The sequence below is a fragment of the Rattus norvegicus genome, chromosome 4 (assembly GCF_021556685.1).
Source record: "Rattus norvegicus strain SHRSP/BbbUtx chromosome 4, alternate assembly SHRSP_T2T, whole genome shotgun sequence".
NCBI lineage: Eukaryota > Metazoa > Chordata > Mammalia > Rodentia > Muridae > Rattus > Rattus norvegicus.
The window spans coordinates 161,379,215-161,450,761 of NC_141537.1; the positions used below are offsets into that span (position 1 = coordinate 161,379,215).

At 48.1% G+C, this 71,547-nt stretch overlaps 1 protein-coding gene and 2 long non-coding RNA genes across 4 annotated transcripts; 1 reads left to right on the forward strand and 2 right to left on the reverse strand.

The window, feature by feature from the left end:
* Positions 1-2,344: 2,344 nt before the first annotated feature.
* Positions 2,345-5,301, reverse strand: Kcna5 (potassium voltage-gated channel subfamily A member 5). 2 transcript variants are annotated; one of them, XM_087656136.1, is made up of 2 exons: positions 4,999-5,146; positions 2,358-4,373 (listed from the first exon to the last, which is right to left on the reverse strand). In XM_087656136.1, the coding sequence occupies exon 2, from the start codon at positions 4,336-4,338 to the stop codon at positions 3,130-3,132; it is 1,209 nt and encodes a 402-aa protein (XP_087512262.1). In that variant the 5' UTR covers positions 4,339-4,373; positions 4,999-5,146; the 3' UTR covers positions 2,358-3,129. The 2 variants fall into 2 exon arrangements, with proteins under 2 accessions (NP_037104.1, XP_087512262.1); NM_012972.2 differs by having other exon boundaries at positions 2,345-5,301.
* An 11,494-nt stretch (positions 5,302-16,795) lies between these two features.
* Positions 16,796-24,631, reverse strand: LOC120102392 (uncharacterized). The gene is made up of 4 exons (XR_015686140.1): positions 22,442-24,631; positions 21,981-22,042; positions 18,689-18,919; positions 16,796-17,559 (listed from the first exon to the last, which is right to left on the reverse strand). It is a non-coding gene; the product is annotated as an uncharacterized LOC120102392 (long non-coding RNA).
* Positions 24,632-32,704: 8,073 nt separating this feature from the next.
* Positions 32,705-46,965, forward strand: LOC147995068 (uncharacterized). Its single transcript, XR_015686141.1, has 4 exons — positions 32,705-32,991; positions 44,861-45,584; positions 46,471-46,532; positions 46,694-46,965. It is a non-coding gene; the product is annotated as an uncharacterized LOC147995068 (long non-coding RNA).
* Positions 46,966-71,547: the final 24,582 nt, after the last annotated feature.

Below are 71,547 nucleotides of genomic sequence, written 5' to 3' on the forward strand. Positions count from 1 at the left end.
AACAGCAAAAAAAAAAAAAGAAAAAGAAAGGGGGAAGATGCCTGCCTTGCTCAGATCCCACAGCACAGCCCAAAGCTCTGTGTGCACCTTAGCAATGCAGAAGGCAAATGTTTCCTGCTGTGGGAGCCAGGAGGAAACATCTGGAAATGTAAGCATGACTGACACCACTTGGTTTCACTTCTTCAAGGTGAAGCATGAGGGGAAACAAGGACAAGGAAGAGAGGGATCAGAGAGGGGAAACTCAGCAGGATCAGTCTAGAAACAATCTGGGCCTCGGGTGACTCTCCTGGTCACTGGGGCACAAGGTAAACCACAATGGTGAGCTGGGTGACTGCAGCAACTTCCAGAATCAGAAGAATCAAGGCACTGAGGCCCTCTGAATAGCCCTGTGCGAGCCTTCTTGATGACCGGTCCCCTGTCATTGCTGTGTGGGATGGGAGGGTGAACATGGAGACTGGGAAGCCTCGTTAAGTAATCTTGGTCTCTTTTGTAGCCCTGAGCTAACACATCACCATCCTCCCATGCAAAACCATCGGTCTTGCTTTCTCACTTCCTCTACTCGGTCCCTAAGCATGTGTGGAACAGTGTGCCCATTCCCTGGACACTAAGAGAAGTCCCTTATAAATGGGCCAATACCTTATCAATGCCCTGGGTGAATCTAAGTCCTGGGGGCAGCTCCTTCTGCCTCACTTAATCCTGCCTATCTGTTCTGCTCTGCAGGGAAGGCAGAGTCCTAGGGGTTACTTCTCAGTTCCAATTCCCAGGCCAGTGCCAAATGGAAAACACCAGCTTTCAAGGCGCAGAGGTCAGAGGTGACTCTGTGGAGCAGGGCTCTGTCAGATGCCCTACTTTTCAGCATACTGCAAATCGTAAATCAATAAATAGGGACTCTTGCCCATCCTCTTTAAATTTAGTGTGCACTGAAAACCAATGGAGCCAGGGTGCCTGGTTCTCCTGTCTCCCAAGTATACCTGCTATTATAAGAACGGTGGGGTATTCAGACACTGGCTTATTCTATTCTGTCTTATGTAAGTCCACAATCCTCAGACTTAAATTTAGTGGACCACTAATAGGGAGAGCCAGCCACAAACCCCAGGGTCACCTTGAAGTAGGAATGGCTAGACCAGTGGTACCATCCCTGAGGAGGCTGGAGAACAACCAGCTGTATTCAGTAGAAAAGGGCAACAGCAGGGAGGGATCCCGACAGCTCAGGAACTCAGAGAGAAGCTGCTGTGGGATTATGCCACAAGCCACCCAGTTGAAAGAGGAACAAAGAGATTCATTCTGAGTTGAAGGATTATGGGAGTAAACCCACAGTTTGTCCTTTAACTGGAACAAAGAAACCTTCCCATACCCCCACCATGAAGTCGTGGCTCCTGTAGTGAACAGACAGGCACTTTCCCTGGGTGACCTTCACCAGACTGTGATCCTCTGAAAGGGCTTGTCTGTGAGCATCAGGCTTGATTCTTGGAGCTCCCTTGAACAAGTAATTAACAAGGAGGACTTGGGACTTACAGTAAAGAAGACAACCTTGAAACACCCAGAGCCTAGGATCACAAGAGGACAGCTTCCGGGTGGGCTCATCACGTCTTTCCCTTAACCCCACTTCTAGAGTCTGTGGTGACTGTAATATGCCCACACCACACACACACAGCCTAGACACAAACCACCCATCTATCATCCTTCTAAGCCAGTGGTTCTCAACCTTCCTAATGATTTGACCCTTTAATACAGTTCTTCATGTTGTAGTGACCCCCCATACACACACCATAGAATTATTTTGTTTCTACTTCACAACTGTAATTTTGCTATGGTTATCAATCATAACGTAAATATCTGATATGCAGGATATCTGATATGGGACGCCCTCTCCAGGTGTCTCCCCCTAGAGGTTGAAGACCTCTGTTTAAGCTCAAAGAGATCTATCAAAAAGGAGATGCTAGACTAACTTGTGCCCACGGGGATCACAGAGCCCACAGAGCTCACCAGAGATCACCAACCAAGGAGCAGACACTGGAACTAGGTCGCAGACGTGCAGTTTGGTCCTCACATGAGTCCCCTAACAGTGGAGCAGGCTGCCTTTGATTTGGTTGCCTGCCAGTGGATCTCCTTCCCCTAGCTGGGCTGCCTGGTTAGTCTTCAGTGGGAGATGATGCACTTAATCTGGCTGAGATTTGATGTCCAGGGTGGGGTGGTCTCCTTCTGAGGTAAAAAGAGGGGGCAATGGGAGGAGGAATTTGTGAGGGCAGGACTGGGAGAAAAGGAAGGAAGTTGTGAACAGGATGTAAAGTAGACCAGACAGCAAGCGCCAGACTTCACTCATTAACATATCATGCCCTCAGCAGTAGGCAAACTAATACTTGCCCGACAGTCACATTTTATTTCCTGGTATTAAAACGAAAAGCATGAATTCTCCAAATCCTTCTTCCAACATCCTTAAAATGCTTCTGTGAAGACAGTCACAAGATTAGATTTGCTGGTCTTCTAGAACATTCTCTCTCCTAGACCAGAAGCACCAATAGTACATCCCAGAATAATAAGAAGCTTGAGAACACAGAAACCTGAACAACTCTTTTAGGGTCTTTGTCCCTGAGTGTCCCAGGAAATGGTGACCCCCCCAACACTTTCATAATTCAAAGTATATCTTAAGAGCACACCCAAATATTCTTCATGTGCACTGCTGTACAAAATGCAGTCATCGGCCATAAAAATAATATTTGCCCATACACAAATGTAATCCCATGTAAAGTAAATTTGGAACACGGGTAGGGAATGCTATGGATTCTCTTGGGATCTAAGCTTTTTAAAGTCAAATTTGTTTGATTATCCCTCTGCTGGGTGTAGAAAACTGGCTATGAATGCATCCATCTTCCAGTGAGGGCTCAGCACTTCAACGGCTCCTGCGTCATGGAATGTCATACTTGTTAAAAATAGGCGACCCTGGGGGTTATGGAAAGAGGAGTTAAAATGGGGAAGTTAGAGGGCAGGAAGGTGAGAAGGGTGAAAGAAAGGCAGACATCGGTGGGTGACCAGGTGGGCTTAAATACTCGGTGGTGTAAAGCAGATGCCCAGGCTCAAGGGGCACCCCTGTGGCCAGCTTCACTGGTGCCAGTCTGCCTGGATCTCTCTTTACAAATCTGTTTCACGGCTAGTGTCCAGACAGAGGGCATACAGGGACCTCCGCAAGTCCACGTTGCTCTTGGCCTTGAGGTGACACTTTTCTAGAGGACAGCTACCCCTTCTGATACTGTCAGAACTCTCCAGGGAACCCCCAGTCTTGCAAAAGGAGGCCTTGCTGCAGCTGACCTTCCGTTGACCCCCTGTGTCCAGCCCAGACTCCCGCCTCTGGTTGCCTTGTTCTTCCTTCAGGGCAGCCTGCTCCTCGTGGTCTGTCTCCCGATGATAGAAGTAATTAAAGTTGGAGACGATGACGGGGACAGGCAGGGCAATGGTGAGGACCCCAGCTATGGCGCACAGTGAACCCACGATCTTGCCCCCTACAGTGATGGGTCTCATGTCTCCATAGCCTACAGTGGTCATAGTGACTACTGCCCACCAGAAGGCATCTGGGATACTAGAGAAATGGGACCCGTGATTGTCTGCCTCTGCGAAGTAGACAGCGCTGGAGAAGAGGATGACTCCAATGAAGAGGAAGAAGATGAGTAGCCCGAGTTCCCGCATGGATGCTTGCAAGGTCTTACCCAGGATCTGCAGTCCCTTGGAGTGGCGGGAGAGCTTGAAGATCCGAAACACCCGCACCAGGCGGATCACCCTGAGGATGGCTAGGGACATGGCCTGCTGCCCATTCTGACCCCCTCCCCCTGGTTGTTGCTCTGCCAGCTCGGTGCCCAGGGTGATAAAGTAGGGGAAGATGGCCACGACATCGATGATGTTCATGATATTCCGAGAGAATTCTGCCTTGCTGGGGCAGGCAAAGAAGCGCACGAGCAACTCAAAAGTGAACCAGATCACACATGTGGTCTCCACGATGAAGAATGGATCGGCCAGTGTCCTAGGCAAGAGTGGAGCCACCGTAGGGCCAGAGGAAAGTGCTCCAGAGACGCTGCCATTGATCCCAGGGGCAGGGGCTGGGGGCTGGGGCGGCACTGGGGGATGGCGTAGCAGCTCCCGCTCATCCCTGAACTCAGGCAGAGTCTCCAGGCAGAAGGTGATGATAGAGATGAGAATGACCAGGACCGACACTATGGCGATGGCTCTTGCGGACCCAGAGCTTTCTGGGTATTCGAAGATAAGCCATACCTGGCGCTGGAACTCGTTGCGGGGCAGGGGCTTCTCCTCTTCCTTGATGAAGCCCTCATCCTCCCGGAAGCGCTCCATGGCCTCGTCCCCCAGCTGGTAAAAGCGGATCTCATCTGCAAACACATCCAGGGAGACATTGACGGGCCTGCGCAGGCGGCCCCCAGACTGGTAGTAGTACAAAATGCCATCGAAGCTGGGCCGGTTGCGGTCGAAGAAGTATTCATTTCTCAAGGGGTCGAAGTAGTGCAGGCGCTTGGCTGGGTCCCCCAGGAGGGTGTTGGGAAACTGTGCCAGGGTGCCCAGCTGCGTCTCGAAACGCAACCCGGAGATGTTTATGAGGACTCGCTGGTGATGGAGTGACCCTGCATCCTGAGGAGCCTGGTCCTCCTCCACTGTGCCCAGGCCAGGGTCGCCTTCTCCCTCCTCATCCTCAGCAGATAGCCTTCTAGGTTGTGGCAGCTCCTGAGCCATAGGGGGCAAAGGCCGTCCACCCTGGTTCGCATCCTCGAGCGTTGTGCGCCCCCTCAACAGTGTTTCTTTGGACTGATTATTGAGTCCAGACGTCGGAGGGCACCCACACTCTCCCCTGGGGGTCTGCACACAGCTTGCCCCTGCCTCCCCTCCTCCTCTGAGGGTCATGGCACTGCCATTCTCCAGGGGCACCAGGGAGATCTCCATGGTCCGGGGGCAGGGGGCATGCTGCGCCCCAGACAACCGGTTCCCACACCCCCAACTCACGCTCCAAGCCTCGCGTAGGTCTCCTCTCCAGCCGAGGGCCCCGCTGACTCTAGGCTGGCCGGGGTAGCTGGCCCGATCCTTGGCTGGTCCTGACGTCAAGAAGCTGCTGCCCCTGCTCCCTGCCTCTCTCTCTCCCTCTCAGTGTTCTGGCAGCTGGTTACCAGGCAGCGGGAAAAACCTCCTTCCAGCAGATGCAACCTCCAGCAGCCCCTCTCTGGCTGAGCTCCCCGGCCTCCGCCCTCTGTGGCTCCCTCCTCTCCTCCTCCCCCTCCCGTTTCTCCTTTGGGGACGGAGTCGGAGAGTGTCTCTCTGGAGGGTTCAGCTGGGGCCCCTGCCGCAAGGACAGGAAGGGGAGGAGGAAAAGAGCAGGAGGAGCGAGGAACAGGTTGTACCAGGAGTGCTGAAACTCCCAGGGCAACAGGATGAGAATAGCTAGCTTCAGGATCTCAGATCACCTGGGAATGCACTGAAAGCCAGGGGACGCCAGAGGGTGGGAACTGCTTTAGATGGAAGGGAAAGGCTTTTAGCTGAGTTCCAGTGTAAGAGATTGAAGAAGAGAGTCCTTCCTATGTTTTTCTTTTAGAGCAGTGCTTCTCGACCTTTAATACAGTTCCTCATGTTGTGTTGACCATCCCCCCACACACACACCCTAAATTTATTTTTTGTTGCTACTTCATAACTGTCATGTTGCTATCGTATTGTAAATGGAATTTGCTACTGAAGTGTAATGTAAATATTTTTTGGAAATAGAGGTTTGCCAAAAGGATTGTGAACCACAGGTTGAGAACCACTGCTTTAGAGATTAACAGCCTCTCTCTTTGGGAAAAATTAAACTGCAGGGGAGTAGTGAACTCTCTCTCTCTCTCTCTCTCTCTCTCTCTCTCTGTGTGTGTGTGTGTGTGTGTGTGTGTGTGTCACACACACACACACACACACACACACACACACACACACATGAAACTCTACCTATCTGCCTACAAACTCATCAAAAGGCAGGAGACTGAGACCTCACAGCACCCCCTGAAGCCTGTTTTTCATCATCCAGACATTGGTGATCTGAACTGCCAGTACAGACCCAGGGTTACCCTCAACAAGAGAGAGGCTGTCTGCTTTCCTGACTCTACATCCTTCACCATCCCTCTAACCTCACCTAATCCTCTTTCTTAAAATGCACAATGAGAAAGGAAAGGGTAAAATAAATCCTTTTGGAGATTGTGCACAGGACAGCTCTAAACTAGGGACTCACAGAGACCTGTGGAAAGAGAAGGAGGTGGAGGTCGGTGAGTTGTTGCGTAAGTCCAGATCATTCTTGACTTGTGTGCTTCTGCACCAGTGTACTCTGTAACTGAGTACTACTACTACTACTACCCTTCAGCATACACAGAAACTCAGGCGCAGAAAGATTGACTGCATTGTATGGCCACGAAACTAAAAAGTATCAATGCTGGAATTGAAACCCAAGCTGCTGGAGTCCGGGGTCTTGCTTCTTTCTCCCCTAGCCACATCTGGCCCGAGAGCATTCTTCCATTGCAGGAGGCATAAGAATGAGTAATGTAAAGATAGAGTCCTAGGCTGGGACACCCCCCACCCACAACCCTGTCCTTGTCTTTAGTCTCTGGGACTGTCATCATCATCAAAAGTGGGGCTGATTTTTCAAGGTCTGTCTGGCAATTCTAGATACAGCTTCCTCCAGATGTTTTTGGGTTTCCATTGCTGGGAAGTTACTGTGATTTTGAGTGCCTAATTGTATTGTTTATTTTCTTTACCTGCATATTGTTTGAGATTCTACTCCAGAGATGTCACCACCCATTGTCTGTGAATGAGTCTACAGACGCAGGTGCTTTGGAAACGTATGGCAGCGTTCGTTGGAACAGCAAGGGGCGCACAAACTTGTGACACCACTGGAAATGCAGAGGACACGATTTCAATAGTGGATATGTACAAGAAGCTTGCTGGGAAACGGGCATGTGCAGACATTTGGCTGCATGTGACTTTGTGTGTATGTTACAGACATGCAAGGATGAGGATTGAGTGTGGATGTGAGAGGCGACATGTGGAAGTGTCAGCAGCTAGCCTTGCACTTTCCACTCCACAGTCCCTTGGTTTATTTACTTAGCTCCTCATTTATTAAGGAGTCAAGGGTCTAGCCTAGGACCTTATACATACTAGGCATGTTACTGCCTAGCACCTGCAGCCTCCTCTTCCCAGTGAGTTAGGTGGCTCCCTGCTGGGGTTGTGGAGGGTGACATCAGAGATCTATGGCCCTATGTCTTGTCACGGAATGGTGCACCTTGTGCATAAGAAGGATAGATATTGATTCATATGGGCTGCCCTTGACTTCCCAAGGGGGAGAGTTCTCTGGGGTGTGTCTTTCTGGGACCTTGGAGAAGACTATTCCTGGCAGGATGAGAAGATAGAAGAGCATTAGTCAGGCCTCCTTCACTCTAAATCTGTTTCTTACACACTTAGGCGCTCCCCCAGATTTCCTGCTGAATTGCTTTCGGGTGTCATGTGTGGCAGCCATAGGCGAGCTGCTGAGACCTGCCTTCATGAAAGACCCTTGCTTTTAGCTGACTGAAAGGATAGTTAGATGACAGCCCCTAGCTGGGGGTATCCCCAGCCTCTATCTCTGCCTTGGCTTTCCTGTAAAGTCCATTTTCCTCCTGGGCAGCTTTCTGCCCAGCAGGACCATTATGATCTGGCCTCTGCACCCAAGCCTAGAATTCTGCTAACAGTCATTGCCCTAGAATACCAAGGAGCTGGCCAAGTCTTGACAAGAGCGAGACTGGCATTGCAGCCGGACTCTCCCTGCCTAGCTCTTCTCACATCTCCTTTCACAAGGGACAGCCCGGCAAGGTGGTCTCAAGACTGCCCCTCAGAAATGTGGCTTCCTGTCCTGTCAACACCACTCCCAGGTTCATGTCACATGACTGCAGTGAGTGAATGTGCTTTTCTTTCCCCTTACAGATCTGTGGGAAACACATGCCTTCACGGCAGTACAGACTCTGAGGTGCCATGGGTCTTAGACTGCAGCTTTAGACAGAGCTCCTGGGTGGTGCTGACGTGCTTGTCTGGAAGTCACACCTTAAATAGCAGCCTCATTCAGATTAGCTCCAAAGGATGGCTCTCAAGGAATTATTCACAGCACCTCATTATTTCCCCCAGAACAAAATGTACACAGTGGAATAAAAGAGAGCAGATTCCTATAAGACCCCAGGTAACCTTGGCAAGAGTACAGAACGAAACAGAGGAGAAGTTATGAGAACAGCATTTAAAGGGAGGGGAGCTGGGGCTACAGAAGTAGGCACAGGGAAAGTCAGAGAAGAAAGTATCCTACATGCTAGCTTGGTTGATCCATTATTTATCAAAAACCAAGAATGAGAGGGCACACTACTCATTATTCCCAGCACCTGGAAGGTAAAAACTGCATGGTTGAAAGTTTGAGAGTACTTTGGGCTACATAACAAGGCTTTCTCTTACAAAAACATTTACTAAGCCAGACATGGTAGCACATACCTGCAGTTCCAGTTCTTTGGAGGTAGAGGCTGGAAAATCAAGAGTTTAAGAGGTCACCCTTAACTACACAGACAGTTCAAGGCTAACCTAGACTACATGGGATGGCTAAATGAAGACTATTCATTTTTTGTTATTTATTATAAACATTGTATTTTATTATTATATTATAAATATTAATTAATAGATAATTCATTAACTATTAGCTAATTATCTACTGCATGCAAGCTATTTCTCTAGGGTATAAGTAATGTATTAGCAACCAAGGCAAACCTACTACTTTGAAACCCTTTAGTGTAACACCCCAGGAAAGACAAAATGCCCTAGCACCTAATTTTACATTGCTTGTTTAACTCCAACTTGGAGAGGTTCCTCACAGAAAATAGGGTGCTGTGAGAACAGTAGGTCCTGTGCTCCTTTTGGAGCCTAAAGAGGCTTCTCTGAGGTGGTGAGCGGAAGGTGGCCTCTTTAGGAGGAAGGAAGACTATAACTTCAGACTCCAGAAAGGAAATCCCAGGCCTGACTTGAGGACCAGAAAAGAAGTTAATGGAACTGACAGACAGAGCAGACTGTGGAAGGTTCTGAGAGACCGGCCAGCCAGGTGGACGAAAGCCAGTTCATGAAGAGCAGATTGGCCATGTCTTAATGATGTCCCCAGCCCCGGAGCAGCGAGGCCTCTCCTCGTGTGCCTCCGTTAAATATATGTCTATATTTCATCTCTCTCATGCTTCCCTATCACTTCCTCTAGAATGTCTGTCTTTATGCTTAAGGTGCGTGTGTTAAAAACCTACATTTGTTTTCAACCTCGTGTTATTGATCAGTTGTCCATTTATCTATCATCTATCTATATACCTACCTATCTATAACATTAATATACAGGTAAATATATAAATAGGTAAGAAAGAGGGGAAGAGGGAGAGAGGGGGAGGGGAGGAAAAGAAGGAGAGGGGAGAGAGGTGGAGGGGGAGCGGGAAGGGGGAGAGAGACAGAGAGAGACAGAGAGAGACAGAGAGAGACAGAGAGAGAGAGAGAATGCCCTGAAGAGAGACCTTGAACTAGATCATGCCTAACTTCTGTCTTCTTACAAAACTAAATATCATGTGAGCTCTGTGTTATAAATTCTAACGAAGACACATTGATTGCATCTGAACTAAGAAGAAAGCAGCTACTGGGTCAGGAGAAAGGGAAAACTGAGGGACAGAAGCAAAGGCCATTCCTGGGAGTTGATAAATGAAAGAACCATTTAGATGACCAAATAGGGCAAAGGGTAAATTAGATTTGCTCTGACCTTCAGTGCAGGCTACATATTACCAAATAATCCATTACCAAACAAACCACATCAATTGTGTGGACAAAAACAACATTACGGATAAAATGACAAATTAGAGTGATGGGCTGTGCAATTCGTTTCCTATTGTTTGAGATGTAGTCACTGTATATTAAGTTAACATAAATGTTATTGTATTAATATATAATATAACCCCAAACATGGAGAACTACATCTTCACCTAGGTCAGGAGAACGTTTCCACTACTGAACAAATTTTACATAGACAGAAGGAGACAGAAAAAACATCTGGTTCTAGTTGCAACCTCAGGCATCAACTGTGCTTTTCCACAGTGGAGGGGTGGTGCACAAGAGACCCTCATCAGAAATGTCTACATGACCAGAGCCTGCCAACAGACTGAAGAAGCTTATTCAGGCTGCACAAGTCTTTAGAGCCCAGGCTGCTTCCAACTCTTCCCATCAAGGACATGGACCAGAGACTGCTGTGGGGTGAGCTCTGGCAGATCCCCACAGGCAAACGGACAGATGCTGGACTTTAGGCTGCTCCTCCTCATTCTTTGATCACCCTTAGAAAAGAGCTCTTTCATATACATGTCCCTAATCCTCTGATTTCTCCTCCCTTCAAAACCAGCACTAAACCAACCCATTATTCATTCTAGATCAGGGACACAGTCACACCCAGATAGGGGCCGATGTCTCCATTTGCTTTAAACCCTTTGATGAAAATCTTCCTGAGGAGTGGTCCAGAGAAGGCAGAGCAACCTTGACACCCTCTGTCTGGACCAGTGAGAACCTAGTGAATGTCAGTCTGTTTAAAAAAAAAAATCTACCTAAATATGTCTCCTTTTCAAATAAATAATGGAAAAGTTGGTCAGTGGGTCCTCAATAGTTTGAGTCTTACTGCTGACTTTGTAAAGTACAAAATTCCATGCTACTCTAGAAAGATATAAGATCATGCAATCTTTGATAATAGAGTGAATGGTAATACTCTCTTGCCCAATCCTCTGTCCTGGACATATTTCCCTCCTCCATATGTAACGTGTATAATATGAGGGGAAAAGGTTTCCTTCCTCTCCATTCTTTGCCTCTCAATCCAACACCTTGGAAGGAAGCCCTGGAAAAGACACACACACACACACACACACACACACACACACACACACACACACACACGTCCAATGTGTGCATGCTGGAAACAGGGGTATCTCCTTCACCAATGGAGAGACGGGAAACAAGTGGGGGTGGGCTTGGAAGGAGCATCACAGGAGTGAGGGGACAGGGAAAACAGATTATGCCTACATTGACCCAGATTCCTGTTTAGACGGATTAGAGTGAGGCCATTCACAAATTAAGGTTCACATCTGGAGCTTGGCTTTTTCCCTCCCCCTCTCCTCCTCCCTTTCTGCCTCCCTACACAGTGATAATCACAGAATAAATTCATTAATGGGTCCGGTGCATTTTCAGAGGACAAACAGAGAGTGTAATGTGACCTAAATATACAGTAGCTGGAAAGTTCATGGAACAGCTTGACTTGGTGAGTCACGTGTGTGCCTTGCTTTCTCCCAGGCTTCCCATGGCTGTCCTGTCTAGCCTGACGAGCTGCAGGCTAGAGCTGAAATGTCAGTCTCGCTCTTTTTACTGTCTAACAACAGCACCCACGAAAGTCTTCTGTGAGATGATTAGCCAATAGTTTCTCTGTTGACTCAGGTTAGACTTGATGAAATTATATTTTTAATTTCCCAAATCCAACTACAATTCATGTTTTAAACACTCTTGCCAAAGACTCAGACCAAAGCCATGGGCTGAGCATGTTAGATTCAGTGGTTTTTTCCAGCTCATTATAGCCCGTGTCCTATGATATGCTTTTGAATATAGGTGAGGCTATCAAGATGCATAAGAAAGTCATTTTATTTAAAAGCAGCTAAGCAAAGCTGAGAGGTTTTGGCTGTTGTGTAATTAGCCTTCCTTCTTTGCCTGGGGAAAAACATGAGGGCGGTACCCAATTCACAGGCAATACTCATTTACTTCTCCTCCGTCTGCCTATCACAGCAAATCCTCTTAATTCTGATTTGGCAAAATGTGGACTGGATCATGGAAGAAGGCTGAGGTCCAGCCTTGGTGTCCAAGCAGCTGGAGGCTGAGCTGGGGTGACCATGAGCTCCACGCTGCTCAAAGTGTCATTTATTGACCAACAATAAACCACTTGGGGATGAGCAACTTGGGGATGAAAGGGTTTACTTGCACGGATCACACTCTGCCAGTGAGAGAAGTTAGGGCAGGAACTCAAGGCAAGAACCTGGAGGCAGGAACAGAAGCCGAGAGCATGGAGAAATGCTGCTTACTGGCTTGCTCCCTACGGATTGCTCAGTTTACTGCCTTATACCATCCAGGACCACCATGATGGGTCAGGCCCTCCCACCTCTGTCATTAACCAAGAAATTCCCCAGCAGGCTTGGCTGCAAGCAGGTCTTATGGGGGTATTTTCTCAGTTGAGGTTCCCTGCTCTCAGATGATCTTAGCTTGTGTCAAGGTGACATCACCTGCCCTAGCACTTCCAGACATTTCTATTGCTGTCTGGTATAAGCTATCAAGAATAAACATGGTATTTTGCAGGTCTAGATTCTAGAAGCTCAAAATTACCATCTTTGAGCCAAAATCAAATTTTCAGCAGATTGGATGCCTTTTAGGGACTCTAGGATCATTTGTTTTCTGGTCTGTCCTAAACTCTCAGGGCCACCTTTACTCCTGGGCTTATGGCTCCCTTTTCATCATCCACGGACAGCCTCCACATCCTTTGTTACACCTGTGACCCAGCATGACCTTCTATCTATGGGGATGTGATCACATTTACTCCACCCAAGATCTTTCCTAATTGAAGATCCTTAAAATGCTCTCACATTCGCATCTGCACATTTCTATTCGCCTACCATAGAAAGCAGCATGTCTCATGGGCTCTGGGGAGGAAGATGCCGACATCCTTTGTGCTGCTACACTGCTCTGATCCTAGGGAGCATGCCCAGTGACTCTGAATTGAACATGAAAAGCCGCAAGGGTTATAAAAGGTAGGCTTGTCCAATCGCCTCTTAAGAGTTCATAAATGTGTTGGTGTTTGCTCTCTGGAAGGATCAAAGAGTCTCCACAACCTGAGGCTTTGGTTTCAAACCCAGACACATAAGGTCCAGCTCAATGGTCTCCCCCATGCCTCCTGGAAGATGAACAGTGGCCACAAACACTCCGTTATCCCATGCATACTCCTCAAGTTGTGTGTGTGGATAGAGTGAGTACACATTAGGACCCTGCTCTCTCATTACTGCCACTGCCTATGAAATGAGAGGCAGCGTGATTTCTCACACATAGCAATCATTTCTTTTCCTGATAAAGATGCTAATCGGGAGAAGGGCAATTATCTCAGTGGACTTACCAGCCTTTCAGCATGACATTATTGACTGTTTGAAATTACAAGGTATTCATTTGCTGCTATTTTAACGTCTGCCTTCTCCTGTCCCTCGACTCCTCAGCTCGATGATCAATCCCACCCTCCTACCCTGTTTTCTCTTCATTAATCTGGGGAGAATAACTGACTTATTTTCAGTTGAGTGATGCCTCTAGCAGGAATCCAATATTAAGAGTCATGATCAAGAATTTTAGTGTCAGCTGGCATCCAGCCACCACCCACTGGAGGTCTCAGAAGGCTTCACCTTTTTCCTACCCACAAAGAAGTGGCTGGCAACAGTCCCTGTATCTGATTGCTTGATCTATGTGGCTCTTCTGAAGCCCTGGATTATTCTAATAGATTAATGGAAATCAGTTACCCACCCTGTGAGCGCGGTCTCAGTTCAAGGCAGCTTGTGTTCTCTCTCTCTCTCTCTTTCTCTCTGTGCATGTGTGTGTGTGTGTGTGTGTGTGTGTGTGTGTGTGTGTGTGTGTGTGCACATGTGTGTGTGTGACAGAGATGAGGAGAAAAGGATGCTAACACTTCGTGGAATTAAGCAGCATGACACTGGGACACAGAAGACTAAGGCTGGAGTGCTGTTTTGCACTTCTAATTTTTGCATTTTTTTATTTTTAACTATGCATATGCATGTGTGCCTAATGGTGGTATTTCATGTGAGTGCATTTGCTCTTGAAGGCCAGAAGAAGATACCAGATCCCCTGAAGCTGGAGTTACAGTCGAACTGACTGATTGGGTGCTGGGAACTCAGGCCCTCTGCATGAGCAGTCTGTGTCCTTAACCACTGAGCCACACCTGCAGCTTCCCTAATCTGTACTTCTGATTGCTAGTTACAAGGTGAGGACAAGTAAATCAACCTGCCCGAGCCTTTGTTCTTCATTCTATAAGATGGAAAGATAGTATTCAGTTTATAGGTTATCCTGGGATCCATGCAGAATGCAAGTTCATGTAGAATACATGTCCTGAAACGTGTGGTCATGATATCTGACTTTCATCTCAGTGCCTGAGAACACAAACCCTAACATCTTTGGGATCTCCAAAGGATGGGTTTTTCTTCATAACAATAAGTGATTTGAAGGCTGAAGCCCATAGGGCCTTCAAGACAGGGGCTTGTCACTGTAAGAACTAAGGTGGGGCTTGAGAGCTGATTGTGACTAGGTCAGAGGACTGAGGTCTGTTGGTCACCAGCTGCTAACAACAACATCAGCTATAGCCCCACAATGACATCTCCATAAAGGTGTCCAAGAGCTGGGTTCAAGGAGTTTGAGTGCTGAAGACACGTGGGTTCCGCAGTCTCCGTGCCTTGTCCTATGCCTCTCAGATCTCCTCAGCTGCAACCTTTAGATTGAATAGGTAAAGGCATGAATTCCCCTGAGGTCTCTCTAACATGTAACACAAGGAGAGGGTTGTTTTGACCACTGGGATTCACAGCCACTGGATCAGAGGCACAGGCAAAGCAGCTTGAGTGTACAAGGCAGCCCCTCACCCTCTACATCTGGCCTCGTCTCCAGATAAACTGAGTCAGAACTGAATGCTACTGCTGGCACAGCCAATGCTGGGAGGAGGGTGCTGGGAGTAATCCTATTGTATAGATCTAGATACTGAGTGTTCAGCTAAGGAGATCCTCTGGGGTTCTGTGAGTGGCACGTGGCAGGGTCCTAGTCGCTACTGGTGGTAGGAGTGTCATTAGGGCCTCTGTGAGGAACTGAGGCCAGAGGAAGGTCCTAACTGGTTTGTTCCAGCTTTTTTCTCCCACCATGCTCTTGGCTACCATAAGTAACTGAAACACCGGACAGAGAAAAGCCAGTGTCTAGGTGCGGATGAATGACAGCCCTTCTGTCATTTCCAAGGCAGCAGTGGCCTGCCTCTTTAACTCAGACAGCACCACCTGCTGGCTTCTCTCTCTTGCAGGTCAACTCTAGCCCTTTTGGTCACAGCTCAGGAAGGAAAGCAGGAAGTGAGACTGTGAAGTGAGATAGAATTCAGCTGCTATGATGTACAGCCACCACATAGGTTTTCACCTCCTAGTGGACATTCCTAAGGGCTCCAGCTTACTCAGGAACTTCCTCCGGGGCACCTCAGCCCTTCACCTCACCATCCGCCAAGCCCTCATAGGAAACAGACTTCAAAATAAGACAAGCCTATGTTAGAAGCACTCCATCACTTACACTCTGGGTCAACGTGAACAAGTCTCATAACCTCTATGCATCTCGCTTCTCTCATTTGCAAGAGGTGTCCGGTTTGCACATCTGCAGGCTAATACTATATCCATTGAAAGCACCAGAAGAAATGGCTTCGTCATACATCACACGCTTGGTCTGGGGTAGCTCTGACACCCTCACTGTCCTCAACAGTCCGCTGCATAGGGACAACCAGGAAGTCAATACAACGACTCTGAGCAGTGACTCCGGGAATCCCACTCTAAAGTAGTGGGAGGGGGCGTGAGTTTAAAGTCAAAAAATACTTAATAATATAATACATATCGGTGTCTGAAAAAAGAAACCATTATTTTTATACACATGAAAAACACTGAACTTCAACATACCCCTATGTAATGTGAGGACCAGGTTTTAGGCTTGGGAAGGTTTTTCTTTCAGAGGGTGTAATAGTGGAGGGCAGAGGAGTTACTCAGTCAAGCTCTGGTCCACAAATCATCAGAACCTGAGTCGGAACCCATGCAAAAGCCAGGCATGCTAACTGTAACCCCAGTTCTGGGGCAGAATCTTCGAGACCCGCTGACCTGCTATTTAGTTGGTGTGTGGGAGCACAGTCCAGGAAGGGAAGCAGGCATAATAAAGGCATGAACTCTCCTGGATATACCTCAGCTGCCAGGGACATTCTGCAAACACTAGAAATGACCTGAGATTGGGTGTTAAGCTAGAACTCAGCTGCTCTAGTGAATAAATACATGCATGAATTCCCCTGAGGTCTATGGGTCTCTCAGGCGCAATGAAAACAAGGAGTGGGTTGTGGGAATAGGGATTCACAGCACAGGTAAAAGCCTGGCTTTTGTATGGGTTCCATCTGCCCCACCTAGAGAGCATTTCTCTCCTTACTCGGAATCCTTTTGTGCTCTCTGGGCAGCCGACCTCCTCTTGGTTATGTTTTTGTTTCTACTTAGACACTGAAATTTTTAGTCACCTTTCTTGTGGGATTACCAGACTAAGCAAATAAAAGTATACTTTTTAGTATAGATACATTCCAAACTCCATGTGTGACACACTCAGGGTGAAATGTACTCATTGCTTGTCTGAAATTCAAAGCTAACTGCTTATTTTGTATTTTCCCCTCTCAGCTCTGCCTCCTGGGCTATTTGTAAATCCACAGGGAGATCAAAGTCTCCTCCCAGCTCTGGCCACTTCTTATAGGCCATGCCATCATCTAACGTCCAGCCGTGTTTAGGCTGGGGAGACTTCCCATGTGAAAAATAAATGAAGACCAACCTTTCTCACTAGTCCCCCCTATCTCTCTGTAGAGGAGTTCTGTACACTTTAAATTCCGAGTTCTCAGTGGACTCCAGTGTCTCCCACTGAGACAGGAGAGCCATTGATTTTAGATAAGTTTATTTGTGGATATTTACAGAAGAGACCAGTGAACAAAGCAGAGAAGTCCACGCTGACAGAAAACAATTCTGGTCTGTGCACGTGGCCATTTCTCTCAGCCCCGTAACTCGCCAGGGAACCACATAACTGCGGTGATAAGCGTACAGAGGGTGGTGAGCCAAGAGCTATGTAGGGGTCAAAGGGAGGGGTAACTGTTCATCACTACATCCGAAACCAAGTAATTTCCCACTGCAGATCAGATAGCCAGCCATCCCTGACTTCCTCCACACCGAGGCTTGTTTCTTTTACCGGTGATCGTGACCACTAACTGCAGAATCTGAGCCCCAGAGACACATTTGTCAAATACAGTGACCACTGAAGAGAAGGCAGTCTCATTAGAGGACTCTATCTCACAGAGGCAGGAGGTTAGCAAATGGTTACAAATCCATGTGAGAAGTGGGTATGAAGCCGTAATCCATTGCATCCCTCCTGAAGTCAATGAACTGCAGTTCTGGGAATCTGCTGAGAGCTACACTGTCCTCTGCCAGGGTCTCCATGGGGACAGCCCTGTTTGTATCGGTCCCTGGTCCTGTTCTTTAAGCCGGCATCTTCCAGTGTCTCTTGGGGATGTCTGCTGGTGGAGGCCGAAGAAAAGGATGATGAGGCCGAGATACAGGAGGAAGCAATGGTTGCTTTGAAGCCCATCGGAAAGGGCTACTTGGTGAAGAGATGGCAGAAAGAGTGAGCAGTGCTGGTCACAAACTGATCCTAGAAGAAAGAAATGGGAGGGAAGGGAGCAGGAGCATCAGATGTCATCCTTAGGAGTGACAACACCCTTCCCTGGGTCCCTTGTCACCATGTCTACAAGCGGAAGGAAGATTTCCCATTGTTCAGGGAAAATGTCAAGGCCCAGCCCATGGTTCCAGAATCTTCCTGACCCTTCTCTGTATCAGTTACCCCCTTCTGTCCCCCAGTTTGGGCATGCTAGCATTGGTGGTGAACAGAGAGACTCCCAATCCCTGTGAGGGGCACCTCGTACTGTCACCAATATGCACCCGTGATGGTCCCTAAGCCTCAATGCACTCAGTCTCCTTTGTTCGAAGAGCAGTCAGGGGTCACAGGATGCTTGTGTCTAGGGGTGAGCTGCCTGAAGCACCCATATTGCAGACAATGAGAACGAGGCCTGGGCATCTGTTAAGTTCTCTATCATGCCCGTTCACTATGGTTAGTTCAAGGAACAGAGGAGGTAGCTGCAGAAACCCTGATAAGTATGGAGACAAAGGAAGACCCTGGAATAAGAATGGTTTGTTCCTGGTCAGGTATCAGGACGCAGGCATAACCCAAAACATAGCTGGGGGTCAGCGCAGGCTCCCAGAGCTAACGGGTCCTTCTCACCAGTCCAAGCAAGGAAGAAAGAGGCTTCCCCTATAGATAGGACCTATGAGAGTCCCAGGCTGCCAGTCTATGGTACAGGTTCTGAAGACGTGTGCATCCCACGAAGGAGGCTGCAGAGAGACGTGGGCAAGAACCTCCTTACAGATGGGCACACCCCTGCAAGGCTGTGGATGAAAATCGTACTAAGGTTTTATCTGAGATTTGACATGAGCCATCTAAGGTCCTGGTGGAGGGGTTGGGGAGCAGGATGCTCCGTGAGTGTCTGAGTAACTCTCTCCCACTCTCTGCACTGTTAACTGAGCTCCTGGAAGCCACTTTCCCAGCCTCCAGGAGGGATAACCAGGAGCCTCTCCGGAGCAACAAAAGCCTAGCCTCATGACCTCAGAGAAGGGCTATCTCAGAGACAAGTTATGCTGGCACAGAGACACTCGTCTCCCAAGTGTATTCTGCACAGCAGAAACCTGCTTTGTGAAGGCCTGAACCTCCAAGAGACATCACTTACCTTCCAGGCCAGAACATGCTGGACACCAGCCCACCAATTGAAGAGCGTGATGGTGTGGCTGTAGACACACCGGAAATGGAGCTGCTGTCAGTTCTTACAGAAGGAAGACCTGGAGAGAGATGAGTGAGGGCGTCCATTCTAGGGGCCTTCTTTCTCTAAGCTTGTCTCCTGGAACTTCACATACCCCCTTGGAAAGGGCAAGGCAATTTACTTGTTTTACTGAAGGAAAAGCTGAAAAGAAAAATGCCAGCAATCGAACATCTGTTTAGCACCTATTGTATGCCAAGTACATTAAATGAATCTAAAATCATTTCAGCAATCCAAAGTAGTCGGCAATTTATGCTCCCATGGCCTCCGCCTTACAGATAAGGAAACTGTGGCTCCAGATGTTTAGACTCTTATCCAAAGGCACACAATTAATGTGGGATTTGAGTAGTCTGGTTTCAGAGACTAGGATCCTGCAGACATGCTGTCCTGCCTCCTCCCATAACCTAGGCAATGATCGGGGCAAAAGGTTCATAAGAAAGAGTCCCCTTCTTTCTACACTACCACATGTGCGTTGTGATCTGATCTATCCACATGGTCCTGCAGATCCTCTGGGTTCCCCCGCTGGGCTCTCCTCCCAACTGGCATGTAAAGATGACCTTGTCTGATGATCTTTGTCACATATTGCTATTTAAAGCGTTCAGTATTCCGTTTTGATTTGCTCCAGAATCTAGCCGCTAATGGGTGGGAGGTACCCACCTCGCTGCAAGTGCATGGATGAAGGAGGAGCCGGGTACTGGGACGAAACGTCTACATCCAGCTGAAGGAAGGTGCCTGCACTGGATACCTGGAATGCCACCCAGGCCTGCCTGACAGAACTCCATATAGGAGCAGTTGGAGGATTTTTACCTTGCAAATAATTCGGCGCCATTCGAACATTAGCAGCAGCAACAGCAGCACGCTGTTGCCATCTGCTGGGCGTAAAGGAGAAGTTCAGCGATGCTACATCCTACTGAGCACAGGGCTAATGAGGGGAAGTCAGCCTTTCCCAATGGCTGTTTCTGTGGACTTTCTGCTCCCACAATGTCTGCAGGCAAATGACTGTTAGCTTGGGAGAGAAGGAGAGAAGCACCTTGTGTGAATAAAAAGGGAATTCCAAATCCGCTAAGCCGGATCTTTCTCTGTGGGAGGATTGCGTTTGTTGAAAACTCAGACTCTTAGCCTGTCATCCTAGGTACTGGGGAGACTGAGGCAGGAGGACTAAAAATTTAAAGCCTGTTTTAGTGAGCTTAAGAGCAGCTCCAGAGAGTTACTAACTCTGTTTCAAACATAAACAGTAAGAACTGAAGATGTAACTCCGTGATAGAGTCTGTTTGAGATGCCCTAGGTTCAATCCCCAACCCTGAAAAAGCCTAAGGAAAGAAGAGAAGGAAAAATAGAGAAAATCAAAGCAGATTCTTGGATGTCGCATGCAGGTCTGAGGCAGAGAGCCTGAGGCTGAGTTGTTTCTGGGTAGCTGTTTCTCTGCCCCTAAGGCTCTGGCCAGGTCCCATGGCTGTAGACCCATTTGCCACACAGCATCTTATCAGACCTCAGATTGGATTTTTCAATCCAGAAACTTCTATGCTGCTCCAATTGAGCTAGAACCACTACCAATAATGATGTGACTTTCCCTTAGCTATGACTAAGCTGTGCCAGTCCCAGAGGGAAAGGCCCAAGCATCATCTAGTTCAATCTTCTTTCCAAAACTTCCCTTTAATGGGTAGATATTGTGATTCAGTTTATGCATACAAAATGAGTGCCAAGAGATCCAGTTCACTGACTGCTGTCCAAAGACCCCAGGGTCATTGACCTTCTCAATTTGCATCACTTCCTCTGGAACATAATTTACTTCCCAGCTTCCTGACCTGTCCTCAGCCCCAGGCTTCAGCCCCAGCTTACTGTAGTTGAATGGCTAGTAGAAGGAGCTATGGTCAGTCAGAAACCAGAGAGTCGTGAACTTGAAGGACTGGGCTGAAGGTGAGGATCAAGTCACAAAGTCACAAAGCTTTTAGTGACACTATGGGACTACTCCACTGGGCACCAAGTGGCTGAGCTGAACATAAGCTTGGACACGCATCCTTCCTATCTACCAGGAGCTCAAGGCCTGGCTGGGGATGGAAGATGCACTCCAACCTCCAAAGCTTGTGCCAAGAGAATGGCAGATATACCATAGGTCAGAAGTAGACTAGCCTCGACAAATGGGGGGAGGTGCCGCTTTCTGGTGGATTGAGAATATGTGGCACCCAAGTATGGCTGAACTTCTCGGGATCCATAGGTGGATGGTGATTCAACTCTTGTTCCTCTGAGCACTGTTTTGAGCACCAATACACACGGATGAAACACCTGCCTCCAGGGTCATGGAAACCAAGAGGGACTTCTGAGGATTCTGAGTAAGGAACTGGTACAGGTGAGACACAGTTTACAGAGGTTTGGGATGGCCACAGGAGGAGGCTGGCTCTCCCAATAAAAAGAAAAGCTCTTTAGAGCACATTTCTGGTCCTGTGAGGTATCAATGCCCCCTCATGGTACCAAATGGTATCAGCTACTCCTGCAGGGCTCGTCTTCTTGTCTTTAAAGAGATTAGTAAGTCACAGGCCCTGCCATTGAAACCTGGGAGGGAGACAGAAATAAGTCATGGAGCAACATGGTGATTTCCACAGGCTCTGGATTGGGAGGGGCTCACAGCAGCAAGAAGAAATGGTGGGGGTGAGGAGGTGGGGACATGGTGAATTCCACATTGGCCATCTGGCTGCCTGACTTCCCTACTTCTGGTTAAGGCAGTCTGCTGAGGTTGGTCACAGGGATGGAATGGCCAGAGGTGACAAGAGCCTCAGGTGCTATGGTGACTCCTCCAAGGCCTTCTAACCTTCTGTGTAGACACCCATGGTTTGACTTACCCCTTTGATGCTCCAGAAAGGAAAAGAGCTGCATCGCTCAGAGTATATGCCTTGGAAAGGACACCAGGACCACAAGGCAGCAAGGGATCCTGCCAACTCCTGAGGGTCCCTTTAGGGCTTAAACCATGGGGCCCACTGCCACTCAGAGAAGGCTGAGATCAAGGAAGTTTCTTAAGTTCTCCGGGAGTGGCATATGTACCAGAAGCTGGGAGTTTTCTTGAGTCTAGAGACGTAGAGAGGGGGCAATGGCCATTGGAGGAGCTGCTCGCCCATCCCAAATCCTCCTCAACCAGCTGCAAAGCTACCTCTTATCCTCAGAATGTCAGGTCGGTCGGCTGAGAAAACAAGAGAGTTTCCATGATCCCTACCTCTGTTGTCCGAGTCCTGGGCCTGTGTGCTCCACACTTTCCACGGCATTCTAAGGGAGCACCTGTAAGCAGAAATAAGATTTGCATCTTGTCTAAACCCACCTGCCTCCCTCTGTGGGTCTATCAACCTGAGATTCCCTTCCCATCTCCTGGCTGGCCACTGGGATACCAGACACCCACTACCCACACCCTGTGGGGCAAACTATGGGCCACACAGGTCCTTGTGCTCACACCTTTAATTACTCTATTTCGAATTTCAAGTCTCTACCAGTAGCTTTGAGATGGCAGGGTTCATCGGACAGAAATATCAAGCAGGGGTTGGAGGACAGGGAAAGGCAGGCACAGAGATACCCCATCTTCCATTTCTCTTTTATCTCAGACTATAAGGCCGAGTCTGACCGAGCATCCCTGGCTTCTTCAGCCTCCCACCGAGCCCTCGGGTCCTCCACAGCTCTACTTACTCTGTCTTGGGGCTGCTCTTGGCTCCTCCTCGGTGAGTGCAACCAGGATTGCTGCTCCAGCTATGCAGGCTGACAGGAGTCTGATGGAGCATCCTCTGGGCTGACACAGGCAGGACCTTGCCCTACCCACCCTGCCCAGAAACTCTGATCCTGTGCTCTGGTCTGCTGATGATCCTTTTGATGCTTCTCACACCCACACACATGTTCATACACCACACACACACACACACACACACACACACACACACACACACCACAATACACACACACACACCACAATACACACACACATACACACATACCACACACACCACAATACACACACACACATACACACATACCACACACACATACATACCACACACACACACACACACACACACACACACACACACACACACACACACACACCAAAGCCATCTGTGTCCCTGACTGGACATCCTGCTTTTCTTACAGTCAGAGAATAAGAGACACCACAGGAATGGAGGGCAGCACCACATGGAAGTGGGTGGTCTTATTGTCCCACTGCCGACTGTCTCACAATGTCCTGTCTTAGCTCTTACCAGGTCAATAGAAACACAAAGCTGACATGGGCTACATGAAAAGGTTTTGTCTCAAAGCGATAGATAGATAGATAGATAGATAGATAGATAGATAGATAGATAGATAGATAGATAGATAACGATAGCTAGAAACAGAGTGCATGGGGCCTCCCTAGCACCCTGTAACCTCCTTGTCCCAACTTAGGCACCTTCCCCTGCAACCCCCATCCCTGTCTGAGTGTTCCTATGTCCTCCCTGTCCCAGGCTTGAGTCTCTTGCCTCCCTGTCTCTTTCTCACAGAGCTGAAGAGTCAGGTGTCTCCTTCTCAGCCTACGGAGTCCTTATTTTCCCTCCAGCTCTCCAACAATCTGAAGGGAAGCTGCAGTCACTACAGGCTACAGATCAAATCTCCCCAGCACCTCCCTCACTCTGTGCCTAAAGAACTGAGCTTAAAATGAATGTCCATCCAAATAGCTCTCCTGGGTACAATCCATCCCCCCCTTTATAAAACCAAGGGAAAATGTTCCAGTTTAGAAACCAACTCCCTGGACTAAGTCACCCAGCCTCTGGACACCTGTGTCTGGCTCCCGTCAACCCCAGGGCACCTCGTTCCACAAGGCTCCTTAGGAAACCGTGCCGCAGTTTCAAGACTCAACAGATCACAGCGAGGAGCTCGCCAGCTTCCACACCTGCCACCAAGGCAATGTAGACATGGAAAAGAACCAGGGCAGGTTGCACATGCTGGGCTGTGCGCACACATGGGTACACACGGTATTTGAACTCACCCCTTTGCTCCATCCTGTCTGTGACATTGCCAGGAAAGAGTCTTAGCTGGCCTCCAATCAGAAGACGAGTCTTTGCACTCTTCCCGGCCCTACCGTGTGCCACTTTCCACCCGAAAGAATCCCACTTAAATTATTCGAATAGTATCTTCAGCTGGTCCTTGTTCCATCCAGAACCTCCACACCAGAGACCTACGTGCTGTTCTGCAACAATCTGATTCTTTCATTTCCTGGCACTCCCTACCAACTTATGTGTGTCTGAGATGCTCTCGCTTTTCTCCCTTACTTCCTTCTCCAAATTAACCTTGATTCTTCTGGGACTCCCCAGGGGTCCCAGTTAGGCCAGGTATTTGGCTAGTGTGGGGATGGGGGGTGGGGGGTGGCTCATCTATGAGCCTCGAAGCATAAGAACTCCTGGGGGTCAAGTTGTCTGTGGGTGGGGTGTGGGTGGGGCTGGAACCCAGGATCTACTCCCAGGCACAGATGGGAACCAAAAGGAAGGTCCTGATTTTTTTTTTTTTTAATCTCACCTGGCCTGTTTCTCTTGCTCCTTGTAATATTGTTTATTTGTTCTGTACATTGACCCTTTTGATTTTTATGTGGTGGGAAGGTTTTTTTTTCTGGTCCAATCTAACTGCTGTTCAGTAACCTCTTGTGTGTGTACACCCATCTCTTCCTTCAGGTTTAAGGGTTGTTTTTTTTTTTTCCCTATGGTTTTGCTGAAAATATTTGCAGGTCCTTGGAGTTGGGACTCTTCATCTTCTATTTTTATTATTTTATTATTTTATTATTCTAATTTAAGTCTTTTCATAGTAGCCTACGTTTTCAGGATGGTTTGTGTTGGGCCTTTCAGGTTTAACATCTCCTTTGACTGATGCACCCATTTCTTCCATCGTCTTTCCTAATCCTGAGACCTTTTTTCTTTTTTAACCAGTTTTATATTCTGTTGTTGGTGTTTAATTTGGTTGGTCCTGTTCTTTCCTGAGCATTTCATCTACAGGATTCCTCACATTACCTTTTAGTTATAGCCTCCATTTTCATTTTCAGGTCACAAACACTTTTATCCAACACCCCTACCCATTTAATCGTATTTTTCTGTTGTTTGTTTCTTTCTTCCTTTCTTCCTTCCTTTCTTTCTTTCTTTCTTTCTTTCTTTCAAGAAATTAATAATTTACTCTTTAAAGGCCTCTGCTTGGTTGACTGCATTTTTCTGTATTTCTTTGAGGGATTTATTTCTTTCCTCTTTAAAGGCATCTATCATTTTTACAAGGTGGACTTTGAGGCCATTTTCTTGTTCTTCTGCTGTGTTAGTGTGGCCATAGCTTCCTGTAGCAGGGTAGCTTCACCCTGGGGGTGTCAAGCTGACATGCTTCTTGTTTGTCCTGTTCTTATGCTTTCCTTTAGCCACCTGGCTGTCGCTGTATGTTCCTGGTGTACCATTCACTAGGAAGGAGGTCCTAATCTGGTTGAATCCCATGCAACAGCCTCCTATCAGCTGTTGTGGACTGCCTGACCTTGGTGTAGCAGGCCTGGGTGTTCCTTGTTTGGAACTCCCTTCCTTATCCAAGACACCTCCCACATACACACCACTGTCCTTTGCCCACCCAACCCATGACAAGCATTGTCAATACCTCCTGAAGTCTGATCATAGGGCAGGCTGCAAATGCCATGTAGGGTATGGCCACTAGCTATACCGAACAGCCTTATGTAAACATCTTGGGACTAAACCCTAGAGATGAAGTTCTCAGAAGGCAAAAGTCTTCCAGCTGAAGACTGGGCTCCCTCTGCTGCTGCCAGCTCCCACCTTGTGTCTCCACACTCCCGACCCTTACAATTGCCATGAGAGTCTTGAGAGATCTCCATGTAGGACCTGAAAGCCTGTGATGTCCCTTTACTCTAGGGTGAAACAGATTGTATGAAGAGAATGTCTGCTAGAAGAAGCTGTTCACTGACTACCCCCCCCACAAACACACACACTAGGTGCTCCCATAGGCTTATACATCATCCACATTAGGGAAAGGTGTGACTACTAGCACCCCAGACTGAAAAGGACTCTTGGCTAGACACCACTGAGAGCTCTGTCTACCCCAAACAGTCGAGACATGGGTGTTTCACCTCCAACCTTACTTAGCCACCTGTTATCTGAACAACACCACAGCCTGTGGAGGAGATTCTGGATTACTGACTCACAGCTGAGGGAGGCAGGCCAGCCCCGAGGTGGAGAACTAGAAATTGTATGTACGATTAGCTTTTGCTAATGAGAGAAGTGCAGCAGGGAAAGGTTAAGAAACCTGTGTGTTTAGCATCACACAGCTTGGAAGTGGCAGGGCTGAGATTGAGGTCCAGGCAGTTTGCAGATCAGAGCCACACCCTTGATAAGTGGGATGTACTTGCTCACGGGGGTCAGGGGCTCTCCTGCAAGGTGGAGAATAATCAGCCTCGATGCACAAGAAGAGGCTGCCCTTATCTATCATATTTGTATATCGTCTAACAATATTCCAGTGCAGATAGTAACAAAAACCTTTCCTCCCTCTCCCTTTCCCTCCTTCTCCCTCCCTCCTCCCCCTACCTTTCTGCCTCCATATCTTCCACAATCCCACTCTCACTGTCTCCTTCCTTCTCTATTTTCTCTCTTCCTCCTCTCTTCTGTCTGCCTCTTTCTCCATTCCTCTTCTCTCCTCCCTCCCTCCTTTCTTTCCTTCTTTCCTTCCTTCCTTTCTGATAATTCTCCTTCCACTGAGATCAAAGCAAGGGTTTTCTAACCCTTGGGATACAGAATAGCCAGACTTCAGTAGTTTCTTGGGAAACAAGGGGTCCTGGGGAGATGGTTCTCACCTCCATGCAAATAGGAGAAAGTTTCTGTCCTGCCCCTCCCTCTCTCTCATTACTATAGACAAAAACACTGTTGGTGATTTTCATAAGACTTCAGAAATGACCAACAACAGCAGGAATAACAGAACCAGTTTATGCTTTGTCCTCATCATTACTGGCCACCATACTAGTGTTGCCCAGGGAAGCCCCTTCTCAGAGACAGCACCACCCACTGATTCTCAGTGCATCTTTCCTGCTCTCAGAGTTAACTGTCCTGGGGACAGCCTCTCTGGTCACAGCAGAGATGGTCAGGGGCCATCCTGTCTTGTTAACCCCAGTGGAATCTGCCCATTGTGTCTCTCTCTTAGCATCTAGTCAATCCATTTGCTTCATCATTATGTTTGTAAGTTGCCTCAATTTTTTTATAGAATGACTTGCCGGAGGCTTTAGAGCCAAGTACAGGTGTGAATGAACATGAGTTATCCAGACTGGAACCATAGAAGGGGTGGAGCACTGAGTCTTTCATGGCCATGTGGAAGGGACAGTGACATGGTTTTCTACCTCTGGAGCAGAGCCAGCTGGGTGTGGGCCTCCACAACTGTTGACAGTTGCTAGGTACAAGGCTTCTTTGTTCTTTATGTTCTTCCTTTGGGGAAATTTCCTCTCTGCCAAGGTTTATGACTCTATGATAATCTGGGACAGCATGAATCCTGGAAGCAATATGGTAAACACTAAGACCTTTAGGACAGCTCTTAAGGCTGTGGGAAAGAACTCGGATAGTGTGCATGGGAGCTGGAGAGGTTGCTCAATTTTTAAGGGCACTGACAGCTCCTCCAGAGGACTCATGTTCAATTCCCAGCACCCACATGGCAGCCCACAACTGTCTGTAACTCCAGAGGAATCTGACACCAATACACATGAGATAAAATATATAATATATATATAATTTCTCAACTATGCAAAATATAATAATGCAATATGACTTCTATGAGGGGTTTCATGGACCTAAAAGAGATGCAGTGGCACTATAAGCCTGCTTGTCAGAAAAATATTAAGGAGGGAGATAAAGAGATTTGGGGAGTGGTGATCACAGGGCAAGATCCCACCTAGCTAAGATTATTGTTTGTGCTTACATAAACAGACAGGTCTCTGAATTCATTTGCAATGTTAAGGAAAAAAAAGAAAAAAATCTACTTGCTGTCTCTTTCTAAGAATCAGGGGGCTGGGATCATAGTATTGATTCATGGGATAATCAGAAGGAAACCTGGGGTGAACAACTGATATGTAAAATAAAAGCCTGGTCTATGAGAACTAAGCTATCTGGATGAGCTGTCTGAAGATGTCTAGAGAAAGCTGTCTCCAGCAGAGCACAGGCCATCAGCTTATACCCCATGATTGACTTTGAGTCCTTTCTTTCACTGTTCTCAAACACCTGTTTCTCAGAAACCCTCTACAAGCCGAGGCTGATCTTGGCAGTGGAACCAGACCTGGGTTCAGGCAGCCACCCCACTCTACAGGTCTCTGAGGTGTGCTACCCAGGGAGTGGTCAATGAGCAATGGTTCTGATTTAGAAGGGGACTTGAATTGTGGGGGGCACTCTCTACTCTCTAACTGAAACAGTATTTCTATTCTCTAACTGAAACAGTGTTTCTACTCTCTAGCTGAAACAGTGTTTCTACTCTCTAGCTGAAACAGTGTTTCTACTCTCTAGCTGAAACAGTGTTTCTACTCTCTAACTGAAACAGTGTTTCTACTCTAACTGAAACAGTGTTTCTACTCTCTAACTAAAACAGTGTTTCTACTCTCCAGCTGAAACAGTGTTTCTCTAGCTGAAACAGTGTTTCTACTCTCTAACTGAAACAGCATTTTTAATTAGCTCCAGGCCACTCTTTCCCTACTTCTGTATAGAATCTCCCAAAAGAGAAACAACTTCCCTCACACACTTCTGTGTACCTCTGTGACCCTGGGTCCAACTTTCTCCAGCCATGCCCATACACCCCTCTATCTGTTCTTCTTTATCCACCTAAGCCTAGACACTCGCAGCAGATGCAGGCAGTAGAGAAAGTCTGAGACAGGAATCAAGGCTGAACCATGACTATGAAGCCTTGGAAAAGGAAAGCACTCAGAGAGGCAGTAGGAGATAGAAATGTGCTATAGGGTGTGTACATTATCTGGCCAAGCAAGCTTTCCCCAGAACTATAGTGGCCTCTGCACTGTGAATATCACCATGGAGCTTCTAGTAATCCTTCCTATACACTGGGAGAAAGCAGCTTCATGATGTGTGGGTCAAAGTGGCAGAAAGGAAGCCCAGCCCAGACTCACATTTCTTGCAGAGCTAGACCTCAAGCTCAAGGCCCTGTGCTTGTCCAGCAAGCTCTGCCCAGGGCTTGTTTCTTGGTTTCCCTTTAAATGCTTCCAGCACTTTGTGGGGGCTGGATGGGGCTGTGGTCTCTGGCAAAGAAGGGAGGGCTAATTGGAAAAGCCGCTTGCAGGTGCCTCCGAGGGCATTCCTGCCAGCTTTGTGGCTGCAATAATGAGTTTCTGAGCATTGTGGGCTATTCCTAACAAGGATAACTAAATCATTCATTTCATTACCGACAGAGCTTGGCAGATAATTGTGCAAGAGGCAATTATCATCATGCTCATTCCAGGAAGGAGTGCGACCAGCTGACCCTCAACAGCCATGCAGAAGGAAACAGGAGGCAGGGCTGAAAGCTCTCTGGCCTCCTGCCTGAGATAAGCTGCTTCCAGGCTCAATGGGAGGGGGAAAAGAGAGAGGGAAAGAGGGAGGAGCACAGGAGGCAGAGGGGGAGAGAAGGAAATAGGCAGGGAAGGGGAGGAAAGGAGAGAGAAATAGAAAGAATAGAGATAAAGGAAAACTGAATGAGGGAGTGTTGAGGGAGTAAGAAAGGGGAAGGGAAATGGGGGAGTCTGCAGATGGGATGAGGTTTCTTTGGGGAACTAATGGGGACAGTCTAGAATTAGTGATGATGACCACATTAACTCTAGGGAGAAAGAAAAGGAGGGATAGGAGAGGGGAGAGAATGGAAGAGAAAGACTGGAAGAGAGGGAAGGAGGGAAGCAAGTGAGTGAGAGAAGAGAACCCAGAGAGATATGTGACAGAGAAGGACAGAGAGGGACTTGTGGGGGAGCAAAGAGAAAAGGGGAACTGGGAGGAGTCAGCGAGAAATGGAGGTTGCACCTGGCACAAAGATGTCCCTGCTCTTTCTGTCCTGATTACTGTAGTAGCCTGCCCTCCTTCGCTCCTGTCTCTGACTCCCTGCAGACCTGATTGTCACAGCAACTTACTAAAATACTAACTTTGTCTCATGAGCCTGCTGACTGAGAAATCTTCCTGACTTGATCATATCCGTTCTCTATATCTTCCAAGCACAGCTCTAACCCATGCCAATTCTTTCCCCTGAATGTGTGCACAGATGATGGGATAAACAAAATGTTCTGTGTGTGTGCCACGGAACACTACTCAGCCAGGCAAAGGAATGAATGGTACTACGTGGATGAACCTTGAACATTATGCTGAAGGAAGGAAGCCAGCCATGGAAGGCCACACATCACAGGATTCCTCACAGGATGAAATGTTCAGAAATGGCAGATCTGCTTATGATGCTCAACAGAGGGACATAAAGCTGACCAGTGATCACCTTAAGACAGAGAAGAGGAGAGAGGGGGAGATGGGGGAGTCTATAGATGGGATGAGGTTTCTTTGGGAGTCTAATGGGGACAGTCTAGAATTAGATGACCACATTAACTCTGGCTCCACTGGATTACACTCTGTGAGAGGACAAATCTCATGGAACGAGAATAAAAATCCTTCTTCGATTCAAGGTGTGGTATAAAGTGGCAGACACCAAAGGCTGAACATATGCAATCGGGCACCCTGTCCATCCATCAGAGCCAGGCTTGTCACTGTTGCCATGGGAACAGAGCCAAACAGATGCTATTGAGGTTTAATGCCGTGTCCCATCCAAGGTCCTTCCACATCTCTAACCATGGGTGGGCCTAAAATCCATATACAATGGGTGACTTAGTATCTTTTCTGTAGATTCAGCACATTACATGGAAGATCACAATCTGTGCTTCCGAGGGGTGTGTGTGTGTGTGTGTGTGTGTGTGTGTGTGTGTGTGTGTGTGAAGGTGTACAGCAAGCCTGGGAGCCTGGGTACCTATGAGGGATGGGAACAAAAGGATAAGCAAATGTAGAGTAAGACAAGGGCAGTTCAGTGGTCAGGGAGTCTGATTAACCTAGGCTTCTACACCTAGGCAAGAACACTAAGATCAATGCCTGGGAATATATTAACAATAATAAGCATTAGTTAATAATAATAATTAATAATAATGTTTACTTATTATTATTCCCATGCATCATCATTATCACACTATCCATGATTCCCCTTCCAGGGAACCTAACACCTTCTTCTGGCCTCTAGGGGCAACAGGCCCTCATGTGGTGCACAGATTCACAGTCAAAACATGAAGACACATAAAAGAATAAAAGAATATTTAAAATGAAATAAATAATGATGCTACCAACCTAACAGTGGGCATTGAGTTATTATTATTGCTGCTGCTGCTGCTGTTGTCATTTTTACTTTACAGCTTATATTTAGAGACTGACAGCTGAGGCACTCGCTGTCACAGACCCCACTGCCAATGTTCCTACTGGGGACTTTCTCCCAGGACACTTTTGAGGACAAGAGAAAAGAAGAATGGATTGTAAAATGTTGGTGCAGACAGCTGTTCCAGCAGGGATGAACTAGCGAACTACTGCAGAGGGATGACAGTCTGAAGGCTAGACTGTGTCATGGGGAGAACCAGCTCCTAAAGCCTCCACCTCAGCACAAGAGAGACTCTGTTGCTTTGTTTTCCTCTGACACATCTGGTTATGGGAGCTATGACATCAGCTCTGACTACTTGACATAACCTGAAATCACCTGGTAAGAGATACCCGGTGATGCGTTGCCTACATTGGCCTGAGGGCGTGTCTGCGGGGGCTTGACATACTTAAGAGATGTGCAAAGACAGGGTCCACTGTGGGCAGCACCACTCCCTAGGCAGGAAGGAGGGCCTAAACTGTAAAAGAGCAAAGAAATCACTAAACCGAGCAAACAATCAGACAAATGACTATGCATTCATACATTTCTCTCTTCCCTCATGGGCGGATGTGGTGTGACTAGTTGTTTCAGGTTGTAGCCACTGTGACCTCCCAGAAATGATAGACTATAGCCTGGAGCTTAAAAAAAAAATCCATCTTCCCCAAAAGTTTCTTTTTCATAGGGCATTTATGACAGCAACACAGATAAAACTAGGAGAAAAACATTAGAATTTCCTAGGTGAAAATTATATCTGGGTAGGAGAGCTCCAATGAAATAGATCCCGATTCTCCAGTCTGTTGGGGATATAGCCACACCACTTTATGAGGGGCTCCTAACATCAGCACTGTAATCGCCTATTGTCGCATGTTAAAGTGGTGACACCTACTGGTGGCAACCAGTAGCACACTTCCCAGGATTCCTGCTTTTCTGAGGCTTCCTCCCGCAGCAGTGACCCCTCATTGGGTTAGCCCTGTGACCTTTATTGTGTCTATTGGAATGTCATAAGGACACACACATTGGGGTGCCGCCCCCTGTAGACCTCATGTAGCTCTTGCAGCCTTGAGCCACCAAGTGAAAGGTCCAATGATCTAGGTAGAGTCACCACCAGGGAGAAATGCCTGGCTAGCCTCTGGTTCATCACACCACCCAGCAGAGGATCACATGTGGGTGAAGATGTCACTATGGATAGTCTAGCCCCAGCAACAATCAGATTAAACAGAAGACCTGGCCCCATTCAGCTGTATACAATGCTGTAGACAAGGGAAACATCATACTATCGTCTTCTCAAGCCTGCCACAGATGATCAACACACTGGTACACAGTTGGATCTGAGTGAGATATGTCAGGCTCATTATTAAGGGTTTGTCTCCTTCTTCTAATGAAAGCAGTGGTGTCTTTAAGCCACCTTTCCAAAAGCCAGACCAAGCTTGGCTGGGGTAGAGTCCCACATGGCAACAGAAAGCCCAAGGGGCCACATGCTCCAGTTTCCTTGTGACTCATGAGATCCAGGAGCATGGCTTTAGGGGAAAGGCCAAACTGGGATTTTCAATGTCATGACCAAGGTCCTAAGAGGTTCTAAGTAGGGGAAGCAGGGTCCAACTGTCTGACACGCTGTCTTCCCCGTCACTTCCTGCACTGGTGTTTAATTATTGGCATCACACCAAAACACAATGTGTTTGGCACCAGAAATCTGTCCCTGGCTAGTGATGGTGGAAGCTCCCTGCCTCTGAGGAAAGAGAAAAGTTGGGGAGCCCTGCTTGAGCACCTAACAAACACCACACTGGATAGAATGACAACCCCAGGTAAGAGGACATTCGTAGTTTTCCAGATTTCCTGCTGTATATTTTTCATGTGTCCAGTGTGACTCTCTGATGTCTGTGTGTATGTGAAATGATTAGTCCATTCAGCTAATTCACATCTCTGCCTCTTAGTCTATGTGTCATACTTAGCATTCAGAATATCTTAGCACATTAAAGTTCACAATCATGTTATAACCCATAATCCCAGTGCTCTCTCCACCAGGTCTCTCCATCCTGCCTAACACTCAGAACCCACTACAGTGTTATTACCAGTCCTACCTCCAGCCTCTCTCCACATATCTTCTGTTCTACACACCTGAAGACAACGTTAGGTACCCAATGTAAATGGAATCTCTGTCTCTCTCTGTTTCTCTGTCTCTGTCTCTGTCTCTCTTTCTCTCCATCTCCCTTTCCCCACCCCTCTCACATACACACATACATATTCACAACACACACACACACACATACACACACACTTTACCCTTTACCTTTTATGTTCAATAGACACAATGATTCTAGGTCTTGCTACACTGCACAGATTTAAGGAAGGGACCCCATAGGCAAGTGATTCTTTTTACATGCTAACTTCATTCCCTTTGGGACTGGGAAATGTGGTAGATGTGTTTTTTAATCCATTTTAAAAAACAAAACACTGCATACTGATCTACATGGTCATATCTGCGTCCCCACCAACAGTGTGTGGCCTCTGCCCTCTCACATCCCCACCAATCCTTGCTAGCTTTTGTGCTCTTGGCCATTAGGTGGCCTAACAAACACGTAGGAAGAACTCACCATGTTTGCGGTTTATATGTGTCTGGTGTCTAGCGAGAGTACCCACTTTTAATATAGCTCTCGGTGCATGGCCAAGAAAGGTCATTTTCCAGACTATTTGCCCATTTTCAGTCAGGCATTTTGTTTGCTGAAAGCTAAGTGCCCCTGCTCCTCGGACATTGCAGAAGCCAGACCCTAGCAGCTTACAGCTGGGAACGTTTTCTTTTGCTTTCCAATCTGTCTTCGCTTTGTTGCTTGTTTCTTGACTGTGTGGAAGTGCCTTGTTTTGATGCAACGTGTAGGTCTATTTTACTTGATACCTATGTTTGGGGGGCAAGAGCCACTGTCTAGATCAGGGGTTTACAACCCCTTTTGGGGGTTGAACGACCCTTTCGAGGGATGGCTTAACAGATATGCATATCCAGATATTTACTTTATAAATCATAACAGCAGCAAAATTAGTTATGAAGTAGCAACGAAAATAATCTTACGGCTTGGGAGAAGGGGGTCACCATGACATGAGAAACTATACTAAAGGTTCACAGCTTAGGGAGGCTGAGAACCACTGACCTAGAAGGTCATGAAATCTCCCATTTCCTTCTATCAGGCTGATACTTTCTAGGTTTACACTGACGTCTTTATCTATTTTGAGTTTATTTCTGTGCATGCACAGAGGGTCCAGTTTCAAGCCTCTGCCTGGGAAGGTGAGGAGCTGTCGGCATCATCTGCTGCAGATGCCACTCTTCAGCCTCTGTGGCTCCTTAAGACAGAAGGCTTCACACAAAGACCTTAGTCGTTCCTACACAGCAGTCTCTTTAACTCCTAAAACCTGAGACGGGAGCCGCTACATCACCCCGTGGTCTCCTGCCTGGTTCTCAGCTCTTTAGGAACTTCTAAGGCGCTTCTGTTTGTACAATCGATCGACTTCACATTTGAGTGAGGAGGCGGGTGTCAGGTGGCTGGAGTCATCGGCTGTCTTAGCCACCACTGCTTGGAGCCATACTGTCTCACATGTTGACACTCCGTATTTGCTGAGTGAAAAAAAATTAGCAAACAATTCTGTGGGTGAAAGTCAAGACTAAGACCTGGAGCGTGCCCCCACCTTGTGGCCCAGCTTGGATCTGTAGCCTTTGGTGACCTAAAGCCAGTCTTCAAGTCTGGCCACCAGGCTGCCAAGCCAAGGAGGAAGCAGCCGCAGTTGTTCCTGACCCTGCCACTAGGGGGCAGATGCGTCCCGTATTTTCAAGGCAACACCAGCCCGCTCTGCCATCCTGGCTGCAAAGGCACCTTGGGCATCAGGCTGAGGCAAAAATGTTAAGTTGCTCTGCCAACATCAGTCCAACTCAGGGATTGCTGCAGAGGTACCAAAATGGGGCGGGGGCGGGGTGGGGGTATGAAATGGACATCTTGGGTCCTTATCCTAGGTGCGTAGGGCAAGGTGAAGTGGGCCTTGTTCTGTGTTTGAGGCAGCAGGATCTCCTAACCGAAGCACTGAGGCCCTCTCCACCTTTTGATGCCAAACGTTGTCACCAAAATGGAGAGGCAGTGTTGAGTCAGCGCCTACACCTCACAGCTCCCTTGCAAAGGAGGCCGAATAACCAACCAGGAAGCTGCTGAGGGGCGAATTAGGCCTGCGTGCTGAGTCGAAGGCCTCCCTGTGTGCCCTGAAGCATGTGTTGTCCTGGCTGGGCCTGTGAACTGTCCTGGGTGCCTGTGTCCTTGGCTCTCTTCAGCTGATCCCTCAGGCATCTCAAGGCAGGGGATGAGCACAGTCACGCTGCGTTTTTAGGTCAAGGGACTGAGAGTAAGAATGGCTGGTTAACCTGCTGATGGGCACTCCACTGAAATGCGACCGGGCTGGGATTCCAACACAGGTGCTCTGGCTTCTGCCCACCATGAGACTGGGGATTTGGGAAGGAGTGAAGGTCTGAGGCTTAGAGGTGGCAGTCAAACCCCAGGGGAGGTTGACAGACACAGACAGGACTGACTGACTGCCAAACATGTCTCCTTTAATGCTTGGAGCCAATCTACAGTCTGACCAGGGACCTGAGGACATTCAGGCCATGCATTCTCTCAGATGGTGTGGAAGGGCTAGCATCTGGGGAGCCCCCTTACTCCATCTCTGGAGGTAGAGGTGGAAGGTGTTACTGTCACTCGACGCATGCTCTCTGGGACCTACTGCACTCAGGGAGTTCTAGTCTCTATGGAAGTCACCTCTATTACCCTTCCTCCCAGCTCCAGAGATGCAATCCTGGCTGTTCCCCTGTCCAGAAATGACAAGGGTGGGTGTAAAGAAATCTAGACTGTGTGCCTAAAGTAAAACATGCCCTCGGCAGCTCCCTTTCAAGGGTTTGGGAGGGCTGACTGACTCAGACATTATGGGAAAAGTCCCAGGCTACTCTCTTTTCCACCGCCATATTCTTCAGACCCTACCTCATTCAGATTCGTTGCAGTGGAAGGGGGCAGGGCTCAGCAGAAGCCAAGGACAGGGACCTCAGAAAACAGCCTGGGTGAGTGCAGGCAGCCAGGCTCTACTGAAGGTCAAGGTGGCAGAGAGAGAGTTCAGATGTCCTGAAAATGGAGGTCCACATCAAGAACATTCTTGCCACTTAGTGGCTGAGAGGTGGCTTCTCTGTTAGATCAAGGACAGCGAGACAATCTGTCACAGACCAGAGAGCCCTCACTTCTTGGTTGCTGCCTATAGAGTCAAGAGTAAGCTTGTGTTCCCAGATGACGCAGTGTTAATAGGTACCTTGTCATATGGCTAGGGGTTCCCACTGAGCAAGGCCTCTCTGTCGCAGAGCCATTTCCTCTGCACTGACTGGCCTTTCTCCCTCAGCAAACCTAGAGTCTCCATCCCTGGTGCCTGTTCTAACCTGAGCCAAGGGAACTGTCTGTGCTGCAGAGAGGGCCTTGCAAACTCACGCTCCCTCCCTTGTGGTGCTGGAAGTTTCCACAAGGTTCTCTTGCTTGAAATCATGAGAAGTCCATACCTAGGCTCTCCAGAATAGACAGGAAGGGGTTGGGGGAGGCTGTAGGTCTGTTTGCCTCGCTGTAACTCAGATGGTCAGGAGCATGTATGTCCCTGCCTCTCTCCTGAGACATGGGCCTGACACTGTGAGCAAATGCATTTTACAAGAGTGGGAGGTATACCATAGGTGTCCGATCCTGGGTGAAGAAAACAGAGGCAAACCTGCTCCTTTCTCAAACCAGCTCTCCAAAGCTTCTAGAAATGCAGGCCCTGCCTGCTCCAGTAGTGCATATATACAAAGGAATACAGTACATGGTATTCCTTTCCCCTCTGCACGGAGAACTCAGGGACACACCTTACCCCGGTCCCTGACAAGGGTGGCAACAGCCCCTGCTTCAGGGATGGGGGGAGGGAAAGCCCAGAGTCCACTGTGGCTCTCGGTGAGCAGGGCATTTTGTGTCTTCAGAGGGTCTGGTCATCAGCTGCAGATAGGTTTTCTCACAGAGTAGAGGAAGCAAGATGACTCCTCAAAGGCTTTCTCAGAGTGTGAATTCAGTTACAAAATTAGGTTCCAAGAGATTTCTGATGGGGTGCGAGAGGGGAGGGGGAGGCACCTAGGCACAAGGAAAAAGAACTCTCGTCTGATATGCCTCAGCATTCCGAGACACCCCGAGGACTCCCTCTATTCCAGATAAGAGTGGAGGGCAAAGGTCACCAGCCTGACAGCTTGGTCATCCCTTCCAGAGATGGGAGGACGCTGAGAAGACATGGATCTTCAGACAATTGGTGTGAATACTTCGCCCCACCCCCACCCCCAAGGAAACTCCCTCTAAAGGAAGCCTTGCTTTAGAGAAACAGTGATACAGAGAGCTGTTACTCGATGCCCAGGGGAGTGTGTGTTGGGACTCTAGTCTGCAGGGTGGCAGGGTTGAGACTGGAGCACCTTTAAGAGGTAAGATTCTAGGGGCTGGAGAGATGGATATATGGGACAAGCACTTTCGAGCAAGCATGAAGACCACAGTCCAAACCCCAAGCACCCATAGAAACACTGGGTGGATAACCCCAGCACTCTGGAAGCAGATGCGGGGGAGGGGAGAGGCTCCTTGGAGAGGTCCAGCTAACTAGACTATTTGCCATGGCAAACTTTGGGTTCAAGTGAGAAATTTGCCCTAATATGTAAGGTGGAGATCCATCAAGAAAGAAACCCAGCGTCAACCTCTGGCCTGCACACCCACGCACATTACCCACATGTTCACCCACACATGTGCAAACATGTATGCACACAGGCCACACAGGCACACATGCAAAAATGGGGCCACTTCTATCAGAAGGCCTTCAGGTCCATGCGGATGTGCCTTCCTCAGAAACACTGAGAAGTTTCTCATGGGTCTCTGGTTGGTACTTGTGGGAAGGTTGTTATAAAAGCCCAGCTGAATCTCACTCTGTCTGAGGTGTGATCCTTCTTCCCCCACACACTCCTGCCATCTGCCATGCACTCTTCACCAGAGCCCGTGCCATGCTTTTTTGAAATCCGAAAGCTCTAAAACTGGGAGTCAAATAAACTTCTCTTCTTTATAAAGTTAGCCTTCCTCGGATGTTTCAGTATAGCCACAAGAAGTTAACTAATACCTACAGGAGGAGACATATTTACCTGGCCAGGGTTGACCTGGGAGGACTGGAGGTTGGGAAAGAGGGACCATCCTTCCAGTGGCTCATTCAGTGTCAGAGAGGTAGAGGGCCTGGATATACTCCAAGACTGCCCCTAGACTCAGAGATCTTTGGGATCTTGGATGTAGCTAGCAAGCATGATAGCTCTGAGTCTCTGATGGTCTGCGAGGTCCAAGCAAGCCACGTCTCCTCTGAATCTCATCGGTGACACTGGGCAGTGCACACGGGTGACCTGCTATGGCAATTCTGTGACACTTAGGTTGTCTGACCTCCCACAAACCATCCTAGACAAGCCACTACAGAAGGCTGAGATGCAATGGCCAAGTACGTATGGCCAGGTTTTGGAGACTGGCAGGCTCCCTGAATTATTAAAAATGTAGTATTTCCTATCCTTCCAGATTCACGGACCCTTCACTGGGAGGTTCTCCCTAACACTCGCTCTCTCCTTCCTGTCTCAATTATAGTCTCTCATTTCCTACAAGTGTTTTCAGGATGAGACCCATCCGGGTGCTGCCTGTCTGACCATGTCCAGACAAGGCAGTGTTGACTCTTCGGTCATGCAGACTCTCAGTGGCCCAGCAGAGATCCGAACACAGGTGTGGTGGTGCACTTGGACAAACGATTCTGCCCCCTGACTCATCTCTGCATTCCTCTGTGCATATAGACCTCTGCTGATCAAGCAAAAGGATCTTGCCTTGGTCTTTCCTGAATCCAAAAGGATAAATATGGGAAGCAGGAAAATAGAAAGAGGAGAGGAGTGAAATGAGCATTTTACATGAGAAAGTGTGAGCTTCAGCCAGATCCAATGTCCCCAAGCTGGAAACGGTGACATCCTTATGCCCTGTGCTGCAAGGAGAAAGTACACCCTGGAGCCAGAGCGGACACTCGCCAGGCCATCTGTTGGGTTTCCCCTGCATCACACGCATGCCATGCGCATGCCAACCCACACTTGAGGAGGCCACCTTATTTAAGTCTGGGAGGATATGGGCTTCCTGGCTAATCTGGCTAACAGGCTCTACGAAGACAAAGCCCAGAGAAGTAAGGACACTTGTGTAAATAAAGGAAGCCACAGAGCAAGTCTGATCTTTTAGGAGCAGGACTCAGCTCTCACACCACCCACTTAAGCAGTGAGCACACTGGGATGTCACAATGTATTTCATGGACTCAGAGGGCCACAGAGCAAACATGATGGACCCTGGGACTATCAAAGTGAAACTGGGAAGAAATTAGGTTTGGAAGAGCAGGGTAGATTCCAGTAGAATGGGACTCACAGAAAAGATAGAATTTGAAGGTAGTCAACGTTAGTGCTATTTCTCCCAAGCTGTGTTTCATGTGTAAGCGTATGTGGATACACACACACACACACACACACACACACACACAGAGAGAGAGAGAGAAAGAGAGAGAGAGAGAGAGAGAGAGAGAGGAAGAGAGAGAGAGAGAGAGAGAGAGAGACTCTTCTTAGCCTATGTTGATTTCACAGAAGTCTGAAAAGTATTAGCTTAGCCTGAGGCAAGGCTCGTGGAACTTATAGACATATAGGTTCACTCAGTCCTGGCATTGTTCTTTGGGACAACTGTCTGGATCTTGCATATTTTAGGCTCCACGTCTATAAAGTGAGAACATTGAGGGGCCCTATCTCAGCAGAGTGTAAGAACATTCCCGAAAAATGGTTAAAGGGCCACCTGACACAAAGGCAATTTCAAATATTAAATGCATATTGGATGTTGCATATATGTGTTCATGTATATAGTCAAAGACACCATGCATATACAGAGCGGTGTGTGTGTGTGTGTGTGTGTGTGTGTGTGTGTGTGTGTGTTTCTGTGTGTGTGTGTTTCTGTGTGTGTGTGTCTGTGTATGTGTGTGTGTATGTGTGTGTGTGGTGTCTGTGTGTGTGTGTGTCTGTGTGTGTGTGTGTTTCTGTGTGTGTGCTTTGTGTGTGTGTGCTTCTGTGTGTGTGTCTGTGTATATGTGTGTGAGTGTGTGAGTGTGTGTGTGTGTGGTGTCCGTGTATGTGTGTGTGTCTGTGTGTGTGTGTCTGTGTGTGTGTGTGTGTGTGTGTGTGTGTGTGTGTGTGGTGTCTGTCCATACACAAGAACCTCAAATTTAAGACACTAGCTATGAGCCTAGAAAAAAATTCCAACTGTATGTAAGAAGCAGGTATTATATGCAAACCCTGCATTTCAATCCTGCATACAGGAGTGTTTCCAGGACTCTGCCAGGCGTGCCTGCGTTTGGAGGCTGAGTACAAGGGGCAGTTTGAACTTCGTGACACAAAAGGGCACAAGCCAAAAAGAGGGGGGGATCGTAAAGAAATTCCTGCCTCCTTAACTGCCCATGGGTTCAGGAGTCGAGACTCTGTCTTAATCCTCTTCCCCAGAGTACCTAGATAGACCAGGGACATTGGCTATCCTGACAGGACACAGCTGAAGGACACAGGGATGATGCTGGTACCACTGCAGCTGCCTGGTGGTGTTTACTTGTTTTCTGTGCAGAGTAAAACTCCTTCAGCCCCGCCCCCAGGAGGGGAGGGATGGAGAAGGATGCGGAGTCTCAGGATTTTTGCATCCAGGGATGTGAGTGGGTTTTATATTTAGCAGATGACTCACCTCCGAGCACATTAGTCACCGCCTCCCAGCTCCAATCCTGCGGGCGGAGTGCCAGGGATCACAGTGGGGTGAGATTAGACAAGAGATTGGGAGAAAGAGCTAGAGAGCTATGGGAAGGATGGGGGCGCGGAAAAAGAGAGGGAGGGACAGGGGATCAGGACTCCCAATCACTGGGTCCCTTAGAAAAGGAATGCCAAGTCAGGCCCAGCAGAGACATTCTGGAGTGGTGGAGACTGGCTCAGACTTGCTTCAAGTACCCAGCCATCAAGGAGAAAAGGGGGATCTCAAGGCAGAAGAGACAAAGACCCACAGCATCCACCAATACCTCTTCAAATACTCCTAACGGTTCTCTGCACTGGAGTCCAAGCCGCTCACCAGCCTGAGTCCCAATGAGGGACAGGCTAAGGCAGTGATGGGTGTTAGCATAGATTACCACAGTGCCTCAGTGGGTGCCCTGATGGAAACCGAAGATCCTGGACCTCCAATATCAGAAGAGCTTGAAACCCTTATGAACAATGAAGATTGGAGTTCAGTCCACCCTGATCCCCTGACTTCTTTTGCTGGGTCAGAAACTTCCTTTGCTTGTCCTCAGAGGAACCCACATGCTCCTCTTGAGTATTCAGGCATAGACACCCAGTTTGCAGATGGAATACACACATATGATGTAATGTGAGACCCAATCGAACCTGGAGGGTTCTCCGTGCCTCAGTTTACCATTGAAACCCAAGGTGCTCACTTACAAAAGACTGTTTGCCATTATAAAACAACAGGAAAAGAGCCCGAGGCTATCATGACATTTTCTTGTCAAAATTGTGTGTGTGTGTGTGTGTGTGTGTGTGTGTGTGTGTGTGTGTGTGTGTGTGCTTCCAAAGCAGAGCCGGTCCAGGTGCAGGTCAAGAAGGCCATGCCTATTCAGCTCCCTTAGCTGCAGCATGGTGAATCCCCGTATTGCAGACTCCATTCTTGACTCAGCCCACAGTACTTCATAGTAGATACTATGGCCGCCATTCCAAGGATGGGAAACTGAGGCTGAGAGTTCAATGACTTGTTCAAGATGAGTGGCCAGTTCCCACTTATCAGGACTTGAACCCAGGTCTGTGGCCCTAGTTTGGTTTGTTTATTTACTTGTTTTTACTTCTCCAAGATACCCCCAGCATCCTCCAGGTTGCTTCCACACCTGCCAGGGACTGGCCTTGTTAGTTACGGTGAGATTTCTCTTCCGTGCCATCCCTACTTCCCCTATCCCTTATATACTTATGGCCCAAACTCTTAAAGCTCTTTTGGTTTTCAGTATGGTCTTGGCTCTTCTGACTCCTCCCTTCAGGTCATGTGGCTACATTATGTAAGGCGTGGTACTTGGAAAAACCCAACCCTGCCTCAACGTTCTGTCTCTCAATGTCATGCTCTTATCAGTCAGCATCCAGGCACTGCCAGATGGTTCCCTGTAGCAGGACCAGGCTCTTGTTAGCTTCCCTCATCTGCCTGGACTTTTGGCACCTTGAGGACCATGAGTGTATCATTGACTATTACTCTATGTCCATCATAGCTTAGTCACAGTCTTGCATCTAGAGAAAGAGTATTTCTTAACATGAAGGTTTATCATGAAAAGACACCTTCTAGAAGAGCCTCGACATAAGCCGCTCTTCCTCAATCCACTTCCTATCTTACAGGGCCTTCCCCACCCTGGACTGAGGTCACGTAGTTTCATAGAAATGAAGAGTACAGTCCAATCCAACCAAGCATGCTCTGTTCTCTCAAGCCTACCTGCTTCTCTCTGCCCTTCACCAGCAGGACAACCTCCGAGATATCGAGTTTATTTCTGTCCTTTCTCAGCCCAGGTGCATCCTGCTGCTGCCAAGGACCAGGTGCCATGAGATAAGCAAATAATCAGAAATCAGTGCCAGAGGTGATGGACAACGGTGTCCGAGGCATCCTCCGGGAGCCCCGGTTCACCTTCCTCATCTCGGCCTCTGTCACTGTAGCTAGAAATCAGAAACAGCCTGTGTATCGCCAACACCGCTGAGAACATATTCAGTGAGACTGGACTTATTGAAGGTGGTTAGCCAGGTGCTGGCTCATAAGTCACATGTGTAGAAGAACGGCAGATAGGGAGCAAGATGAACTTTAATAGTACAAGTTGTGTTTGTGCAAAGAAATGAGGATGACATGTTAGAATCACGGCCACGGCTATGTGCCAGTCACTGTGAGAAGCATTGACCGTGTCTCCCTCTGATGGCCACATTTGTAAGATTATAACAGAAGAGTCAAGCTCAGAGATGTCAAATCATCCTCCTGAAGTGATGCCATTACCAGGTACTCCGCCAAGACCTGCCTTGAGTGGATGTTTTTATCCCCATAGTTGGAACTTACTCCTCCTAACAATCGTGTTTCAGGCCCCCAGAGAGATAAGAAAGAGAGATTTGCTCTCAACTAGGGCATGGGAGGAAGAGAAGGTAAAGAAACGGTAAGTGACAGCGGAACCTTGGAGTATGCTCTGAAGTTCAAGGGCTAACGCTGGCTAAAGTGGACACTCAATTCTATAACATGGAGGATATCAGGTTCAGAAACAGGTTGGAATACAGCGGAAAACTGTGTCTTTAGACATAAGTGGCTCCTCTCAAGAGGACACTGAGATGACAAAATGTTGACGGTTAAAACAGGAGGAAAGCAGGGACCATTGTCAAGGCTGAACAGAACTTGTAGGTTATTAGAGAGGGCCATACCAGAGATACCGTTGGCTTAGAGACTTAGCCCAAGAAAAGTCCCAAGGGAAGAAGAGGTTGTTAGTGGCCCATTTTCTAACCAGATGCACATGGATGTAAGAGTGAGCTTGTCGGGTTGGGGATTTAGCTCAGTGGTAGAGCGCTTGCCTAGCAAGCGCAAGGCCCTGGGTTCGGTCCCTAGCTCTGAAAAAAAAGAAAAAAAAAGAGTGAGCTTGTCCACTTCAAGTGACTATTTAATGTCTTGGGACAAAAGCATTGTGTCTCTTCTCTATGACAACACAGTCCCCGGATTCCAAGATTTGGGACAAAAAGAAATAAGTCTTCACCATCCATTTGCATGCCCTGACTTTCTTAAAATATCCTTCCTGGATATATGGAAGATATTGTCTGCCTATCCAGGATTTCTCTTCAGGAAGAAGGAAGAAGAGATTCCTAACTAGCTGGCTCCCCAGTCTCGTAGCCTGCTGGAACTTGGCTAGATGGCCAAGCACCTGACACTGCAGTCACTGGGAGTATGGCAGTGACTTTCTTGAGATGTGCCTTGTCATCCCAAAAGACTCTGAATCCCTAGAGTAACACAGGACACCTCCTCCTCTGTGGCTTCGCCATGTCCTGTTGAACTCTTAACATGATGTAGGCAGGTAGTTCTGTTCTGGATGGGTTGCTATTAAACATGTCTAGAATCACTAGAAGTCACAGCCTGGCTTTCCTATTGCTTCCTGGTTATCGTTTACTAATTTGTGACTAATTAATTATTACAAAGGCTGAACGGCTGGACCCAGGAGACTGAGTGCCAGGGGTTTCTTGGTTCTCTGTTCCCTGTGTCTGGTCCTGAGTATGCCTTAGAACTGCATTCGTGGTCTTCTAAATGAGAGGAGAAGGAAGGGGATTAAGTGGCCTCCATTCTATTCAGGCAGCCGCTGAGGTTTGGGTTATGTGCTGTGGTTTGGCCTTGCCTAAGCTGCCTGGGCAGGATCCTGTTCTTGGGAAATGAGCACAGCCATAGCCCCAGGAGCCACAGAACCTCCCACAGCATAGCTCTTGATAGCTTCCTCTGGCTCTGGCCTCTAAGCTTCCTGCCCCCTGGTTGAAGCAGCTTGCTAATTCCTCTCTTTCCACTGACTCAGGAGATCTTGGAGGCCCAGCATTAGCCTGCATGTGTTTTCGACTGACAACTCACCCAAATCTTCTTTGCCTGGAATGCCACAAGAAGCCCAAGATGCCCAGAAACAGCCTTTCCTTTCCTTCTGGAAGTTTCTCTCCACTCAACAATAGGCAATTCTGTCATAAGTAACCTACCCTATCACACCTAGATCACAAACACATTCTGGCAGAGTTTCCTATAGAACGTCACCCCTGAAGCCTGAGAGCTCAGCCCACAGGAATCCCAGCTCTCAAAGGCATCTCACAAACAAATATGGCTGTCTGCCTGTCTACAGACAGAGAAATGACAAGGTCTTCAAGGTTAAGCCAGGGCTGTAAACTTGCAAGACCTATAAATGGCAGAATTCAGAGCTGAATAGTAGTACCAAGTGTGTCTCATCTCAAAGCCCAAGTCTTTCAAATCTTAAGGAAACTCCACCTTCAGTATTCATGAACCTGTACCATTCAAAAGATGGCTATTGTGCTGCAACGTTTCAGCAGCTTGCTATAACAAAACGACCTCCTGAACAAAACCAAGTGGGGGTTCTTGTGAGCTTACAGACAACCAGAGAAACAGATTATGCAGAATGGCACAACCCCTGCAGCCTTCAAATACAATCAGCTACAGGGTCACCACAGGAAGCTGGAAAATATAAAAGATGCCGATGCTTGTTCAAAGCTGCTTTCTGCAGTTTTGGTCAGTCAAAGGTGGGTACGTGGGGGGGGGGCAGGGCGGGTCTGTGTGTGTGTATCTGTGTGCGTGTGTGTTTATACACATACAAGCAAGTATATGTGCTTATATGAGTGCCTGTGTGTGTTCAGGAGTGGATGTGAGTGAGTCTCCATGCACAGGGGAGTTACCTAAGTAAATGCGTTTGAATTGCACATATGTTGAATAGACCTGGGCACACAGAATGACTGTGTGCTTGAGAGCAGGTGAGTGTGTTGATTGGAAGATGTTGTCATGGTGCAGCCACACGACTGCTCCAACTAAAGCCCAGGAAAGGGACAGTCTGTAAAGAGTAACCAGGGTAGACATAGGACAGAGCAACTGGTGCTAAGAACTCCCATAACACCATGTACAACTAACTCCCACTGTGTGACTATAGAAAGACAGAACTGGGGTGGGCTGATGGACTTGGGGTAAGGAGCTCACATTGCCTTGAGTCGCACCTTGGCTCTATCCATACATACACTAAACTGCTTGGACTCTCACTTCTGACCTTCCCCACAGTCTACATCTCCTTGTACAGAGACCTGTTCCTTCTCCATGGCCGGGACTCTTCACCCCAATTCTGTCCACGGGCCTCACCCTGGCATGGGAGGAGTCAGCACATACAGGAGGGAGAGAGTGAAAGTTTCTAACCTTTAGCCATCAGAGCTTGCTTAAACAATGAATGTGCCAACCACAATGTCCTGGCACTCTTCTTTCCAAAACTCAGAAAGGATTGGATGGAGGGGAGGGTGAGGACATTGGATGGATGGGGAAAAGTCACTAAATAATAGTCATTTTAATGATAGAGAAAGACTGGTTTATAGCACCTGGCAGGAGTGGAGGTGAACATGTCTACATGTGTGATCTATCTGCTTACAGCACAGAAACCAGCACCTAGGTCCTCAGGAGGAAGGAGTCCCATGAATTATCTGTAACATTGGGTAAGTGAGTATTTTAGGCATGGGAATAAAGAAACAGTGGTGTATCCCTTTAGGGACCAGACGAGGGGCTGGAAGTATTCCTTCTCATCCCTCTATCAGGACTAAGATTGAATCCAGTGCATAAACCAGTCCACTCACTCTGATGGCCTCAATTGTCTCAGTTTCCCACCAGAAAAATGCAAGAAGAGAGAGCCGGGATGACATTCCATCGCACGAACTTTTCGCCTGTGACCTTGAATGACCAAGAATAGAAGTCTTGATATACAAATGTAGTTTTCTGTCTCAGTGAGCTGACCGATTGGTCACACCTACGTTGACACCCTACACCTGTAACTATGTCAAATCTGTCATTAGATCTGGATGCCTTCGGCTCTTCCATGGGAAAAAGACAAGAGACACAGAAAAATAAAACAGTGTTTGTCCGTTGCTAGAATATTCACATCTAGTGGATGCTAAGAACAATTTAAAAAGCCTAAAATGAGAGTCCTCAAAGCACTGAAGGATAGTCTGGGAGTCAAGTGTGTTTGAATATATAGGCTTGCATACCCAGATACAAGGCAAGGGCATCCATCCAGGAGACACATGCCCTGTCTTCACTAGCTTGGACTGCTATTCCCTTTTGAGCACCACTGCCTCAGATCCATGTTTACCAAAACCCAAGACAGGATTCACCTGCAGTCAGTCAGGCTTCAGAGAGCTGTTTCTCTGAGATCCTGACCCGCTCTCTGCCAACTCTGCAGTACTCCATTGTTCAGCTCCTAGACACTGCATGGGGACGCGACTGCTCTTCCCACTCAGCCCACTCGAGGTAGGAGAACGAAGCGCATGATCAGAGTTTAGGGATGCTTACGCCAGAACTAGTATTCTGAATGTCTACGCCATTCTAATGTTTGCATGGGTAGTAAGCCTGCTTCCATGCCTCTTGCAAGCAGGGAAGCTGAGAACAGAAAGGTGACCTCACTTCCTGAGGTCTCAGCCACTATCCAGAGCTGCACTGACTGGTGCAGAACAAGATCTGTGCTGACTCTCAGGTAAGGCTGAAGTCCATGGATATGCACCATGGACTGTAAGGTGAGGAAACTCTGCCTTTTCCCTGCATCCTCTGTAGGTCACAGCCATTATGAAAGCCACCTGGACATCAGGCAAAAGACCTGATCACAGCCTGAAAAGCAGATAACAAGGCCAGATGGCAGAGAAGACACTCACTCACTGTCACTGAAAGGGGACACATTAAGCCCCAGTGTCTTACTCTGAGGCAGGCTGTCTGCAAAGAGGCAGCCCTGCTTGCTGCCTGGGCACCAGTTCCCCCAGGCTAGCCCTGAACCCCAGAAATACTTATCTAGAGCAAGGCCTCTCCCCAGTTAGGGCTGAGTCACTCTGTTCTGTGCCTTAGTAGGAATTTGTCAGCATTCCTGGTCGCTATCCATTAGATTCACATGACTAAGGGGTGACAGCCAAAACACCTGCAGACTCTGTAGGAGGACAAAAGTGTCAGGAACTTCTGACCTAGAGCTCAGGGGTTACTGTGCAGTATGACTCTCTCTAGGAAGTAAGGACAAAGTGGGTGGCGTTGGGTATCTAGGCAACTATGGTAGGTTATATACTCTTGTCTGGAAGAGCCTCTGGATTCCAAGGAGGGCTTCAAGGGGCCACGCCACTGATCAGCAATCAGCCCAGAAGCCTGAGCACCATTTCTCAGGGATAATTTCCTGGTTCCCTGACCTGAGGCTGGAGAAATGGGTTGGACATCAACAGCCTGAACCTTCTAAATGGGAGATTTATGGCACAGGCCTTTGTGATTTGGCATCTGTGACAAATACCATGAACCTGGATGCTGGCCCTCCCTTTCTTCAAGCTGAAAAGAAGACTAGCTCTGCAAATAAGAGTATGGCATGAGCAGGAGGGCCTGTGTGGTCCACCCTGGCCCCAGGGTCCACTGCGCTAGCTCTTGACACTGTCTCTCCATCCTGGTATTCATGGCTCCATCACTGTTTGCTCCATCTCGCTCTGAGGACTGACCTTATGACCTCCAAGGACCCATCTTCCAGACATCACTGAAGAGTAACTCAAGACACGATTGCACACTCATGTCTCAGGAATTCAGAATGCCTATCTCCCCAGGCTGTGTTGGCTGACAGCTATGCCCAGGTGGAGGATGGGGGACTGGGGGGAAAGCAGATCTCTGGTCACTCTTCCACCTCAATGAGGCCACCGGGTGTCCCCTGGGGAAGGATGCCACATGATTGTAGGATCCAAGCAGTAACTGGCTGGTGCTGAATGGGCTCTGTGGATCATCAGGTCCGGGGCACTCCCTGTGTCTTTCTGCTCATCTTGCCCTTCAGTAACCCTTGGCTGTCCCTCTCAGCAGAAGCCATGAATCCTAGGTTCTTCCCCTTCCCACATCAGAGACACTTTGGGGTGTTTTATCAAGACATTCAAACATGGCGGGTCACACTTGAGTCAAGTCTTTATTTCTGGGAGGACCCTACCATCATCTTCTTGGCCATATGCTCCCAATGTGTCTTTAGCCATTGGTGGAGACACCTCTTCCTGAAAGCTTGTTACAAACACACATGCTCAAGCCCCATCCAGATCACTGGACCCAAGCCCACCTTCTAAGAAGGTCCCTGGGCAGTGGGCTGCACAGTAAAACCCACATACATGCAAGGGGTTTCCTTGAAAGTAGGGACATCCTTGGAGCTGACTACAGCAAATGTGCCCTTTGGGGTCTACCCCCAAAGTTGGTATGAGGAACTGGCTTTAGGGTTGGCTACAAATCGCCTCTGAACCCAGTGATGATGGTGACGTCACCCATAGGCGACAGGGACTCGTGCATCTGTTGCCATGGCAATCTCCATACATTCCAGCATCCATTTGGCTTACCTCTCACCTTTACCTGCACGTGGTTACATCACAGCCTAAATAGAAGGCAGACTCTTCCTGACCTTTACTCCTCCTCCCTCCTCTCTCATTTCCCCCTTTGTCTCCGTCGTCCCCTTTTGTCCCCTTCCCCCACAATAAGCCTCTCTCTCATGGAACTGCTTTGGCCTAATGTGGTCTGTCCGGATGTGAGCCACAACTCTGTCACAACAGCCATGTCTCCTCTCCTACAGTCCCACAAGTCTATCTTAGTCATAGACACCCCTAGACAAGACGTCTTGCTGCCACTGGCTTGTCCCCACAGACCCTGGGGATGCCAGCAACTGGGTGGCTCTCCCTTTTCCTGCTCTCCATCTCGCCCACCACCACTGTGGCTGAATTCTGTTTGCTCAAGCCTCGCCACTCGTCTATTCAGTAGCACTTCATCTGCTTAACGACAGTGAGTCACGGGCTGCTTTATGGCTCAGTTCTAGTTATTTTCAGGGGGAAAACCGGAGGCCACAACAGTGGAGACTGATCACACCACCAGACACAGAGCCCAATGCACAATGGGCAGAAAACTCCATTCAGCTAATATAGTCAGCTAGGAAGTACCAGGATCCCTGGCCTTCTCTTCCCCCATGCTATTGCCTCTGCTTGCAGAGAAGAGATCCGGGAATCTAGAAGCAGAAGCTCCAGCTGGGGCTTCTGAGATCTCCACGCACAGCCCTGCTTTGTGGTGTCAATCAGAGAGGAATGGCAGGCGGCCTGCAGGTAGGACCGCTAGAGCAGCACTCCGTTCCTGGTGCTGCATTGTTGGTCCACTGCATCCATGCCTGGGAACTCTCTGTGGGTTTTTGAAATCCTGACGATGGTTTAAGAATCTTCTGGGGCAAATTGAGAGGGAAGAACCACGCTCTTTAAATAAAACAACAAAGTGAACCTGGAGCTCTCAAACCTAAGTCCCCTGGAAAAAGAAGTGCAGAAAAACATTAAGTAGCTCCTCCCACACTCAGATGTTTTCTTTTGACTCCTCCCACCACTCAGGTGTTTCTTCTGACTCCTCCCACCACTCAGGTGTTTCTTCTGACTCCTCCCACCACTACGGTGTTTCCTTCTGACCCTGCCTCACTTTCTGAAGTCATGCTGCCTCTTAATTGGCCTGCGGCCTGCGGCCTGCGAGGACCCTATAGTGTTTTACTTGTTTGTCTGTTGTAGGTTTTGGGAATAGGGTCTCCCTACCTAGCTGTGGCTGGCCTACAAGTTACAATTCTCCTCCCTCAGCCTTTCAAGCCCTGGGATTCCGGGGAGGCCAGGCCTTAAGGACCAGCTGAACTTGAGGCTTATCTAGGTCAGGCGCCCAGGCTCCCCTGTGTGCATTAATTAAATGTTCTTTTCCTGAGCTCTGCATTGGTGTCCTGACACAACCTTCTGCGTAGCTTAGCTTCCGCTGCAGCTGTTTGTGATGGAGTTGGTGCCACAACTCCAAACTGTATTCCACACTCACCCCATGCCTTAAGCAAGGTGATCTAACCTATAAACCTTGGGTAAAAACCGTGCTTATCGCTTAGAAGCAAAGGCAAATGGGGCCACTGATACATGCCAAGTACCTTACATACTGCCTGGCACAGCTGTGAGCTCATGCAATCACTCCTGCTATGCTGCCATATTGTCACTAACGACATGACCATGAAGACAAGAAACCCCAGTGGCCACTAGCTGTGCTCCTGGATGGAGAGAGCCATCTTCACGTCACCTTTGACCTTTGCAGTGTGTTCATTGTCAGCTTGACAAAACCAAAAATCAGCTGGGAGATGATGGGCTATTGGATTATTCAGATTACGTCAGCTCATGTGGGAAAGCCTGCATTACGGTGAGCTGGACCACTTCTCAGGCTGTATAAAACGGAGACAGGGAGCTGGGCACTCGCATGCACCCACGACATTCTCTGCTCCTTGGCTGTGGGCTCAATGTGAGCATCCCAAGCTCCCGCTGCCTTATCTTCCCTACCATAATGGACTGAGCCTCAAACAGATAGCCAAAATTATTCTCTCTCTCTCTCTCTCTCTCTCTCTCTCTCTCTCTCTCTCTCGTTTTTGTCAGGGTGTTTTATCACAGCTACTGGAAAAGAACCAATGTACTGGTGTGTAATCAGGTGCCGTTACACAGTAACTCACCTCCTGTTGTGGGGAGGAAGGGGAAGGGAGGTAGATAAAGGCTCTGATTCCAAGCTCCCACAGCTAGAGCACCTAGCTCTCACCGAGGAGTTCTGGAAACCTCCATGTTCTTATTATTGAAGAAAAAGTATCTGACATTCTGACGTCTCCATGCTAGAGTCCAGGCTACTAGTTAAAATGGCTTACGGGTTAGGAGATGGGAGCCTGAGGCTAAAATGTGAAAATTAGAGATACTTGGTTTTGTATCTGCAAATTAGGAGCTGGTGGGCTGGGACCGTACCAGCTGAATGTCCATGTTTGGGATGGGTCTGAGTAGAGGCTCCCATGTCTCTGTGTCTCTCCCGAGATGTCTACAGGGTATGTTCAGGGCAGGCTATGTATTGGAGATGAGTCAGAACTTTGGGGGTATGTGATAGAGGAAACAGGAAAGAGCCCAGTCTCCTGTAGAAAGGGAGGCTTCAAGGTCTGAAAGAATCAGGTGGTCTTCAGGATCTCAGGAGAGAGATTCTGGGGAGGAAACTGCATTGGCGTCTCTGTTCAAATCAGTCTGCCAGGCCATAAAAACTACATGCCCAGAGGCAGAAAGAAAGATATTCTAGTTTCTCTTCTCTACCTCCGGGGAGACAAAGTGGAAGCCAAATTGCATATGAATGCACACAGACACAGGCACTCACCCTCGTACCTCGCTCAGAGACAAATCTAAGCAATGGCTCTCTGTTGATAACAACGAACAATTTCCTGGCAAGTGAGGAGCCATCGTGACTGACAGAAACTGCATAGGGTGGCAGCTGGGCTCCTCTACCCTGCCCTCTATAGTCCCAGTGCGCTCTGCATCTGCCACCAAGAACGTCAGTTCTGAGGCTGTATGTACCAGGAGCACCATCCAATGAGAGGCACGTCTCCAACCTGAAGATCCTTCCCTGGACACCTACAGGGAGGAAGGTCTCCCTCAGAGCTGGACTCACACAGTGTCTGCCTTTTGATCTTGTACACTTGGAATGACCTGGACAGTCCGATGTCTTCTCCAAATCTCAGCATTCCCCCATGGGAGGAACCATGAGGAGGGGAACAGGAAGACACATGGAGAGAGCAGGTAGTCACTCAGCTGATTGTCACTGCACTGTCAGTGTCAGTGACAACTGCACAGTCATGACCGTGGCTGGGTCTGTGGGATGCTTTAAGTCCACCCCAGACTCCTGACATATAGCTTGACCGCATCTCCCTCACAGTCACACCCCCAGCTTCTAGATATATTCTGGTACTCTTTCATCACTGAGACTTGGTGTCACTTCCCATCCATGGCTGTTAAGAGTGGGTGTCCTTTCTCCATTATCCCAACCGGAACACAAGAGCCCCCGGCACCCCATGCACTGCAGCCAGAAGAGTCCCCCAATCTGCATGGGCTATGATAAGAATAAACTTCCAATCCACTGAGATTTCAAAGGCTGCCCATCACAAGAGCTTAGGCAATACATTCCTGGTCCTTCGAGACAACTCCTGAGCTTCCCAGCCTCCAAACCTACCAAGCTCTTGGCTTTGAGGGGGCATCTTCTCCTTCAGGTGACTCAGTTCCCCATTTCCAGAGAATCCTTAACTGTATCCCCCCACCCCGAAATGCCTGCAATAACGGGGGGGGGGGGGTACTCTATCCAGCCACCACCTGCCACTGAAGCATGAACAACTGCTGTGAAGAGGAGTCCCCCAGACAGCACAGCTGGTCATTGCTAGCCCAGCTCCTGGGGTGCCCTGTTTACAGAGTCAGCAAGCACAGCAGAGCTCCGGGCAAACCTCAAGAGCCGATCCACCGATACGCATAGTTTCTCAGTTGCGCACGGACAGCGAAGGCAGCAGAAGAAACGGAAGCAGAATTCTTAAGGGCTCTTCCTCGCCCATCATCCTTAGGACAGGCTACTGGGCTGCTCTATTAGCACCTGTGTTGCTCACATCTTAGTCTGGGGCACTGGTGTCCCCCGAAGTTGCGCGGAACACAGCTGGCACAGCAGTGGGTGGTGGCCTTGGCTCTGTGGTGCCTTCTGTGAATGCAGCGCGCGCGCGCGCGCTCTCACACCTCCCTATTTCTGTGTGTGAATCTGTCCCTGCCTGGAATAATTCTTCTTTTCCTCCAGATGCACAGCTCTTGCATTCCATCAAAGGCTGCTGGAACAGCTCCTTCCCTGGGACCACCCCCCATCCCCTAATCCTGGGCACACAGTCAATTCCTCATCTCTCCTTCCTGGCCCCGCACCGAGTATCGGTCACTTGGTTAATTATTTTATATGCCTGTCTCCTCCACTGAATTGTACTTCTAGGTATGACCTTGCCTGGGTGGCTTTGAATTCCCGGTGCCCTGGTGTGCCAGGTTGATGATAATTATTCAGCGAATTCTTGTGAACTACACGAGCCAAGTCTCCTTTTTCTTGATGCTCTGAGTCAAACGCAGTGACACCAAAATGTATTTTTGAAAAACCAAATCACAGGCTCGCTACGATGGTGCATATTTGTAATCCTCATGGAAGACAGAGGCAAGGAGAACCAGAAATCCAGTCATTTTTTTTTTTTTGTCTATACATATCCACCATGAGTTCCATGAGATTCTGTGTCAAACAAGCAAACCAACAAAAACAAACAGGAAACCACTGAATAGAAGACCTAAAACTGTTCAGAATGCCCCCAAAGCATTTCTGACATATCATGTCATGTTCTGACAAGTCAGGAAGAGGTGGCTGCCGCCAGTACTACTCAGAGAGAAAAACAGGAGTTGCTGCTGTTAGGATCAATTAAGGGCTGAAGCATACATAGACTGTAATGTCCAGTCCCTGCCCTGCCACAAAGAATCTCAGGGTGATGTGGAGTGAGATCACGAAAATCGGTTGGGCACAAAATCACGGCCGCCATTGCAGAGGGACACACTGAAATGTGGTACCTACAGTCTTTACTGACACTTAACATACCTCCCAGAAGGCCCGCCCCGTAGGCTGGCAGCTGCCACCATTGCTCCAAATTAGTTTTCTTATCCCCAAGGGCTCAGAGATGAGGGCCGATCGCAGCATATGAAATGTGTGCAGGGAGGGAAGGTAAAGGATCATTCATCAAGGTCTCCGTCAAGGTTTCGAGGAAAGTCAAGAACCGGGGGAGCCTGCACAAATGGTGAGAGATCGCAATAGGTGAGGTTGAGGTCATGTAGCCAAATGGCTTGGGCACAAAAGACATCCAAGGACACCCCTCCCTCTCACTGCAGATGAAGCCAGGGCAATGGCCAAAAATCTCAGAGCAAAGAAGAATAGCCGTGTGTTCTCTGATCTCAGAGATACTGTGCTGCAGTCATTAGAGAAAGCAGTCTCCACGTGAGGACCAGAAGTAATAGGTGGCTTACAGTCAGATCTCTGTTAATTTGCATAACTGTATCCACAAACTGTCGTTCCTGCACAGCCACTCTTTCTCAGTGGCTCTGTCACTCTTGAGATATGAACAGCCCAATGTTTCCCGGATGCTCGGTTGTCCTCCCTACTCACCCTGAATCCCCAGAGTCAGTGAGGGTGCTGCCTGGAGAAGTCCTTGTGGCCATTGGAACTAGTGAGCTTCCTCCCTAGAAATGGTTAGAGTCAGCACAAACTCCACCAACCAGACCAGCCATGCGTAATCTCACTGAAGCGCCCCCTGGTGGTCATGGGCAATTGTACACCCTCACCAGTCTAGGTGCTGATGTCCTGATTGTCTCTTCCCATAGAGTGTGAACTCCCTGGACCAGCTGTGTCCCCAGAGCCTATGTGTGCAGTTGAAACTCGGGCCTCTCCCAAAAGATCTCTGGCATCACCTGTGGTTTCTAGGGGGAAATCAGTAAGTCCTTGGAATATCCCACTGACAAGTAGATATTTGCTTTGGGGAACTGGGTTGTGATTGGTGGTGTGGGTTTTGAGCCCTAGCAACAATGCTAGGTCGAGAGGAATTTGGGGGTCACATCGTAGGCTCATGGTTGGGGGTGGTGCTAGAGACTGATATGAGCCACACAAAAGGTCACCTGTGCTCACATGGTTGGGGCACTGATGAAATTCCTGGACACCAAGTGTTTGTGCTGTAAGTCAGTGTAATCCATTTGTCTCTCACACACTGACATCAGGAAAGTTGTGCTGCCCTGAGTCAAAGGAGAACACATCTACAAGTTCCTGGACTCTTTCTGGGTTCTACCTCAAGTGTCTCTGCAGCTGACCCATCCTAGCCTGTTTCCAGTAACAAAGCATCAATGAGGAGTATCACAGCTGTCACTGGACCCCATGGATCATGTTAGTGTAGAGGTCCTGGGGACCCTAGACCAGTAGTTCAGCAATGGGCTTCTATGAATTATGGCTCTACACAGTCTCGGGGGTTCTGATGAGGTAAGGAGGTACTCCCAAGAAAGGGAGACCGTTGGAAATCTAGATGAGAGTATTATCCAATCTGGTGAGCTGAGAAATAAGGTCCTGAGAGACCCAGATTTGTCCTGCTGCCTCTCACCCAAGTTATTTATTAAGGCCTTTCCCTCAGAAGAGAGAACTATTACCTGTATATAGTTTCTCTAAAGAAGGGCTTCCCAATCTTCCTAATGCTATGACCATTTAACGCAGTTCCTCATGTGATGACCTCCAACCATAAAATTATTTTCATTGCTATTTCATGACTGTAATGGTTTGCTATGGTTATGAATTGTAATGTAAATACCCTATGTGCAGGATATCTGATATGCAGCCCCTGTGAAAGGAGTTGCAACCATAGCTTGAGAACCACTGCTGTAGAAGCTTCTAGCTGGTTGTGAAGGGTTTGAAGGTAGGGCCTCCCCTTAGTGTCCTCAGCTATGCTGTACTTGGAGAGCACAGATGATACTTTTCTAGAAGCTGCTCCCTGACCCAGGGGCTGAAGGCAACAGTTTCTACTCTATGTCTGGAACACGCTCATATGCTTCCAGTTGAGATGTGGAAATATTAAGAATCTGTATAATACCAGCAGGGGAAGCTGGCAGCATTTTTTTCTACCACACACCAGCAATATTCCAGAGGCTTTGCCTTCACTGACTTACATAATCTCCTCAACTCCATGAGGTATTATTCCTGTTCTCCTGAGGAGAAATTTGTGTGGCAGAGGGATTAGTGACTCATTCAAGGTCACAGGGCAGGTAAAGAGAAAAATCAAAGCTTCTAGCTAGGGCTCTTTAGCCCTGAGGCCATGCTCTTAACACAATTATTCACACACACACACATACACACACACACACACACACACACACACACACACACACACACACACCAGCACCTCCTAGAGTCGTGTCTGTTAAGAAACCATAAACCCGGAGCCCCTAGGTCCTCTCAAGTCATATGCCATATTATTTAGAACCTTCACTGTATTAGGTTAACCTCTAAAATGTTACCACGAGATGACCATTCTTAACCATCAACGAATGCTGATTTTGTGTAGTTCAATCTAAAATCTAGGCTAAGCACAATTTATACCATTCCGAAGACAGAATAAATAGGAAACACTGTTCAGTGAGTGGCCAGTCTTTCAGCCTTGGGGCCCCCCACTGCCAGTTACCTGTATGCTACCCTTTGAAAGTGTGGATAGTCCATGAAGCACCCAAAGTCATCCTGTGACAAGGACAGGTTACATAAGATGAGTGCTAACAGCTGAGAGTACATGAACATTCTTGCAAGCACAGGATTTGTTAAAACTCGTAACTCAAAGACGAGGCTTCTACAGCTTAGTGGTAGAGCATCCGCCTATCATGACAGGCTCTGGGTTTCATTCCTAATAGAATCAAAAGAAAATGAAGTAAACCCAAGACTTGGTTTGGGTTTTCAGCTCTGCTCTTGAACATCCATGTGATCTTCTACATTTGACTTGGCATCTCCAAGCTCAAAGTTCCAGGGAAGGGAAAAAAGGAGAGAGGATAGGAGGGTGCTGGGAGAAACTGCCCCTGGAGAGTGCTAAGGAACCAAGGTCCTGAGGCCATGTAAAGGCTGCATAGTACCTCATGAACACATTGCCCAAATCTTCTCCGCGTGGAATGGCCTTAGGTCATGTCACCTTCAGACAGTCACTGTCAATGTTCCCTGTCCACCTGTGTTGCTAACTTTTCAGGAAAGTCTTCCATTCAAGTGCCACCTCACCTGGTCACTTGTCCTGAATGCCTAGTGTCCTGCTGTGCATGCCCTCTGGGACCGAGCTAGCCAGTTACAGGGGGAGTACACTGAAGCCATGCCTGTAATATAGTCTTCCTGCCCCACCCCTGTGCCTGGAGAGGGAGAGGGGGGAGAGGGTCGACACACAAACACCCCTCTTCCTGGCCTCCATCCTGGAGAGAGAAGCGCCGGCTCCATCTACACAAGCCAAAGGAACAGCTTGTGCTGCCTGAGCAGGCAAGCGCCAGGAGGGGATCTGAGTCATTCTGACAGCAAGCAAGGCACCGTGCCAGCCATGCACAAGGCACTCTTCTAGGGCAGGACAACCGACATCAGGGCAGGGAAATGTAGCTCCCAAGCAGAGGGCTCCATGTTGGCTTTGAGGCCACCTGACCCTTGGAGGACACAGGAGCAAAGATCCACCTTTCCCTATGTCCCTTTGTGTGTATGTCTCTGTGTGTATGAGTGTGTGTGTGTGTGTGTGTGTGTGTGTGTGTGTGTGTGTGTGTGTGTCCTTATGACACAAGGAGCACTAGCTTCCCTTACATACCCTGCTAAGTGACCATGGACCTTTCATCCTCATTGGACTGAGGGAGGTCACATTGTCATACCAAGAAGAGACCACACATTTCCAGTCTTCCTAGCCATACATTCCAGGAGGACTTCCCCTCCCGAACACACAGGGGCATGCATGCATCCTTTAATAATTTCACACAAACCATTTTTCTCATGCTCCCCCCTTTCCTTGGTCAGGCTTACGTGCTTGCTGAAACATTTGCTTCCCAGGTGACGGTGCTACTTACAGAGGTTATGGAGTCTTTGGGACGTGAGGTTTAACTGACCTTATGGGTGGGGCTTGAGCGTTCGATCTTGGTCCTCTTTCTACATCTTATTTCTGTTTCTTGCTTCAATAAGGTGTGGCAAGCTTTCACCCACTGCATGATTCCACAGTGGCCATGAACTCCAGCATGCCTTCCCCCCATGGTGGACTAAAACTGTGAATCAAAATGCACCCTTGCTCCTGTACAAGCTTCTGTCAGCTACTTGATCACAGTGATCTGTGATCTCGTCACTCAACAACTGTGTGCTGCATTGATTTTTACAACTGTGACTTAGTAGCATTGAGGCCAGGAACTTATGGGTGCTGATTCTCTGATTCTTAACCTCGACTCGCTGTAGAATCATGCACAAAGATTATAAAACAATTCCTGGGTTCTACCACAGGGTAACCAACTCAAGGTATAAGCATGGATGTGTTTTTGCAGACTCCCAGAATTTAGGACCTGCTGGTTTTAGATGCTCTCACATCTTCCAAGAAGATGCATCCCATTCAGGGACAGTCCAACTACTGCCTTATCTCTCTAATTTCTCTATCTACCAATTGGAAGGTCTTCCATAATTCTAATCAAATTTGATTAGCCCAGGACTAATCAAATGTTGTGTGCTTCCCTCATCTCTAGGCCACTCTGGTGTCTGTCACAGCCCTGGTACCTATTGAAGACTTAATGGCCCCTGGACAGCCAGCCACATGTAGCCCACCAGCTTCTGAAAGAGGCATAAGGAGGAAGCTAGCTTTCTTGCCCTGTCTCCACGTTAGTTTGGGGCCTGATGTCAGGAAAGACCACCTCATGAGAACTGGGTGAAGTCACCTTCCCAGTGGCCACCAGGAGCAGCAACAGATTACATTCCTGATGTGTCCTGGGGTCCTGGAGTTGTGATCATGCACACAGGAGGATGGAATAATGAATCATCCACACCAGGGGGATGCTCCTGCTGCCTCCCAGAGGATACACATCTCAAGCAGTGGGTCTGCAGAAGAGAACTGTGTCTGAGTCCAGGGTGAGTGAGCATGGGAAACAGGATGCTGCCACCACACCAAAATGCTTCAAGGCCCAGATGGTATTCATAAGAGACGGACTCAAGCCAGCATAGGACAACAGCCCTTTCTCTTCTCCCAGCCTCAAGGACAGCCTGGGAAAAACCAGGTCCTCCCTTCTTGGAATGAGTGTCTGGTGCTCTTTTTAAATTCAAAATCTCTGCAGAGAAGGGACATTGCTTCTTCAATGCCACCATTCAGAAGGGAAGGGACAGTGTCTCTTAACCGTCACAACTCAAAATCCAGATCCTATGATAACTATCATTTCTTGGGTAACCTTGTATACACCCTGCAGTTGTGCTGAGTGTAACATGGGCTGAATGATCCTCACTCTGCTTACATTTCCTAAAACATAAAGAATATAATTTGATAGGCAAATGTCAGGGCTTGCCACTTGCCATCTATGGATCATCGGAGCTCAAGAGCCACACAAAATCAGGCAGGAATACAAAATTAGTGAATGAAAATCTGGTACAGCTGTGATCTCAGAACATAGGAGATGAAGCAGAAGGGTGAGTTCAAGGACAGCCTGAGCTACACAATGAGTTCCAAGCCAGCCTGGGCTACTGCCTAAAATAAAAGAGGGGGAGAAAAATCGAAGAATGTAACTTAAAAATAGAATACTTACATACCTAGCACATAAGATAAATGTTCTTGGTTCAATCTCTAGCACCACTATAAAAATGAATGAATGAGTGAGTGAGTGAATGAATGAATGAACAAACAGAAACCAAGCAAAAACTTGAGCAGGTACATGATCTGTGACCCCTAGTTTTCTACAGAGGACTGTACATAGGAAAGGTGAAAATTGCATCTAGAAATCCACAGGTTCAGGTTTTACCTCTGCCCCATCTTTGTGACCCTCTAGGCAACAGCCTTCATGTTAACATGATGCTGATGTCACTGCTCATAGCTTTAGAATGTTCCAAGTTAGGTATTTTATGACTGGTCTAAAAGTTATTCCACACAAGGCTAAGCTTCATGTTTACCTAGAGACTTCCTTTCCCTCTGCCTGTGCCTGCTCTGCCATCCTTCCAGGCTTTGGGAAGGCACACACAGGAAGTATGGAACCTCAACAGAGTAGGACAGAATATCTGCTCGAGGACCTCAAAGAAGCCAGGGATCAGTAAAAGAATTCAAGTTTCGTGACTCTGCCATGGCTGAAGCTCTAAGACACTATGCCATGAACAGGGGATAGCCGGGCCCTGAGCTGAAGAACTGCTGGCAGCTGCAGGAAAGTGGGCAGCTCTGTGGCTCTGAGGCTCCTTCCCCAGCCTGGCACTGCCATTTCAGTCTGCCTGCCAGCCCACAGCACTACTCTTCCTTCGTATCCCAGAGAGGCAACACAAGACCGTTATGAAAGCAAGTGCTTCTAGATTTCAAGGTCTCAGTTTTAAATCCATGACCTTCGATGTGATTAAAATGCTGCTCTCCATTTCACAGGAGCCTTTATGTAAGCGTGTAGAGGAGAGCTGTTCCGCAACAAGCTGTGCCTGTTTCCCAAAGCCTGCTGGGAAAGGATACCTGACTGCAAAGGCTTTCAGAGCAAAACACTCCTCAGTGGCTAGGGGCTCTGACATTTTAAAAGAATCTCTCCATCTGATTCAAAAACCCACAGCCTTACAAATGTGTCCATCCACTAATCTCACTTAATACATAGGGACTTTGTAAAAGTGATGGTCATGGGGGTAACCATGAGGAGAGAAAGGGGCCAGAAAAAGATAAGCCAAGAGGTAGGAATGAGGAACAAGATGTTCTATTTCAAAAGAAAGGGCAGGACCAGCATGACTCAGGACAGCTCAGTAACTGTTTCTGAGCTTGTTCACAATGGTGTGGTAGACCAGTACTCCCAATAGAGCACAGTAGATCCATGTAAGCCAGTTGTAATGTTCCATGATCCCATTAAAATGAATACAACTAGAGTTAATCTGTTTTGAGACGAGAACATGTTATATAGTGCAGGTTAGCCTCAAACTCACTATGTAACCCCAGACTACTCTCAGGGCAATCCTCCTGTCTCAGCCCCCTAAGTACTGGGATAACAGCCATGTGTCACTATGTCTGGAAGTTTTAGTAATAGTATTTTTAGTTCACCTAGTATATTTAACACATAGACATTTTAGCACACAATCTATATGAGATAATTAACAAAGATATTTCACCTTTTAATGCCCAGTATTTAAAAATCCATGTCTACTTTAAACCCACACACATCTCAGCTCACCAGCACCATATAACAAATGTTTAGCTGTTCCCTTTGGTGAATAGCTGCCTTAGTGTATTGGCTATCCCAGAGAAATCAGGAGAATAAAGTAAGTCTGGTATGGTTCCCAAAATTTCCAAATGAATGGGGATAGCGATCTTGAGGTGTCCTTGGAGGCTTTGGAGCATAACTAATTTTGCCCAACTAAGAGGCTCGAGCTAGCTCCTGGATCCCAGGGGAAATGATGCTAGGACATGCTGTGAGCTGAAGAGATTAAGTCCTGTTGGAGGATGAAGCTAAAGCCTACTAAGAATAGGTTTGAGGGAGAAAGTATAAGCAAAAACTGAGAAGTGGTTCAGGCAGTCAAGCCCATGCTGGGTAAGAATGAGGGACTGTTCTGATCCTCAGTATCCACATAAAGTCCATGTGGTGTTGTGCCTGTGTGACAACAGAACTGGAGCTACAGAGACAGGTGAATCGAGGATTTTCTGGACATCCAGACCAACAGAAACAGCAAGCTGAGGGTTGAGTAAGAAACCTTGTCCCAAAAAGTAAAATAGAGACCAAGAGTGGAAGACACCCCACCTCTGACCCTTCCTGCACTTGTGAAGGGAAGGGCTCCAGCATACTCAATGGCAATTGTCTCCTATCCAAAGTTGTGTGCAGGTTCTTGTGCCTAGTAAACTCAACTTCAGTAGTAGCCTCATCCCATGAGTCTGAGACATCAAATGTCAGGATCGCCCCCAAATGGCACCTATTATCTGCCTTTGTATACTCATGGAGGTTGAAGAGCTGATTCCACATAGCCACATATAGCGCAAACATTTGAAAAGTTCCAGATAACTACAGTTTTACCACTTAACAAAGCACCCTGACTCTACAATCCAAATTAAGACTCTTTCCATCCTCCACTCCCATGTGGTACCTATCCTAGATCCCAAACCCACCCTTTTGATGTGAACAAAGAAGTTCTTATTGACTTGCTCCCTGATTCTTTCTGGGGGCATTGACGTTGGTCAACCTTCTGGGAATTCCTTGAGAAATGCCCAATGCCCACACAGATTGCCTCTCAGAGATATTGACATACAACAAACCAGATGTGGACTGTTGATTTTCATGCTGTTTTGACCAAAGACTCCAAATTACTTCAAGCCAAAAATGTTCTATCTGCCAGAGGGTCTGGAGAACCCAAGGTTGGTTAAGTTGAATAGGAGGGAGACAAATGCTTAGCAACAAAGATTATAGACTGCAGAAAGGTCATTCTTTTGTGGTCAGGTCTTTGGGACCAGTGTTAGCATAGCATTCCTTAGAGGACCAGAGGAAATCCACAGTGCTGCTCAAAGGCATCTTTGGAAAAAATGAGCTATGACTCTCTGGAATATCTACTAAGTGATAATCACCAAGCACCTTCAACTTACTATAGGATGTACCAGCTTCTGCAGAAGGTATGGTGATAAAGATACCACAATTGGCTCACTGCGGAAGCTAGTCATGTAGTAAAGAAAAGACAACTTGTGGGAATGTATCACAAACCCCAGGCACCATCTGTTATGAAAAATACAAATCGATTCCAAAGAGGACCCAAGAACTGCAACTCAGTCTTTCCTATAAGGTTGGGATGCTGGCCATATGGAATTACATCATCTCATTCCAGAAGACTGGGATGAAGGCAGTGAGGGGCAAGCTTTGGTGGAGATAACTGAGGCTAAAAACTAGCCTGACATAGAGTCCGTGCACAAATACATTTTTAAGAATCAAAGAAAGGAAAGGCAAGTACCCGGCAAATAATATCGAACTGAGGTGTGTGTTGACTCAGGGCAGGTAACCGAGCATCCCAAGGCGTGCAGATGAATAGGTGTGAATGAATATCCTTGGGGACTGTACAATTGGCCGGAAGATTGATGGAGTCTCAATACCGCTTCTTTGGACTTAAATGTGAGTGGCAAAACCACTAACTAAGTTTTACAGAACAGAATGAGCCAATGACTGATCCTTTCCTGTTATTAGCCCTCTAATGGAGGAGAGTAATGTAGTTTATATTTCTCTTCATTCTGTGTCACCTCATTAACGTTAGGGGTGGAAAGTACCCAACGTGCATTGAACGGGTAAATGAATGGGAACATGAACTAACAAGCAAAGTGCTCAACATGTCAGAGTGCACACAGTGGGCTTCAGTTCTCCAATGCTTGCCGATTCTCATGCTGAACATGTCAGAGTGCACACAGTGGGCTTCAGTTCTCCAGTGCTTGCTGATACTCATGCTAAACATGTCAGAGTGCACACGGTGGCCTCTAGTTAGCCCCTGCTTGCTGATACTCATTTTGGCCTAGACACTGAATGTCTCCAAGCCCTGCTTTCCTCATCTGTAACACAGATATGACTGTAGAGACTTCTACAGGTACTTGTGAGGATTAAATGGCAGGGTAGAATGCTTAATAAACTGGAAAATATGTAAAACAAAATATAATTGGCATCTCACAATAAAAGAACATGTTCCATTTGGGAAGCTGAGAGTCATTCTCAGGCCACCTTGCTTGCCACAAAAACTCCTGTGAAATGAATCCACATTGGACATTACCTTCTTACCCTAAGCAGGAGACCAGTAACAAATGACCAGGTGAGAATTTATACCCAGAGATGTCCACATGGCCTTGCTTGACAAGTCACAGGGTCAAGGAGGTTCTCAGCCTGCCCCTTACAAATAGAAAGCGTATTGCTCCTGCCCTGAACTTCCTATGCCCTAGAACTAAGACAGCAGCTGGATCTGCAGGCTTTGTTCACTGAAAAAGCTACTGAGTTAGCAACAACTTTTATTCATGTGTGCACGCATGCACGCACACACACGTATGCACACATGCCCAAGCAGGTCCATACACTTGCCTGCTCCTGACAAGACAGGTGGGCAATGTCATGACAAGATTAATTAGACCACGGCTATAGGCATCTGTACAATTTTCCACCTGCCTTTCCAGATGTGCATCTTCCAAGTATAGCCAACAGGCTCTGACAGGTCAGACTAGTGTGGTTAAAGACATGAGAGACATCTGGACAGACTTCTGGGATGGCAAAATCTGGCTTCCTGCCCTTTCCTGGGAGGTGCTAAACTCACTGCTTAAGACTCTGCTGTGGTTTTATCAAGGAAGCAAGTGGCAGAGTAGGCTTCCTGCATGGGGGCTTCCCATCCGCAGAGCTAGGTCCAAACCCGAAGGCCTGTACTAGTTGTGGACTCTTGACTACTGACCGTTCCCCGTGATCTCCCGAGTACCACTTACATCAGGCAGCTCAGCATCCCTGACCAGTTACTTCCACACCATCCTACTGACTCTGATGAACGCCGTTAGCAGGGTACCCTAATATACACATTGTGTTCCATTTAGGAGTGAGCTGTCCAGTGCGTTATTTCTTGGATCATGCCGCCTGCTGCTCTTTAGAAACAACATGCTAGGGGCTGTAAGAACTCAGGTTTTATCTAGGGTAGAATTTTTTGGGAAAAGCCCCTATCCTCTCCCCTCTGCCTTTAAGAGTGTGTATCATCGGTGTGGATAGAGAGAGTTACATCGCTTTACAAAACAACCCTCAGAATCAGCCCACTCTCACGTGAGGAAAATGGTCCCTTAGTTGCCAAGCAGCGATCGGTCCTTCTATTGGACTGATTTCATGCCTCTCTTCACTGTCAAGAGCTAGTTTCGAAGTGTCCCCTGCATGGAAAGGCCTGGAAGATCTGATCCAAAATGCAGCCCTCTCCCGCCACTCTACAGCTCCCATACAGAGCTTGGAAGCCTGCCATCTTGGTCTTCATGAACCCCTCTCCCTCACCAGTCTCATCCACTCCAGTTTCTGAGAGACCAGCGGGGCACATACATCTTGGGCTGCACCTTCCATGGCACCTCGCTAAGGAGACTATCACCAGTGTCCGGAGACAGAAATGAGCAAGAGATTAAGTGATTTCAGAGCCTGCAAGTCCAGGACTCCCCACAAGGAATGGAACAGGCACGGCACTCCCCTCTGGAAAGGACTGTCAGGGGCATACCCGGCCATGTGCAGCACTCTCAGACTGCTGGCATCCCGGAGTCACTGCGTGCAAGGCTCTGGTACAGAAACCAGAGGGAGCCTGCCACCCACTGGCTTCTGTCCTGAAGCCACATAAGGTCAAACCTCACATAAATTTGGTGTCAGGCTCCTCGAGGTCCCGTTCCTCTCAGAGGTTTAGGAAATAAATCTTTAAAATTGGGATCCAGTGTGAAGAACGATTGACCTTTCAAAGCCACTGTGACCTTTAGTACTTTGTTATCATTGCTACCCTGGCCACAATTGACATCCCAATGAGGACGATTCAGTAACAGTGCAGTTCCTGTGCACCAGGTGGAACAGTTCTTCCTCTCCGTCCTTTTGCTCTACCTTTGCTGTACTTCGAGGTGGGTATTCTTATGACATGAATAACCAAACTCCGGAGAGATCACATGACAAGAAGAGAACGTAAACACAGCCCTCCCCTACTGCTAATTTAGGCACAGGTTGAAATGCCGAAATTGCCTCCTCTGTACTGGATATGCAGAGATCGACTCCTCTGTCATTATTCCATATGTAATGGTGTAGTGAAGCTTTTCGTGCCAGTTGCATCGCATCGGGTTTTATAAGTAATCTAGGGATGGCTTCAGGGGCAGGGATAGCTGTGCACATGGTGTGTGCAAATGGGGTTCCACGCCACTTTATGTGAAAGACCTGAGCATCAGGAGATTGGGGGATTTGAGGAGGACTCCTGGATGCAGTCCCACTCAGACACTAAGGGACAGCTGACTATCTCCCTTTCGGCTCTTCTTTGTACAGTTGGGAAATAAGAAAAGTCCTCCCAAGGTTTGTCGAAGGATGTTAGGAAAGCGCTTTCACAATGGATGCTTGGATCTGACACTGGAAAAAGTCCAGCCTCATCCAATCAGGAGAATATATAAACTAATCACACTGAGGGTTGTTATGATTTATGTCGTACCCCTCCCCCCCCAAAAAAAATCAGGATTCTTTGAGATGGTTCACTCCAAATGCAAATTAGCGTCCTGTCTGTCACACCTGAGATGACCAAGGCTGCAGGGTCAAGCGCTTGCTGTCAGTGAGCAATTTGATTCCTTTCTCCTTGCAACCCACTGGTGGTTAAGTTGAAAGTCGAAACAGGCAACGAAAACCGATCAGATCTTACTAGGGAATCTGCCAAAACCCCAAACTGCTGTTATAATTAATTCCTTCTTCTCCATTTCTCTTACAAGATTCTCTCCCCCATGAGCCTCACAATGTCTCCGGGTGTCCTTCGCCCTGAGATGGTCCCTGCTCCCCAGAGAGAAGGCATGAGTGTAGAGCAAAGATTTTGAGTCAGCTACCTAAATGGGATCCAAAGTCTGCTTTGCCACCTCCCCTTGTGTGCTCCTGGGAGTTACATAAACACCCTGAGCGTGGCTTTCTCAGCCTGCAGATGGGGACAGTGTAGGACAGAAGGAGAGTAAAGAGTTCAGTTCTGCACAGCGTCAGGGAGGCCACAGAGGCTGAGGAGTTGCCTCAGCAGTGAAAGAGCTCATCAAACAAGGGAGAGGACCAGAGTTCAGATCCTCAGACCCAAGTGAAAAATGCCCAGTGAGGGTGGTGACCCATATGTAATCCCAGCCTCATAGGTGGAGTCAGGAGACTTCCCAACCAAAGTCTATAGGGACTGTCTGTATCATCACACTCTAAGTCTGACAGAGGGACCTTCAAAGAATGAGATGGAAAAAGCAAAAGAGGAAAAGTCTCCCCAAATCACCCTTGCTCTGCCACACATGCACTCACAAACACACATGTGCACACTCACATAAAAGGCATGCAGGTGCCACACACGTACAAGAAAGACAAAAGAGTGGAGAGGGGGGGGGAGAGAGAGAGCCCCTGTGGAAATATTTGCACACTAAATATTCCTGCACAATAAATCAACTACACATGCCTTCTAGGTTTGTAATTATCTTTCCTCTCCTAGAAGGAGTTGTAATTCAAATTACAAGGAAGATGTTTCTGAGAAGGCTTGGGAGCCAAGGCCATCGAAATCGTCCCTGCTGTCTACACAGGAGCCGGCACTGTGGGTCCGGTCCCAGATGGAAATGAAGTCAGACAGGCAGAGCAGAGGGAATGAGAAGCATGACTAGAGTAATCCAAAGGCTGACGTCGTTGATGGCTCTTAGCTCCCAGGCACTATGCGGGTGCCCTGCTCATCACGTCTTACAGACGAGGAAATTAAAGGTTGGAGAAAAGTGGCAACCTGCCCAAGATACCAGCTAGCAAGAGGCAGGATCTGGAGTTTTGACCGGGCAATCCGGGGCCTGAGCCATGTATCTCTCTCTCCTCTCCGGCTCATCTAGAAATATCTATGACTGATGCTTCCCACCAGTCACTCTCAGCAAAATGCCTCTGCTTCCTCCACCCCAATCCATGTCCGCCCCCACCAGACTGTCAGTCTCTATTTTGCATGGAGGGAGACAGGTGGGTCTTGACAAATGAGAAATGGCGGCGTGATTATCCGGTCCCCTTAGTGATCGCTGCTGTGGGCAGAACGGAGCACGTGTGGCTCAGAGCCTGCTCTGAGTGACACAGAGCCCCAGTGTGTGACTCACAGGAGCATGCCAGGGGTGGCATCACGGCAAGCAGCAGCTAGGAGGCTGCCTGTCAGGGACGGTGCCAGGACCAGGAGCTGCTTGCAAATGTTCCTGGCTCTACAAAGCTGGCCAAACAAGAGCCCAGCCGGCAATCGGGCACGTTAGCCAGGACCCTGAAGCCCTGAAGAGAAAAGTTTCAGAACCCTATGAAGTACTATTCTAAAGCCTTCTAAAAATGTACATAGCCTCAAGCTAGGAACCACTGGCCTTATGAGGCAGCCAGTGGTCCTAGGTGGCCATTTCCTTCTGCTTTAGAAGGTGCTGTGTGTCCCTTCATTCTAAGTTTTGTAACTGGGAAACAGCCTTACTTTTTCAGATAAAGCTCTGGTACGCAGCTCTGTCAAAGCTTTTCCCTGGCATCCTTCAGGGGCTGCCCCTCACTGCCAGGATGCTGTTCTTCATTTTGCAATTAATTACTGTATATGTGTGCTATCCATGTGTGCATGCAAGTGCGTGGAGGCCCAAAGCCCAGGCAGATGTCTTCCTTTGCTAGTCTCCATTGTGTTTTTGAGGCAAGGTCTCTCGCTAAACGCAGACCTCACTGATTGGCTGGGTTGGCTAGCTAGGGATCCTCTGCCTTTGTCCCTACAGCACTAGGGTCACAGATGTGCAACACCCCCGGCTGGCTTTTAGCAGTGATGAAGGAAGACATGGGTCCTCGTGTGTGAGCAGCGGACACTTTTGTTGGTATTCTGCCTAAGTTCCACCCCACAGCTACCCTGGAACAGCCAGGTATGCTCCGCCCCACAGTTGCCTGGCAACAGCCAGCTGTACCTGACACTATAAAAGGGGGCTGCTTGCCCCCTCCTCTTTCTCTTACCTCCTGTTACTCTTTGTCCTTTGCTGTTCTTGCCCCCTTCCCCATCTCCCCGCTCTTCTCCACATGCCCATGGCTGCCCGCCTTTCCTCTCTTCTTCTACTCTTCTCTCATTAAACCTCTCCATGTGGAACCATGGTGACTTGGTGCCTTGACTTCTGTCCAGGCACCGGCTGAGATTTAAAACCTAACAACTTTACCACTCGAGTCATTGACCCAGCCCAGGCAAGCTATTCTTACATAGGCCCTGCACTGTAGCTGGATCAATGAAGTGGACAGTCATACACATCGTTTGGGAACTCCAAGAAGGCTTTGCCTTTCCCCTCGCAATGGTTTCAGCAAGTGTCTCTCATAAAACCCATGAGTTAAAAGCCTGTCCCACAGAATGGGTGTAGGAGGGGCTGTGGGACCCTGTGGGAGGTCTTACTTGTGAGGGAGGTGTGGGGTCTGTGTCATCCTCGTTCTCTGCTTTCCTACTTAATGGAGGATCATTTGCTTTTCCATAATCTCCAGTTAGAAAGTCCCTTGCTAGAGACTCCAAAATTACGAGTCGACACAAAAGTTATCTTTAAAAGCAAACAAAGATGTCAGGTACAAACAAGAGTTAAACTCCTGTCTGCTGGAAAGGAACTGTTAAGGTGCAAACAGGTGCCCCGCACAGCTCCTCAGCTGGTGGTGCAGTGTGGGGAAGCCATAGAACCTCAGGAAGGGAGTCACAACTGGCAGCGATGGGTCACCTGTGTGGGACTTCGAGGGTTGTAACTCGCCCCCCTCCCCTGTCTCTGGTTGAATTCTCTGCATGCTAAACAGTCAAGATCAACCACAAGCCAGAGATAGTGTCTCCTGTCACCAGGCAATCCTCGCCATTATGAACTGCACTTTGCAACAACTGGGAATCCCTTCAGTTGCTTCTGTCAGGCACCGGACCACAGTGTGGTCTGTGAGATGGCTCTGTGATGGTGTCTTCTGGGGGCTGGGCCCAGCTGGTAGCTTACCATGTTTCTCCTTCCTTTGCTTTCAGCCTGGAGCCTGGCCACCCTGCTGGGCTATCCTGAGGTATTTGCTCTGTAAAAACTGAGAGGAAGTGTATTTGTCTAGATACACAAATTCAGTGGCATACATAAGGTTAATGTTCCAGAAACTACAACATTCCCCATCACACCTCACTTTCCAGAGTGGAGAAAGGCTGCCTGGGAAGCCCACTGACCTAGGAAATCAAGAGCAGATATGAGCAGAGGGAAAGGCAGAAGCCTCGTGATCATGTTGGGGCACCTGGAGCCTGCCACTCCTGCAGCCCCTGGTCTGTGAGCAAATGGAAACGAGGCACATTTAAAAACGCATTTCTTCATCTTTAACTATGTTGTGTTTTCAAAAACAGAGGGCTCCTGGTGCTTAAGTGTGATGTGTTGAGCACTTGTCCATGCTACTCGACCACCTACAGCTCAGATACTGACCTTAAGATCTGTCCAGGCTCAAATCAAGGGTCCTGGCTTCAGAGAGATCTCCCTTCCTTCTGTCTCCACAGAGATCAAGAGACTACCCTTTAACACTTCCAGGGTGCTTCTGAGCTTTCTCACAGTGCAGTGATCCCTAGTGAATGTAACTGTCTCCCTGACCCAGGTTGAACATGTCCCCTAAAGGACTATGGTCTACTCTAGTGTGGTCATGTTGGGAGACAATGGAACTTTTAAGAGGCAGAATCGAGTGCACATGGTTGGGTCAGGTTATTGCTAAGGGTGCCTGGCCCTGAACTGCCCTGGCTTCTTGTCTCACCCTGATGTCTCTCCTTCTTTCACATGCTGCCCCTCCCTGAACGATATAAGGTGTCTGTGAGGTTCTTACCAAAGCTACCCAGATGCTGACCTCCACCTGGAACCTCCAGAACTGTCAGCTAAATCATCCTTTATCTGTTTTATTTTGTAAAATACCCGGCCTCAGACATTTTGTCATAGCAACGGGAAACCAACAAAACCTTAGGGGAGAATGAACTCTGTTCCTCTTTCCTTCAGTTTTACGAGAAGAGGAAAATGGAGAGGTAGCAGACAGCAGAGAGACAGTGGTGTGCAAGGGTCACCTGGAAGGAGCCATGGCCTTAGGAGAATGAAGCCAACCCATTCTAACCCTGCAGGGAAACCCAAGGAAATAAGCACCCAACCTTACTCTCTGCTGCCCCTACTGGTGGTCCAAGTGACAAGTTCTCTGCCACAGGTGGGTCAGAGAGCAGGTGGGGAAGGCGGCCCTGTGAAGGCAGGAACTGAAGAAGATG

Excerpts from the sequence above, each read along its gene's own strand:
- Kcna5 (NM_012972.2), bottom strand. The coding sequence starts at position 4,938 with ATGGAGATCTCCCTGGTGCCCCTGGAGAATGGCAGTGCCATGACCCTC.